Source organism: Vipera ursinii (genome assembly GCF_947247035.1).
Source record: "Vipera ursinii genome assembly, chromosome: 1".
Classification (NCBI taxonomy): Eukaryota; Metazoa; Chordata; class Lepidosauria; order Squamata; family Viperidae; genus Vipera; species Vipera ursinii.
In genome coordinates this window covers 99038217-99089809 of record NC_139512.1, presented here as the reverse complement: position 1 = coordinate 99089809, position 51593 = coordinate 99038217, and the positions used below count along the sequence as shown (strand labels likewise).

The window sequence follows — 51593 nt, the reverse complement described above, 5'->3', positions numbered from 1 at the left end:
TTATTAACTCATTGAACTATGAATGGAAAGATGCTATTACCAAGATTAATCAAGTGCCCATTGCGCAATGCACAGTGGATCATGTATGCAGAATTTTAACCGAAGAGGCACTTATGCAAGCCGCGCCACATTTGAGAGGACCACCTGCATCAAGAGCTCTAGCGAGGCGCCCTTTCCGTGGAAGTGCCTACGTTCCAAGGATGCCAAGATGTTACATCTGCAATCGTGTGGGACATGCCACCCGGGATTGTTCCCAACGATTTCCAGTGCTCGCCACGTACCATCCCAGAGGAACAGATTCCAGAAAGTCCGAAACAGATGAATGCGTGTTTACTCAAAGATCTGATAATAGGTATGAGATAGTTCTTGTTTATGTTGATGATATTGTTTATATTGGTCCAAATAAGCATATGAGTGAGATTTTTGCTAAAGCTTTACAAAAGTTTTTCACATTGATGTCTTTAGGATATATTAACATTTATTTGGGTGTCCAAGTTGTCAAAACTCAGGAGGGGTTCAGTCTCACACAAGAAGATAAAATTGAGCAACTATTGCATCACTGCAACATGGAGGATGCTAAAACAGTGAGTATACCCATGCAAACCGATTTTCACAACTTGGCACATGAACCAAGTCCTGAGTTCGAAGATCAAACACTTTATCACTCAGTCATTGGGTCGCTCCTGTATATTAGTAGTTGGACTAGACCCGACATTGCACTTAGTGTTAATCTCCTATCAGGACACATAGGCAAGGCAAAACAGTTTCATTGGACATGTGTTAAAAATTATTGAGATACTTAAAGCACACTAAAAGCGTAAAGTTATTATTAGAACCGACACATACTGACTATGCAGAGTTATGTTGTTATGCAGATTCCGATTGGGCGAGCGATAAGAAATCATGTAAAAGTACTTCAGGTTATATGCTGTTTTTAAATGGATGTCCTGTTTACTGGCATGTGCGCAAACAGAATTTTGTTTCTTGTTCATCTACTGAAGCTGAATATGCTTGTGTGTCAGATGCATGTAATTCTCTAACGTGGTTTGATGCTTTAGTCACAGATATCTGGACACAGCCGATTTGACCAATCACTGTGATGGAAGACAACGAATCTGTGGTTTATATATCTGAGAATCGCTTTACAGGGTCTAGGTCTAGACACATTGCCATCCGTTATCAAAATATAAGACAAAGCACCAGGTGGAGCACCAGAGGCTCAGGGAGGGAGGGCGCTTAAGTGGGCAGTCAGGCCATTGGCAAGAGTAATACGTCTGAGCAGCTCATCCACCCTGGGGCTGCAGGGGCTGGCCTGGCATGGGACGAACACATACCCCACCCTCCTGCCACCATGCAGGGTAAGGTTACCACCTGCCCCCACCCAGATGCCCTAGCCTCCCCCAAACGTTTTTTACTAACCTGCCTTTCAGCTGCATTCCATTTCTCCACTTCTCAGGCTTCACTGTATGTTGGTGGAACTATCGGTAAAAAAAAATAATTTCCATCAGACTTTCTAACAGTCTGTTGGAACTTTTTGCTTTTTTACCGATAGTCCCACAAAGAAGCAGCGAAGGCTGAGAAGCAGAGAAATGCAATGCAGCTGAAAGGCAGGTTAGTAAAAAAAAAAACGCTTGGGGAGGCGGTAGTGGGCATGGCAATCTTACGCTGCGCAGGTATTGATGCAGGTTACTCATGGATGGGACTGAAGGCCTAGGACTGGGGTGACAGCGGACGTGCCCATAGAGGGCTGTGTGTCGCCTGTGGCACGCGTGCCATAGGTTCACCACCACGGAAATAGCTTCTCCTGCTTGAGCAGCGGGCTGGACTAGAAGACCTCCAAGGTCCCTTCCAGCTCTATTGTATTCTAACTAGACATGTATACATGACAGATGGCTAATGATATATTCAGGAAATATGTCATGTTTTAATTACTAATCAAACAAAAAATCCAACTTCCAATCAGATCTGATTGCTTAACTTTTCAGAAGCACCCAATTATTGCCACATTATAGTTCAACCTATGTTAAAATGTAGGAAAAACAAGGTATTTCCAGTTTGGAACTATTAGGGCAGTTAAAAGGTCACAAAAATGCACGTGCAAGCCATTCATTAAGCAAGATTGCAAAAAAGTGGGATGGTTTGAGGAAACAAAAAGGATCACAGTATGTTGAATTCAACTTGTTTTCTATTAAGCTTTTCATCAAACACACAATGTAAAAACAGTTCGACTCTATAATGAAAAAGGCACTCCATCCAGCAATCATATCCACCACTAATACAAGTAATGTAATTTGAACGGTTGCAAGTTTTTCGCCCATCTCTTAAGGGTGTGATCACGGAGATCAGATCATGTCAGAATCACATCGTTTCTCCACATCTGCTTCATCTGTGTAGTGTCCGGTGATTCTTGCACACTTGTGTTATTTTTTGTGATCTTTCTCATCTTGATGATCGTGTAAAAATTGGGAAATCCAGGACTTTTTTTTGTCATAGAACGCCCAGAACGGAGTTCCAGCACCTTTTCTGCATGGAACCTTGTAGGGTAGGTAAGGTGGGTTATATGACGTGTGAGTTCCGGCACTTTTTTTTTTTTGCAAAAAAAGCACTGGGGAAATCAGCGGCCAAAAGAACGAAAAAACATGCTACCTGCTCACTGAATTAGATATAATCATTCTAGATTGCAAATCAGAACGAGTGCATTCGGAGATTTATTCAACCAGCCAATTTAATCTAAACATTTCACTTCTTCCTATGAGGCAAAAACCTTAACATTCCAATTTTAACTACTTAAAGCAGCTTTTGTCGAAAGTCGCTCTAATCTAATTTAGAACTATCACAACCCACCTATTATCTTTAGAAATGCTCGGAGGTGAATAACGACATGGAAAATACTTTGTTAAAAGTTGGCTGACAGTAAATTGATTCCCTTTCGTCGTGGTGATGACCGAGAAAGCCTTCCCACCCAAGAAAATAAAAGCTTGAACGGGTCGACCAAGCCCCAAGGTGACTAGAAAGATGGTTATTCCAAAAACAGCACAAGCACCCCGCGAAGAGAGAACTAACTCCCTTTGCACCTTCCATTCTAGCCAGCCCTTCTAATCATAAAGCCTGGTTCAATTCGGATAGTTTGCTTCCAAAAGTAACGCTAAGACTCCCCCTCACGGGGAAAGACGAGAGGAGGGGACTAAAATGGCGTCAGTCCCTTTTCCCCTCACTGACGCATTACAGCCTCGCCCGACGTGATATAAAATGGTTGCTGCGACGGCCCCGAACTCAGCATAGACAAGTATCCTGTAGCGTGGAGGTGTTCCCTCGGGCCGATTACCAATAGATGGTGCCATCTAAAGCTAAAATGCCCAATGACGACTACGGGCGGAGTTTGGAATCTCCAAGTGGCCAATGAGTACTAAGTAACTGCTGGTGGCAGGGCCTCCCCGCGCGGCTTTGGGCGGTGCTGGGATAGGCGGGCGGGCGCTGAGACGGCCGTTTCCTGTCCTGGTGCATGGTGGTCGGACGGAGGAATTGTTGGAAAATTTCTCAGCGAGGTTCGTATATAAATGTGTTTTTACCCAGTGTGCCTTATTCTAACCGCCGCCATCTCCGACTGGGATGCTTCACTCTCGGGTTTGGTCTGGCCTAATCCCTTTGCGGCGATGTTCCACAGAGGGAAATGTGCGAGAATATGGGGAGTCGCCCTAGTATCGCGGCTCATATTAATAATAAAGCCGAGGCGTTGCCTCCGCCCGCCCGTTCCCTCTTCCCCCCCCCTTCCTTCATATTCCCGCCTTCTCGGTTTGCCTGGCTCCGGGGCTTTTCCCCTGTGATGTATTTGTCGCGGGGGGCGGGGGGGGGAAAGTTGCCGCGCAAAGTATCCGCTCGGGGTCTTCGGACTTTAGGCGAAGCGGAATCGGGCGACATGTTACTGAACGACTTCCAGGGAAGTGTGCTGAGGAAGCTTTCTTTTTAGGGGCTGCGTCACTAGGGAAGGTTCATATTGTATAGCTTTCGCAAGCCATGACAGAAAAAGGGGGTCTGAGGCATTTTTGTGCTCAAGACATCGATCCGGAGCCGAAGGAGTCTCAAAACGCCACCGTCGCCCCGTGCTCCTTGGAGAATTCACCCACGCCGCACTTTAAAAAAAAAAGAAAGCAACATTTTTTGACAAAGCATCGTATATGCGAGGGAGCGAGCGGTGATCTGAAGCTGCAGGTTCGGAAAGGGAGATTCCAAATCAGTGTGTACGACAATCTTCGTGTCTTCGGTCCATAGTCCTCTGAACACTTTGCCAGTTACTTAAGGAGGTGCACGATTGATTATAATACGCAAATATGACTGATCGAAGCTGTACATACATGATTCTCAACAGGCCCATTTCAGATGAGGTTTTTTAGGTATATGAATACGAGGTTTTCTTCTTGTCCTACTTGTGTGTTTTTTTAAAAAAAATAATTCACTTCTAATTGTACAAAACTCCTAAAACGAAGATAAGATTCCTGTTTCTATATGCTCAACAACCAACAAATGCTAGATCTAGTTGGTGTATGTTGGACTGCAAGTCTAATATAGCTGCACTGGCTCACTGATTTCATTATTTTCAGAGATTTTAGGATTGTGGATTGCTTGGATTGTCTCTTTAAATAAATGTTAATGCCACAAATATTTTAGTTTCACAGAAAAATACATAAAAGTAGAAAGTAATTTCGCCTTTATTCATAAAAATTCACGATCATTTTGACATGCTTTTGAAAACTCAGTATCTTACTGAGTTTATACATTTACTATAGTATTTTTACCATCTTGCAATAAATCACATTTCCAGTTCAACCATGAAGCATACATAGACTTGGTATTATCTCAGTAAATATAAAGTATACATATGTTGTACCATATCAAGAAAATAACATTTTTCCAGTAATTTTAGAACATGATTTGTAAATCTTATTTTAAGAACTTAATAAGATGGTTCTAAATTCACTTAAATCATATATGTATTCCTAACAGGATATAATTAAAATGTGCAATATAGATAAATGTCAACTTTTTAAAAGGGATTTAACTTCCTATTTAAGGGAAGTTCAAAAATATAAGATCAAGAGCGCTTAGCTTCAAATATTAGTGGGACTTATAGTAAATATGCTTTAATCCAAATAGATTTATGTAGAAAATAATCCACAAGGAACAAGATTGATAAAACATTTGTTCATCCAGTAATCATAATTATAATTTTTTAATTTTCTGAAGCAGATTTTTGGAGACTTGAAGAATTCTCTGGAATGAAATGGTCATGGTGTATGGACTCATGGGAAAGAGATGAGTCTGCTTCTTACAGATGTATGCATCTAAATCTAATTCCAATCAACTGAATTAGAAAATCTTATAGACATAAAACATGTTTCTAAGTCTGAAACCCAGGTCATTATTATTATTTTTTAAAACTTAAGTTTTTATGGTGTGTTTTATTTATTGGTCCTACAAATTTAAGGCAACTTTTTTCAATAAACACAGTTCTGATAATTAAGAAAGCTGTGTACTTAATTATGTGTTAGTATTTCATTTGTAGCAGTGATTCTTAAGGGTAGTCCTAGGACCCCGGAAGTCCCCCAAGACCACCTCAGGGGACCACAAGATCAAAATTATTTATCAGCCTATGTTGAAAAATAATACATTTTTTAAAAAAATTCCATTTATATCCCGCCCTTCTCCGAAGACTCAGGGCAGCTTACAAGCTTAGCAGTAGCCTTCATTCTATGTATATGCCTGCTTATTAGGGCTTTCACACACACCCCAAGCAGCATTATTACAAAGTCAGCTTAATTGCCCCCAACAATCTGGGTCCTCATTTTACCTACCTCGGAAGGATGGAAGGCTGAGTCAACCTTGAGCCTGGTGGGATGCGAACCTGCACTAATTGCAGGCAGCTGGTGTTACTTAAGGAGGCATTAGCCCACTGCTCCACCAAGGCTCTGTTATATTAAAATCACATCAAACAATTCTTAGAAATGGTACCAACAAATATATCATAATTTTTAATACATGAAATAATAATTACACTCCATACAAACAAATTATTTTGGAGTCTTCCATAATTTTTAGAAGGGGTCCTCGGGGAAAAAAAGTTTAAGAAACATTGATTAATAACTATATTAATCAGTTGTCTTCCGGGTGAGGTTCAAGGTCTTAGTGATGGTTTTTAAGTCCTTACATGGCATGGGTCTGGAATACCTCGGGGACCACCTGCTGCCGGCGTCAACTCCCCTCCGCCCCGTGCGTTCCCACAGAGGGCCTCCTCAGGGTGCCTCCAGTCAGAGAATGTCGGCTGGTGGCCCCCAGGGGGAGGGCCTTCTCTGTGGGTGCTCCGGCTTTGTGGAACCAGCTGCCGGTTGAGCTCCGGATGGCACCGGATCTCTGCTCCTTCAGTCGCGGGTTAAAGACCCATTTATTTGAACAAGCTGGCCTGGCCTGATGGGGAATCACTTAGGGTTTTAATATTTATATATATTTTTATTGTTTTTATTGTGGGCAATAATTTAATTCTTTTTTAATTTTTGTATTTTTGTAGTTTTAAGATATGCCCTGTTCACCGCCCTGAGTCCTTCGGGAGAAGGGCGGTATAAAAATTTAATAAATAAATAAATAATAAATAAATAACTCAAAGTTGCTTGGGTGCTATTGTGTGACATAATTGGCATCAAATATTTCCATCTAATGTTCCTTCTTGTTAAATGATAGTTTAATTATTATAGACTGAAGCAAGTTAGAATAACATAAAAGAGCCAGGTGGCAGGGAGCAGTGCTTTGGGTTCATTTTCAAGAAGTTAATTTTGAACCTGGGGTACAAAAACAGCATCTGTTTGTAACTTCAGGTATCTGTGTCTTGGATCACAGAATTCTCCTTTAAATGTAATGCAATTATTTTGTCCTGGTATATAGTGCTAAACTGCTCTAATACGAGTTCTTTAGGAGCTTTATTTTTGCAGAAGTTCATTAAGAGGTATTTTTTCCATATGTATACTAGAGCTTTTAATAAATAATTGGGCTATATTGGATTAAATCCAGAATGACCATTCTCCGAATGGAAAATCTCATGTTTGTAGAAGGAACTGGAATCCAGCAGAGGCTCAGGCCAAGGTGGTAATGGGGAGGAGTTATTTTGCTTTTTCATGTGGACAAGTAAGCAACAGGTAGACATTATTGGAACCGTCTCATTTAGCTGTTCTAATTAAAACTGATCCTCAGTCCCTGGATAATTGATTCAGATCTATGTTTAAGCATATATAATTGCTTTAATTTCATCTTACATTGCCAAGACTATAATAAAGCTAATGTGAAATTTATGATGTGAGCCTAGAAATCAAGTTTCATTCTGATCAGTCTTAAATATCAAGGGAGGGAAAGCTATTATGCTGTAATTAACTTGAGGAAACATTGCTATTGTAAAATGTTAACCTAATTAATTCAATATTCTTTTCATCAGAGGAAGTAGATTTAAGTTTCCTGCAACACTAGTTTGGACTGCAGATTGTTCTCCCAGGTCTTTATTTTGCTATTATGAGGTACAGCCTTTATATTTAAGCCTTAATTTTTTTTACTTTAGAAATGTTTCATGCATTCTCCCAGGTGTACCTCCTGTAGGTGAAGATCATTACATTATATTACTCTTAGAGAGGAAGAATTTAACGGAGAACTGAATTTAGAATAGTAGTCATAGAAAATATTCCTTATTACAATATTAAACACATTGAAGAAGCATTTGCTCTTAGATGGGGATGATCCTAATCATCAGTATATTGGGTCTTGGGTCCTGAAAATTTCTCCAAATTTTCCCACCAATAACTTTACAAGGAAAGACGAGGAAAACAACTGAGCTTTGTACAGGTAGTCCTCGTATTACAATTTGTTTATTGGGTGAAGTTACAGTGGCACTGAAAAAGTGACTTATGGCTGATTTTTATACTTATAACCATTGCACCATCCCCATGGTCATGTGATCAAAATTGGGTGCTCGGCAACTTGCATGTATTTATAACAGTTGTAGTGTCCCGGGGTTCATGTGACCACCTTTTGCTATCTTCTGACAAGCAAAACCAATGGGGAAGCCAGCTTCATTTATGACCATGTTACTAACTTAACAACTGCAGTGATTCGCTTAACAGCTGTGGCAAGAAAGATCTTAAAATGGGCAAAACTCACTTAATAACTGTCTTGCTTAGCAATGGAAATTTTGAACTCAGTTGTCCTAAATTGAGGACTATCTCTATGCCTACTTAACTGAAAGTAATATTCATTGAGAAAAGTGAACATTTTCCTAAAAAGTAGGCATTGACTGGAGGCTTAAAAACCTAAGCAGGTAGCATATTTAGAAATACCTTTTAATTTAGTGGGATTTATTTCTGAGATCTGGACTGTTAATAACTGCTTCATTGAGATTATAGCTGGTTGTCTTATGTTAGCCACTTTTTCAGTTGGCTTTAATTTTTTCCAAGCATCAGGTCTTTTTCAGTTACTCTTTGCACTATGCAACCAAAATATTTAAGCTTACCTTCATTATTTTTCTAATGAATAGTCTGTGTAATATTTCTACAGTTAAAGGTATTCTCAATTTTCTTCAGTACCACAATTCAAAGGTAACAGGTTTTTTTTTCATTTTTCTGATGCTGCAGCTTTCATATCTATTTATAATATTGTTTGGGTCATGATTTTTCCAACTGCAATCCAAAAAACTGATGAGAAAATTAGGGTGCTGGAGATAATTGAGAATATCTTGGATGAGAAGACATATCTTTGTTGTCAGTGTGACAACACTGCACTTTTTTTGTACTTAAGAAAATATGTATTTTCTTGTACCTAAGGAAAATAAAGTTTATCTTTTTTACTTAGTTAAAGTACTTCCATTTGCAAAAGATAGTACTGTGCGTGAAACATGTTATGGAAATGTATAAAATTGAGGGTGGGAAGAATCAAAATTCATCCAAATGTAATGAATGGATTATGGGATGGGATTTCCTGCTTCTGAAATCTGTTCATAGGCTCCTATGGGGCACATGGGTGCACAGAAAGAGGTGGAATTTATTATAATGCTCTGTCCATAGACAAACACATTTGGATATAATCAGATGGATTTATTTAAATATTAACCAGTTTCTGTAAATGAAATTAGCTTTATTCTGAATTTATTTGATAGTTCAAAAGAAATTTTTTCATGCAGTGTCATAAATTGTGATAGTTGTAGGCATAGATGGTTTTAAAGAGAAATGATCAAATTCATGGAATCCATCAATATTAGCCTGTCACAACTCCCGCTGATGATCCCAGCAAAACAAACACACCTGAGACCTGTTTAGGGGACAACTTTCGAGGGGTTCTCAGTACCTCTAGATTTTTATGGTCAGTCCACACTTCAAAAGGCACTTTGCTTCCCTCAAAGAAATGATCCCATATTAATAAGGCCCACCTCACTGCAAGAGCCTCCTTTTCTCATATTGCCCATCGCCTTTCAGTATCAGTTAATTTCCTGGAGGTATAGGCGCAGGGTTGCAGGTTCCCCATTTGATTTCTCTGCAGAAGGACCGCTCCTACTCGCATCGGTTTGGATTATGAACTTTTTGCCAGGATCGGGCTGTTCCCGGACAGGCTCAGCTGCAAATAGTCTTTTTTAAGTTTTCAAATGCTGCTTGGCATTCCGTAGACCATGACATGTTGACAGGGTTGAGGCTCTCCCCCCCCCTTTTCTGGTTTTCAACAATTCAGTAATTGGCAGGGCTATCTTGGCAAAAGAAGGAATGAATTGCCAATAGAAGTTTGTGAACCCTAGGAAGCTCTGAAGCTGTTTACAGGTTCGGAGAGGCTGCCACTCAAGCACCTCTTTGATCTTGGCTGGTTTCATTTCAACCTCCTCGCTGAAAGTCCGGTACCCAAGGTAGTTGAGGCATGTTTGATGGAAATTACAATTAGAGAGCTTAGCATAAAGCTTGGCTTTCAGCAACTTTTTGAGCACCTCAAAATTTGACGTGCTCTGCCATGGTTTCAGTTTAAATAAAGATGTCATCAAGATAGACTAGAACCCCTTTCTTTATACAGGTGATCATGCAGCACTTGATTGATTAATTGCATGAACACGGCAGGGGCCCCTTTGAAGGCCAAAAGGCATAACTTTCAGATGGAAGCTTCCCAGAGGGCATTTTTTTTTCTCTTTAAACAGAACAGGTAGCCACATGTGATTTTGCGGGTTGGATGAAGCCTCTAGCTAGATTCTTATTGATGTATTCCCTCAACTCTTTTAACACTGGGCGTCATTGAATACATTTTTGGCTTGGGAAATTTGGCTTCCGTTAGGATCTCAATCGCACAGTCAGTCGCCTGGTTGGGGGGGGGAAGGTTGTCACATTCCTTTTCGCTAAAAACTTCTGCTAAGTTTCAGTATTCACTGGGTTTTAGCTGGGTCCCTGGAATAGGTTCTATGGCCACTCTTAATAATTCAAGGGACTGTTCTTGGTCTTCAATTGCGCCAGCTCCCCGCACTTCACTGGGTGAGATAGGAGGGATGGGTCCCATTGCTAACCTTAATGACCTCACTCCATCTTCCCACCAGATCAAGGCGCGCCATTTATTGAGGCAAGCTAATCCGAGAATGACAGCCTCAGTCATTTTTGGAACCACTGCAAAGCAGATGGTTTCCCAGTGTGCCCCCATTTCTAAACGCATTGGTTCGGTTGGGTGGATAGCGGGAGCTCTCCCAAGGAGAGACCTGTCTGCCTGTTTGAATTTCATGGCTAGGGTAGTTTAGCATGAATTCCTAGTTTTAGCACTATAGGGAGGTTGATTATGCACCGGGTCCAACCCGAGTCAGTTAAGGCATTTAGGTCCATCTGGGCTCTTGTTTTGGGTGCTGTGATTTTTAAGGAGATGGTAAAAGGCAGGACGGGTTGACTCACCATTGGGTCATTTTCCCCTTCATCGTCGCTGTCATACAGTGCTGGCATTGAGAGTCGCACTGACGGTGTTTCCTCTTTCCCTGGGGGCATAAAGGTGACCCTTGTGGCTTGCTCTTGGTCAGCCCAATTGGATCTTTCCCAGTGGAGTTCTTTTTCCAAACTTGACATAGCCATTATAGCTAAATGGAGCTCCCATTTCAGAAGCAATACATCATTGGATAACATTTTTCTTAGAGAAAAAAAGGAATAAGTAGCTATTCATTCTCAACTTTCTGAAAATACCTGGTTAGACTCAAAAAGAAATCGTGTTTTTTCTAAAATCCTCTTTTCTCACCTTTATTACTCATTTATAAACAACTCAAGGTGGTGAATATATTTAATATTCCTTCCTCCTATTTTCCCCCCACAACAAGAACCCTGTGAAATGGGTTTGGGCTAAGAAAGAACCACTAGCTCAAAGGAACCCAACCTGCTTTCATGCCTTAAAAGGTAAAGGTTCCCCCACACATGCGTGCTAGTCGTTTCAAAGCCGAAGAGCCAGCGCTTGTCCGAGGACGTCTCTGTGGTCATGTGGCCGGCATGACTAGATGCCAAAGGCGCACGGAACGCTGTTACCTTCCCACCGGAGCGGTCCCTATTTTTCTACTTGCATTTTTACGTGCTTTCGAACTGCTAGGTTGGCAGAAGCTGGGACGAGTAACAGGCGCTCACTCTGTTACGCGGCACTCGGGATTTGACCCGCCAAACTGCTGACCTTCTGATCGACAAGCTCAGCGTCCTAACCTACTGAGCCACCGCGTCCCTTTTTCATGCCTTAGGTGGGACTAAAACTCCATATCTCCTAGCTTCCAGCCTAGTGCCTTAAGGCGAAACTGGCTCTTTTTGCCTCATTTTTGCCTCTTTTTCATGCAACAAAGCTTTTATCTTGAAAAATTTAGGTACACCTAAAACAACTTTCTTTTTGAAAATGTATTTGGTAATTTTAATGAAAAATGAATTAATAAAACTTAAGTTGCATTTAAGAAAAATCTATGATCTTTTTTCAAATTAATTGGCATTAAGAGTTAAAATGCTCTAAATGCTGTTTTTGGTAATCTTATGCACATATAAAATATACCAAAGCATACTTCTGAGTTTTGATTATATTTAAAATTGTAATTTTGGGGAAAGGAAAAGTTTTTTTTTTTGCACTCTCCTCTGTGTTACTGTAAACAGGCTACTGCAGAATGGGAGCATGATCTCCTCTGATGCTCCTTGATTCTATTACTGGATTTATAATTATGTATAAGCCAGGATTTGTTGATGAATTTATTGTTTTTCAGTTTTTATTTTCCAGGTTTTTGAATAATAATTAACAATAACAAATAACAAAAGTGAATTAAATAAAGTTTAAAAAGTAGGAATCACAGTGACAGTACAGGGCTCTTGCACAGATAACATGGAATATGAAATTATCCTAGGACGGCTGAGACAGCATGAGGTAAAGAAAAGCACATAGAGAGAAACAGATAAAAAGCTAAAAATATATGCTGATTTTGAGGAGCATATAGGAAGAATTAGTAGTCAATGGTAGTATGTCTGCTCATGTTAACCCACTGTTTTTTTTGTGGTCCTTGGGTCCTTGCAGGATTGTGTTCTTGCAAATCAACAGCAAAAAGCCATAAAGTAACAGCTTAGTTTTCTGCTTTTTAAAAAAGTACAACTAAAGTAAATTTGTTAATCCTAAGATTAACAAGTAAACCCTGCTAAAGCCCACAAAAGATGCAAAACGTATACCATTATCCTGTACCTGAATTTTATTTTATTCAGTCCCCGACCCCAAAAATATGCAGTGTGAGAATATATATCAATCAAGTGAAACTGGACTCCTAGGAATGCCTATTCCAATTTAATCCATAAATTAGTATTATCAGTATTTTGTCAAAAAAGTAAAATATCCTTTTGAGTGTTCAATATTCTTGAGACAAGTTCAGCTCCAGATATCTACATACAAAGAAAATTGTGGCATTTTGGTAACAACATGGAATTGGTTTGCTACTGTCATCTTCCAATATGTTTTTGATTTGCAGTATACCCTATTGCCGTGGAATTTTCTGATGATAGCTAGTCTTAAATCTGATCTGATTAGCCTTTTTGAAAGCTCAGTGCTGCCACTTGCTTTCTACTATGTAGTAGCTATTGCAGAGCAAACCGACCATCCTGGGCCCAAGGGCTGGTTTTTCTACATTTGCAGAGCAAATGTAGAAAAACCAGCTGAAGACCCTATTTTATTATTCAGTAGCATCAATTGCATTAGCTAATTGACGTGACTTTGTATGAATTCTGTGGTCTTTTCTTTAAAGTAAACCAATCTTGTGTATTTCTGTTTCAGTCCCCAATTTCTTATTTAGAAAGGGATATCGTAATTCTTTAGAACTTTTTCCACTTCTCTGCATAAACTAGTCCTATCAGAATGTTTATTAATATTTGAGCCTTTAACGTCACAATATTTTCCATTGGAGAACAAAACTATTCAAAATAAGGTTTAAAAATAATTCAGAAAACATTTTTGAGAGAAGCAAGGATTCTTGATATGCCTCATTAGAGAATTATAAGCATTTGCAAAATTATTTCTTCCTTAAAAAATAATCACAAATACTTAATGGTCTGAGAAATATTAAAATGTTGGTGAAAGGAATATTGTTTGAATCTAATTCAAATATTATTTGTATTCGCTTTCTGTTATGTTTAGGTAGACAATGTTACTAGCCCAGATAAATCGGGATTCTCAGGGAATGACAGAGTTCTCTGGAGGAGGGATGGAAGCTCAGCATGTAACTCTCTGTTTAACAGAAGCTGTAGCTGTACAAGGTAAGTTATTTGGATAATCCCCTTCCCAACAAGCCCAAATCTGTTTGAACTTAAAAATAAAACACACATTGGTATTGTGGGTTTTTAAATGCTGCACAAAATTTAGTCAGAATATTGCCCAAAGCTTAAAATGTCTTATTAATTCCTGCAGTGGAAGGGTAGTAAGTGTTGCAAATGCTAATACCAGTTTTTTATTGTTATAGATGGAGACAACTTGGACAACATGGAAGGAGTGAGTTTACAGGCAGTTACTCTTTCTGATGGATCCACTGCCTATATACAACACAATTCAAAAGGTATATCTAGAAGAGTGTTATTGCAAATTATTTAATAAAAATAATCTCAGAAATTTATTCTTTCAAGCTGTGGTCAGTTTACAAAGTTAAATTGTATTTGTTATAAATAGTAATAGAAGCTTGGCCCAAAGAATTAGGGCTGTATTCGTTAATTCAGAACCAGCAGAACCTCTTTGTGTGTTCAGAATTAGAGAATAAATAGCTAGTTGGCTCACAAGCAAGTGACTCTAGTGAGCATACAAGACTAAAACAAAACTAAAAGAATAACCATCTAAAATCATTATCATTAACAAATTTTAAAAACATTAAAAACTATAAAAAGCAGGAATAATAAACAGGAAGTGAGTAGTCATGGAGCAAACTCAGTAAATCACATGATCTTGGGTCTCCAGGCCTGCTGGCATAACCATGTCTTGAGGGATCTTTGCAAAAATTATCTGAACATTTTTAGTCATTTTATTTTAAAATAACGTTTAAAATGTGACATGGGGTCAATTCTAAAAAAAATAGATGTAATTACATTGCCTTGAAATCCAGATCAGTCTACATATATGTGAACAGCATCCCAGTGTTTATTCTCCTGAATTTGAATTGCTTGTTTTGTTGAGAAAAGGGAAAAGTAATTTTTTTTAAAAAGTATGCTCTGATTTTCACATGCATATACTACATACAGATAACTCATACCCCTAGCTGTTTTACTTGAGTAAAAGAATGATGAAGTCAAAATAGAATTAACATTAATATAAGTGGATCTTACTTTCTTGGCTGCATTATGAGCGCCAATCCAAAATCAGCAGAATATATGAATGCTATTACTCCCAGGATGTCTTCTAGTCCATATGATCTCTTTTTTAATAATCTGTCTGGGAAATTGAGAGGACAGTCATATTAATTCAGCTTCTCAGGTGATCTGATTCAACTTGAGATAAGCAACTTGAGGACATTTTCTGTGTACAGTAATTCCAGTGCAGCAAGAAATCCAGATGCTGGATGCTGAGTTTGAAAAATGACCTATGGAAAATATTTCTGCATGTTGAAAATGCATTCCAGGTATAAATTTGCAGTGCAGCCTGTTTCTTTGCAGCATGCTCCTCTTGATGGAGATTCAGTGTTCAATATATTTCTATTTCAGATGGCAAATTAATGGATGGCCAGGTGATACAGCTGGAAGATGGCTCAGCTGCCTATGTTCAACACGTTCCCATGTCTAAAAGTAGTAAGTATATTTCATTAAATACAAATTTCAGCCTATTGACTGCATGATAAAATGAATTATAATGCCTTATCATTTTAACACTGCATAAAATATCATTGTTTGAATTTTGAAGTTCATTATTGATATATTTTCTAGTGCAAATTAAAATATTAAAATAAGGACATGAACATTTGTAATTATAGGATATTGCATCATTGAAATTGTGTTTTTCCTTTTTTGATGTAGGAGACAGTCTTCATTTAGAAGATGGGCAGGCGGTTCAGCTTGAAGATGGAACAACAGCCTTTATACATCACACTTCAAAAGGTAAATTAGATGTCAATATATATTGTTAATTTTCCAGTTAGGTTATCTCAATTTCTCTTCAATTTATGAAATATATTTTTCAAGATTTGCCCTATTTCAATACATTCCTGTACAGAAACGTCCCAAAGTTAGCATATACTTTCATTTGGGGAAAGTATTTTTCACTTACTTTGTGGCTTGCAGTCTTAATTCCCATCTTTCTGGAGAGAACATATGGGATTATAGAGTGACATCAATCAAAATCACCTGAACTATTTCTTTCAATTCAAAACACGTTTATTGCTAATCACATAAACAGTGTATATGTTCTAAACTATTGCAAATAACCAGTGTATTTCAGATTGTATTTATATTATAAAACAAGAAATTCACTTTGTTATCTAAAATCTTTATCTGGAATTCAGTAACAATCCATATTTTACTGCATAAGTTTAAACAAAAACAAAACATCCTATAATTGTGTGGGCAACTCAGTTTATTCTGTAGTAGGTCCAGGCAATGATCTAGATTCAAAGTGGGAGGTAATTCAGAACACATTTATTTACCAATCAATAACTCTTTGAGGATGGATTTTATTTAATGAAATGAGGCAAACGTATCCATAGACATTCCAAATAACTTTTTTCTCTGTAAATCCATATGGCTTCATACTTATGCTTGGAAATTTATTTCCCGAGAATGAAACATAAAAAGTTCTTTTGCTAATGTACAAAGTTACTAGTGCATACATATGTAAAGTGGTAATTAGATTTAGCCCTCTAAATGCTGGATATTAATTGCTAAAGTTTCTATGAACAAATTCATACACATATTCTTGTTTTAAAAGTCAATTGTGGTACTGTATATATTCCTTCATTTTAACAATGATCTTAAAATGCTTTAAGAAATATCCCAGACTTCTAGGATTTTATTCATAGGTGATTTAACCATTAGAATAGTTGTTGCCAACCTTTTCTATACCCCGCACCCCTAGACACTTCTGATATATTCTCGTACCCTTTACAATAGTTCGAAATAACTATAATTTTGAAGACCCAAATTTTTGCACCCCCTGGAATTTCATCTCGCACCCTCAGGAGGTGCGACTGCCCCTGGTTGGAAACCCCTCCATTAGAAACTTAAGACAGGTGAGTTTGTGAGAGCATGCAAATCTTAGGTTACATGCCTGCCTAGTTGGCTAAAGATGATATCTATATAAGCTGCTGAATATATCTGGGGAGGTGGTAATTCTAATGATAATTTAAACATTTAAACATTCATTCCATAATGAATGAAATAGAGAATTCACAATAGAATGGTGTTCTTAATTATGCCTTTCCTTTTGTGACATAGATGATTTATTGTCTTAATATTCATCTTAAATAATTTATCAGACAGTTATGACCAGAGTGCCCTGCAAGCAGTACAACTAGAAGATGGGACCACTGCTTACATTCACCATACTGTACAAGTGCCACAATCGGATACCATATTAGCTATTCAGGCAGATGGCACAGTGGCAGGTCTTCATACAGGAGATGCCACTATTGACCCAGATACTATAACTGCTCTGGAACAATATGCAGCCAAGGTACTTTGTTCTACATATAGTTTATATTGGTGAACATGATAAAATCAAAGTGAATTATATTGCAATTAAAGTACATTGTAATAGTAGCCAGTAGTCAGGCTCGTATATAGTATACTTGTTTATGGTTTAGCATGTTGTGTGAACTCATAATTGTAGCTTATTCAATAAAACATATTTAAGGAAATCCTGTGCAATATGTGAATTGTGTTATTTAAATCAAACTGGCTGCCCTTAAATATATAAAGGTAAAGGTTCCCCCGCACATGCGTGCTAGTCGTTTCCAATTCTAGGGGCCGGTACTCATCTCGGTTTCAAAGCCAAAGAGCCAGCACTTGTCCGAGGACGTCTCTGTGGTCATGTGGTCGGCATGACTAGATGTCAAAGGCGCACGGAACGCTGTTACCTTCCCACCGTAGTGGTCCCTATTTTATACTTGCATTTTTACGTGCTTTCGAACTGCTAGGTTGGCAGAAGCTGGGACGAGTAACAGGTGCTCACTCGGGATTTGACCCGCCAAACTGCCGACCTTCTGATCAACAAGCTCAGCGTCCTAACCCACTGAGCCACTGCGTCCCTTTTCTTAAATATATAGTAGAATTGATATTCGAAGAGGGTTTGAATGGAGGTTGGAAACAGTTTATAGAGATTGGACTGGAGTACAGCAAACCATTAGAAGTACAGTCAAAGAATTCAGACGTAATAGATATACCAGATATTAAATGATTAATAGAAATATAGCATCTGTGGTTTCATATTTTATATTTGTAGCAAACAAGATCTTGAGAAAATAATTCTGATCATAAATCATTCGCGTGTAAAGAAAATTAATAACGTATTTTAATGTCTATAAATCAGTTCTATAATATAGCTCCTTGGAGAAAAGAATATTAATTACATTTTAAAAGATGATTTTAGTAACAAATAACAAAGAAGGATTTAGGAATTTCAACAGTGGTGTGCTAGAACTTTTTTCTTCTGGCAGAATTATTCTTGTTAGGTATTCCTACTCCTGCAAGAAGAAAAATATCCATTGGCTCTTAAAATGTTATTCTGGAGAATTATGGAATCCTTACACCAGGGGTCGGCAACCTGAAAAAGCAAAAGAGCCACTGGGAACCGGTTCCATCACACATAAAAAAAGTGGGAGCCGCGCATAAAACAAAATGTTTTGCGCATGCACAAAACATTGTTTTATGCATGTGCATGGATACACGCGCGCAGTTCCACTTTTTTTATGTGGACGCACCTGCACGCCAGCTGCGATGGGTCTCCGTGGTGACGGGCACTGGGTTGCGACGCCACCTTCAGCCCGGGCGTCGCCGGAGCCACCCCCAGGACCTCCAAACTGCCGCCCGAACACCTGTTTGGAGACCTGCTGGTGCCGGTTTAGAACCGGCACCAGAAGGTCTCCAAACCGCACCTCCGCCCGAACACCAGCAGGTCTCCAAACGGGTGTTCAGGCGGAGGTGTGCGCGCAGCTCCGCCCGAACAGCGGTTTGGAGACCTGCTGGTGCCGGTTTAGAAAGCTGCTGCGGGCCTCGGCAGCTTTCTAAACCGGCATCAGCAGGTCTCCAAACCGCACCTCCGCCCAAACACCAGCAGGTCTCGACATGGGTTTTCGGGCGGAGGTGCGCGCGCAGCTCTCCAAAGGTTTGGAGAGCTGCGCGTGCACCTCCACCCAAACAGCGGTTTGGAGACCTGCTGGTGCTGGTTTAGAAAGCTGCCGCGGCCCGCAACAGCTTTCTAAACCGGCACCAGCAGGTCTCCAAACCGCACCTTCGCCCGAACACCAGCAGGTCTCCAAACGGGTGTTCGGGTGGAGGTGCGAGAGAGGTGCGCGCGCAGCTCTCCAAACCTTTGGAGAGGTGCGCGCGCACCGGGTGACTGGGAGCCGCAGGAGACGGCTCAAAGAGCCGCATGCGGCTCTGGTTGCCGACCCGTGCCTTAGACAAATATGAACGGAAAATAGACAAAAAAAAATCTTCTGTTTTTCCCAACAAACCTTTCACTTGAGGAAAGACTCTTCTATAAGCAGAAGGAATGTGTCTGCATTCAACTAATATTAAGAAATTCACCATGCATATTTAAGGGATCTTGGCCTTTGTTTGCATAGATATAGTATAATTACTTTTAATGCTTTAGATTGCAATTTTGTGCACCACAGTGGACAATGCAGCAGTACCTTCTCGGCAGCCCCTAAACCATTTGTAATTTGGATGTTCTCGTTATTTAAAACAACCATCAGAAATCTTCTACTTAATTTATTGTGTAAGACTATTTGATTAGGTTGATGAAGAGTTTATAGAGAATAAAATTTTGTGAAAGTGAACAAGCACAAAGATTTTAAAGATTTAATTTTTTAATTTGCAGGTGTCTATTGATGGAAGTGACAGCATTAGTAACACTGGGATGATAGGTGACAATGAACAAGATAAAAAAATGCAGGTCTGTAAAAATCTGATTTGCCCTCTGATTTTTCTAAAACTAGAATAAAAATAAGTACTTAGTTTTGTTCAATATAAAGAAATTTAACATGAATATTCTATTCTTGCCCATATAAAGGAATGTGTTATACTAAGTATAGAACGTGCAAAATGCCTTTCCATGTAGTGTTAAATCATATTGTCATTCACTACAGAAAAGTGTTGAGATGGATATAAATAAATTTCATCCAAGGATAATCCCTTCTCTATGCAAGATGAAAAAGACTACAAGTGAGCATTACACAGTTTCTACACATATTATATGAAAGAACTGTAACTTTCATGGGTGTGGAGTTCTCTCATTTCAAAAATTTACATTGCAAATAATCATTTTTTTCAATTCTGATTTGAATTTTGTCTGACACATTGCTCCAAATTTAATGTGTACTAACATCCTAACACAAGACACATCCTAAGATAAGAATGTAGGTATATACATTAAATTTATGAAAAGCTGTGTAGGTAAAGACAAATCACACCATCTGTATACTTGTTGGTATGCCATATTAAATGACATTTGTTGCTGTGATCATATTACAGATTCATTTTGTGGGCCCTGCATTAGTTATCATTTGGTTTCTGGACACAGTTCCAAATACTAATTTAAATTATAAAAGCCTGTAAAGCTTGGTGCCAAGGTACCTTCAGGGCTATCTACCTGAACAAGAGCTGGCCTCTGAGAACCTCCTGGAAGTAACAGCTGATTTTTGTGAGATGATAGGAGCTGAGAACAGAAAGCAATTTTTGTTAGTTTTATTATTTTTTTATGGCACCACCTGATCTGTTGGCCTCCATAGTAATGGTCTTCAAGATATTAGTGTAAACCTAATTTTTCTGAAAGGACTTGATTGCAGGGGCTAATTATTCACTTTTAATTATTTTTAATTAAAATATTATCAATAATTATTATTTATTGGTATACTTAAAATTATTATAGGTGGGCCATTCTGCCTCTGGTATGAACAAGCCAAAATTTCTGACACAAAATATTCTGGACATGGAGAGACAACAAGATCAGTCTTGCTTGTCCAGAAACATTTATAATGGACCTGTTTAATACTGTCCTCTCAGGTGTCCTAGAAGTCAGATACAAGAAAGTGCTATGTGATATGGGTACTGTTATGAAGAATCTATTGCCCTTTTCTTACTGTATTGCTGATTTTTTAGGGACATTTATTTCTCCTCATTTGATAAAATATCCAAATTGTATCAAACTATTTTACATACATATAAGAGTTTCCTTTTATATATAATTTTATTAACAAAAAATTAGTTTAAAAAGCACTATGCTGTTTTAATAAACTGCCTAAAATGTTTCTTCATAAGATCTCTATAAAAAAATCAGACTAGTCCTAAATAGCATTTATTGGCAATTCACTTTGAGGACTGGGTAGATTTTTAGACTTGAAGAGTGTATTGGTATGTGTGAAAAAAGACTTTTTTTAAAAAAATAATGCACTTTTAATGGATGCTGTATGAGGGCTCTGTATTTTCCAAAGCACCTTCTCCCCTTCAAACCTAGCACTACACATCCCTATTTATTTGTACTTCATACTGTCTGATTGCAATGTACCTTTATGTATTTTTTAAAAAAACCTTTAAATTAATGATTAAGAATCTTAAGGAAAATACTGATATTTAGGTGCCAAGAGATGTAGGAAGCATTTTGAATTGTACCATTTTAAATTACTCTTGTTTTTTTAATGCAGGTCCTTTTCTAGACTTTAGATATGACTGACATGTTAATATTGCCATTTCTTCCCATTTAGATTGTCTTGCAGAGCCATGGCACAAGAGTAACAACTAAGTCCCAGTCAACTGGAGATAAGGCTTTTCGCTGTGACTATGAAGGCTGTGGAAAATTGTATACTACTGCTCATCACCTTAAGGTTATTGTTGAAAAACTATCCAAACCTTCCAGTTGTTCTTTGCAATTAAATATTGATCTGAAAATAATAGAAATGCAGTCAACATCTGGAAGATGATAGTTTAAATTTTACCTTTTTTGCAGGGATGCTACATATATTTTAATATTTCTGAATCTGTACTTCTAAGTGCTTAGTTATAAGCACTTAATAAATAAAAGTACTAATAATACTAATTTTCTAACTACCATGGAGAATGGGCTGCAGTTCATATAGAAAATTTTAAATGTGTATTATATTTTAATATAATGTTTTAATACATATATTATAACAGATATTAGGCCTAACACGGACATTTTAGTATAAGAATTGTTTGAAAATGATAAAAAACAATGTCACCTTCCTATTTTGGGAGGTTTTTGACTGAGTCAGGCAATCTAATCATAGAATTCCTCTAATTCTTTAACAGAAATTCTTTTGTCAATTTAGATAAATGATGAAACTGCTTCTGTACTTTTAACTTTCCTTTCAAAAGTTTTAACTAGGCCTTAAAAGGTATTGCTATAAAGAATGACATTGTTTTTTGCAAATTATTAAACATGCTATGCATCCATTTTGTGATGGCAATAATTTTTTGATCCTTATAAGGCATCACTCAAATGGTAATATGGTCATTCTAATTCATTTCGGCCAGCATGAGCAAATTGACTTTTGCTTTTACTTACTATACATTCTGTACATACAGTCATATTACAAAATATATGATTTTTGTCTTTCAACAGGTACATGAAAGATCACACACAGGAGATCGGCCTTATCAGTGTGACCATCCAGGTTGTGGTAAAGCATTTGCAACAGGTAGGGTGTTAATTCTTTTTAAGTGGAAATTTTAATTAAAGATTTATAAATAATGCAATCTTACTATTTTAGTGATGCCAAAGAAACATGCAAATCATTGAATTTCATAGAAAATTAAAGATAGATGGAATAAAATTTTTAAAACATTCATATAATCTTTCTCAAGGTTATGGATTAAAAAGTCATGTCCGAACACATACTGGAGAGAAGCCTTATAGATGTTCGGAAGAAAACTGTACAAAGTCATTCAAGACTTCAGGAGACTTGCAGAAACATATAAGAACCCATACAGGTATTTTGCATATTAATGCTACTTTAATTTTTTATAATGGCTTATTTGGATATCATAAAGTATTTCTTAAGGTTATCTCTAAACAATCCATTCTAAATCCTAAAGCTCCAAGTGTATTGTTTTACTGCATATGCTGAGGATAAGTCCCATTTAATTCAGAGATTCTTATATCTGAATATACAAATATAGGGCTTAACTAAATTACTTCAAACTTTTTGAAACTTAAAAATCTTAAATGAGTCTTGTAACACCTTTATTCACTTTATATAAAATGTTCAACAAAAATACTTTTTCTTCCCATGTAACTTAGAAACTTTGTTGCTATCAATAAACATTCCTAAATTCCAACGAAATTTAGCAACATAGACATGTAAAGGCACCATGGATCTAGAATAAAATAATGACAACATAACTGTTTAGTAATAGGCAGCAGCAGCAACAACAATCATAATCTTTCTGAGTTAAAATAACATTCTTTTTTTTTAAACCAGCCACCTAAATTTCTGCATGGAGTTGGTTTCTTTGGTAGGATGTTTGCAGTTGGAGAGTACCACAGTAAAAGTCCATTTCCATTGACAAATCAATTAAATCTAGAAACAAAAATTTAAAAAAGAAGCTCTTTTAATACTGATTCTGTATGGCTAAGGTTAACAATGTGGGTTAGCTAACTGTTGTATTTTTGCCAATGACCCATGTTTGCATAATCTTCATGAACAGGCCCACATAGAAGACCTTGCAATAGCTTGTCTGGTGACTGCCAGGAGGATATACAGCTGATATAGGGATGAAACTGTTGAAATGCAGTTTATGCCATACAGACCTGGCCTAAGAGTATCCAAAACTGCAGATTTGTTTCTTAAGGGAGAGCACAATTTTATCAATAATAGAACAAATAATTGGTTAGTTTGCCAGTCTACCAGCAGTACCTTCTATTGACTGTTTTGCTTTCTAGTTTCACTTAGCACATCACTAATTTCAGTCTGATCTTTGAAATACGAATAATAAATGGACTTTGAAATCAGCATATTGATGATGTTTCATTCTGAAGCATTAATCAGATATGAATGAATAAATGAATCTTTATTATCAAAGTACAACATGTATACAGGGAGATTGGCTGAGCCTCCCTTCGTTCCCCCCCCACAACTCACAGTGACAACAAAACTACCATCTTGTTAGACCATGTGAGCTACTTGCATAACACACTGGCCTCACAAGTCAATCATACATAAAGTTTATAAAATTATTTCCCGTTCAAGAGCCTAACAGCCCATGGATAGAAGCTGTTCTTCAGCCTGTTGGGTGCAGCTGGCTATACTCCTGTATCTCCTACCCAATGGTAGGAGAGTAAAGAGGTACCGACCAGGGTGTGAGTCGTCCCTGAGAATTTTCCTCACACTTCCAAGGTAGTGAGCCCTGGTGATGTCATCCAGTGGTGTCAGGGGACAGATGTGCTGTGCTCACCACCCTCTGTAATATCTTCCTATCCGCGGCTGTCAGGCCAGCATACCAAACCACAATACAGTGCAAGAGGACGCTCTATAGTAGACCAGTAAAAGAAGGTCATTAGTCGTTCTATATTTCAAGGTATTAAACAATGAAGAGTGCAAAAATGCATTTTAACAAATATGTAAAAGGGACAGTTTTGTACAACTCAGCTTCTTCTGAGAATCCCTTTTCTCCCTTCACCTTCCTTCTTTTTCTCTGTACATCCCAGTATACCCAATAGCATTTCTCTGTTTCTGATTTTGACAGGTTTGACAATATTGACAGATTACTCAGTTTTCCTGATTTTTATATATAACCCAGTTCATTTTTTTCTCTGTGCTATTAAGGAGCTCTTCACATTTGTTTATTCCTTCTTCTCATTTGTTAGTCTCTTAGTACATAGTCCATTCTTTCACTTTGTCTCTGCTCCTCTGTGAAGCTTTTGTTAGCTATACTCATGGTTTCCACATGTCCATGAGTTTCATACAGTAAACGAATTTCAGGCAAAGGGTGGTCTGTGTGCAGTTGCTGATTTACTATCAGAGACTGAAAAAATTGCCATCCAGTTCACCTCTCTTGTTCCAGATGAAGTGAAGTAATACAAATCTGTGCTGTGGAAACATTATTTTTACTTCTGTTGGATGTGGTTCAATATTATATGTGGAGACAGCCTATGTACAATTAGTATGTACAATTTCTTAGGAGGAAAGCAATTAAAACTGACAGTTTACACCACAGTGGGTTTTTTTTTAAATATTATATATTCTCTAGGAGGGGTAATCCTTGGTTATGTTTCTTATGTATTGGTAATATTTGGCTTTCAGATATTAATACTAAAAGTATTTCAAACAGGAACTGCCTTGTGGCGTCCTAAGAAAAACAAAACAAAATTTATCACATACATTCTGAGTGATTATTGTTTTTCTTGTATGTTCCTAATGTAAGCATGAAGAATATATCCTTCAGAAATACTGAGGTCTAAATTGAAATTGAAAATCCCATAGAGCAATAAGTCTGGATTGTGTGTGTGTTTGTCTTAGTTTATCTATTTTTAGATTTATTTATTTTTTTAAAAAATTCTCTTTTATTATGTTTATGAATAACTCAGGCGGTGAATAAACATTCCTCTCTCCTCCCATTTTCCCCAACACACAGCCCTGTGAGGTGATTTGGACTGAGAGAGAGTGACTGGCCTAAAGTCACCCAGCTAACTCTCTTAGCTAAGGTGGGACTAGAATTCACAGTCTCCAGGTTCCTAGCCTAGTACCTTAGCCACTACATCAGACTGGCTCCATAGGTAGAGCTCAGCATCCTATTTCTCTCCTCTGCTTTTCAGCTTTAAATGTCCTCACAAGACAGACTTCACATAGATTTAGCTTTACATTACAGTACACAGACTGACATCTACAGTGGAGGAATTTATGAAACTAAATGAATTTATTTCCCTGTCAAAAGTCCAGTTTCTAAAATAACCATATCTTTGTCGCTTGCCCTCAAAAAAAGAAGAAGAATCAAAACAGGTTGTGTAACATTCTTACAGACATTCCATTCCTTCAGTTTAAACTAAAGACCGCCTTTAAAGAAAAGCTGTTGTTGGGTGTGTCTTAGCACAGTGCAGCTCTTTTCTCCTTTGTAACGATATGATATACAGCATCATGATAGGATTATGGAAACTATGGCAACGTAATATTATAGTAAAAACACTTCAAAACCCTACATCTTTCTGGCAGAAAACTGACAGGCTTTTTCAAAGTAAAAAATTGCAGTTTTTTTCTAGGGGGAAGCCAATAGTTGTCTTTCATGGGAGTAATTTGAAGGCTTTTTCCTATCTGGTGTTTTATAATAGTAGTGGGGGAGATTAATAAATATCTCAGTAATATTCACTAGTACATTGAATTATATAAATTGTGCTTTCACCCATCCCTCTTAGGCTTCTCTCTGTGGCATGACAGTATACAGAGACTCGACAGTTCTTAGCAAAAGCACTTGAGAAAGTGTCGCACAGCAGCATGAGGGTATGCTAGCAATATAACATTTGTTGTAGGTATTTAAGTACTGATCAGTACAGTTGTATATAAGTTAAACGGAGAAAAGATACTTATTTTTTTACTACATAGGTGAGTTTAATACGCATACATTTTTGAGTGCTCTATTTACAGATGGATAATTTATACCCATTTGTTTAAACACAACCAGTGCCATAATCCAGAGAACAAACATGACACTAACCAAATATGTCCTTTCTTTCTCAAGCAGCAGTTTTTCATGCTGTTTGACAAACCACTTTTAACATCTTAATGACACATAAACTTGGTGCAAAAAACTATAGTACTAATATGTGTCCAAAGTTCAGTATTTGACTAGGAATGCACAAATTCAGAAGTTTAATGCTCTGGATTATGGTCTATTTCTAAGGAATTTTCCTTTTAATTTAAAGAGTAACTGAAATGGCAAAGTTGCCAGCAGCAGTTAAACCAGACTCTATATAATACATAATAACAAAAAGTACATAGTAACATTCAAAATCTTTGCCTCCAGGTTTCTTCCCATCCAGTCTCATTTGTATTTTAAAATGCTTAGCCTTTCATTTAGTGATGTTTTTATAGTTTTTGTGAATTATTCATATGCAATATGAGTAGCTCATAATAGCTCTTACCCTCTATGTGTATATTGGCATTTGAACCTTCAGAGAAATGAGAAGAATAAAACATGTAAATTTTCAACCTTTATTATGGTCACAGACTAGCACAAGTAAATGTTGCCTTTTTTGTATATAGAAGTTTCTCCAGCTGCATCTTTGACTTAAGCTAGTAATGGTACTGAATCTACAAACTTTTCCCCAATTTGAGGCATGATTCATCGAGATGAATTGTTAAAGAAAAAAAGATGAAAATATTAAATATTAATGCCTGAGGATCAGAACAGTTTGTTCACGCAAAATAAATATAAAACAAATAAAGCAAAAGGTGAATTCAGTGATGTTTCTTCACTATATTTTAGACCTCACAGTTTTGTACAAGACAGCATTAGGAATTTATTTAATGTATCAGAAAACTATAATCGTTTTTATTCAAAATAGTGAAAAAAGGAGGAAGGTGGAGAGATTTGTTTATTAACATAATTAGTGCCAAATGTTTATAAATATATTGAAATGCTTTTTAGAAAGTATTCTAATTGGTTTATCTCAATTTTCTTTTAGGTGAAAGACCCTTCAAGTGTCCCTTTGAAGGATGTGGTAGATCATTTACAACATCTAACATCAGAAAAGTTCATATCAGGACACATACAGGAGAAAGACCATATTATTGTACAGAGCCAGGATGTGGAAGGGCATTTGCCAGTGCAACTAACTATAAGAATCATGTGAGAATACATACAGGTATGGTATTTGAAATATAGGTAATCCCTGAATTACGAGCGTTCACTTAGCGCTTGTTCGAAGTTACGTGATAAGGGGGTCCCCTAGTGTTTATGAGCAACTCCCAAAATCACGAATGTTGCAGCACCACAGCAGTTGTTCGCCCTTACGAACCACTGTAGAGGCTCTGCAACAGTCACACTATTCCCCCCCGCTCTGCACAACTGTTTCCCCCTCCCATTCTGCTGTGTCAGATTCATTTACCTTGCAAAAATCCTCTCTGCCGCTGTTTCTCCTCTGCTCCGTTTGGCTACAAATGGGGTGCCTTGAAACACTCCATTTCAAAACGCCCCATTTACAGCCAGGAGGAGCTTCCAACCTCCCCAAGGTCTCTGGCTAAAAAATGTTCCAGCTGTGGCAGAAAGTAGTTGCGGGGTGGTGGGGGGATCAGGAGACAGGCATCGCAAACACTTTTCGCCCCCAAAATCAGTTTCCGGGGTCCGTGATATTGCGAGAGTTCAGGCACCCATTCTCTGCAAAAGAGGATGGCTGCCTGAACTCACGTGATATCACAGCACGTAAGAGTTTCCATCGATTCTCCTCTCCCGCAAATACAGGATTAACTGTATTTTGCTTATAGTTCTTAATTCTTTTACTTTCTAGTTTCATTTGAGGGATAATTTTAGTTCTTTGGGGAAAATAGGAAACAATTCATTCTTTTCTTAACAAAGTAGAACTTGAAATATTCTCTAACGATAATCAGAGAAAACTGATTTTAAAATAATGTGAATGCAACTTTACAACAAAATTTCTCAAACTCCGTTTGCAAGTAAAGTTGTAAAACAGCTGAAAATACAGGTATTCATCTTTGCATTTGATATCTATTCATTCTGATAAAGTGGCTCTGGACTGGATTCTTAACAGAATAACAAGGCCCTGTTCTCTGGCTTGTGTTGATAATAGTACATTGGTTTTAAAGATGATAACATGTTTTTATGTTTTGGCATTGTAAAATAAAAATAGGAATAATGTATTTTGAATTGCAGAACTGGAATCCCAGGAATAATTTTCAAATGATCCACACAAAAAAAGACCTTTAAAAAACTTTATAAACTTGTATTTTTTTTCTTTTTGCAATATACTTAATATCTGTTATCTTAAGAATGCTACTTTCTTTTTTGAGAAACTGCTGCTGCTATATAGTGCATGGTAAAGTTTCTGAGAATATTTTTTTTCTTTTTCCAATATTAATTAGCACATTTCCCAATAAGGCATGCCCACTGATGGACTCAGGGTTTCTCTCTCTCTCTCTCTTTTTTCAAATGAAAGTGATAGGCATCCTTTTAAACAATTATACATTGGGTCTCATTATTTATTAAATAATGAGCTCATAATTCTCCATTTAAATTTTCCATTTGTTTTAGCATGTTTGGAGTTTAAGAATATATATTTCCAAAAATGTGAAATGTAATATGTAAATAGTGTGATCAGATGTTTTATATTATATGCAAGAATAACATTTTAATATATATACAATACCAATTATTATGCTTTATAAAATCTTGCGATTTCAGTGATATGCAATATCTGAAAATGATTGTTACTTATAGTGGTATGAGATTGCCAGACATTACAACCTAATTAGTGATCTTCATTGCTTGTTTCTTTTGCCTAGGGGAGAAGCCCTATGTATGTACAGTCCCTGGTTGTGATAAGCGTTTTACCGAATATTCTAGTTTATATAAACACCATGTGGTACATACGCATTCTAAACCTTACAACTGTAATCACTGTGGAAAAACATACAAACAGATTTCTACCCTTGCAATGCACAAGCGAACAGCACACAATGACACTGAGCCAATAGAGGAAGAACAAGAAGCTTTTTTTGAGCCACATCCAGGTATCAGTTAATTATTGTAACTCTTTTCCCCCCCTCATATTAACTGTAAGAATGTTTTTGTTCCTTACCTCTTGCAAGTAGTTCATTATATTTTAAGTTCTACTCTTAAACATTGGGTATTTTCAGTGATGCCCACTTCCTTGTATTTTAACATTAACTGTAAACAACTTGCCATTCATACTTAATTACTACAAACACAGTTTAAATTTCTCTGAAACTAATCAGTCTCAGAGAAGATATAAATGTAAAAAGAATACAGAGTTTGCTGTAGAAGTTTCTGAGATTGCACCATTAAAAAAGGCCATTCATCATTCTCGCGTGAGGTATCATCAATAATCTAATGATATCCAGTTATATATCATCATTCCTTCTCTTGGTTAGATTACTGTACAGGCAGTCCTTGACTTACAATGACAATTGGGAGTGGAATTTCTGTCACTAAGTGGTGCAGTTGTAAAGTGCGACTGCATTGCTTAGCAATGGCAATCCTCGCAGTACATAGAATTTTATAAAATATTTTTCTTCTTTGGAATATTTTTTAAATAAATTTAAAGTTCTCCTTTTCTTAAGAGATTCTCCAATATGACTTTTAAGACAAAAGGTCAACATTGTCCATATTTCCATTTCGATTTGAAGTGGAGATCCTAAACTTGTTCTCTTGAGGATTGTAGATTTACTGCAACTATTCTTTCAGTTGCATTGGGGAACCTGTAATTAAATCATCTTCATAGTGAGTACTGTTGAGGTTAGATTTATATTCCAAAATTATAGTTACGTCCTTTGTATTGTCAAATACTTGTGCAATAACCTCAGGGGTTTGATAACTTTCTGTAGTTGATTGATTATAAGAAGTAGGCTATAGAAAGTTGAAAGAAATACTTACCAAGTTGCCAATGGAAATGCAGATCATGTCTATTTCTTGCAAGGAACCCAACATGTATTTGTCCATGTAGTCAGGGCTTGAGCTCAATATAAAAGAATTCTTATCTTTTTAAAGTACAACTTAAATTTATATTCCTTTAAATAGGTCAAGGTGAAGATGTTCTCAAAGGATCTCAAATAACATATGTAACAGGTGTTGAAGGAGAAGATGTGGTTTCACAAGTTGCTACTGTAACTCAGACTGGGCTGGGTCAGCAGGTGGCACTTATTTCTCAAGATGGAACTCAACATGTAAGTATTTGCCATAATGAAGATAGCCTTCAAAATAGCTTACAAAATTTTGTTCCTGATTTTTTTTATAGGTGTCATTAAAATTGGTTTCCATTAGACTAATGATGTTAGGAACATTATGACACATTAACTTTAGAAAAGAATTGCCATGTTGTAGTAACCATGTAAGGCTTAAAAGAGTCTAATAAATTTACTTTAAAAGTTCCAGTTCTGTTTTTTTATGTCTGACTTCTGCTTAAGGTTATGAACCTTGCTGATCTTTATTTTAATTTTTTATTAGCTTATTTAGTTACTATAAGGGTATATTCCAGGATGAAATCTTATATTATCAAATTATGCTCAATCTAATGCGATTAATTAAATAATTATATACTCTTTCAGGTTAATATATCTCAGGCTGACATGCAGGCCATTGGAAATACTATCACCATGGTAACACAAGATGGCACTACCATCACAGTCCCTGCACATGATGCAGTTATTTCACCTGGAGGAACACATTCTGTTGCAATGGTCACCGCAGAAGGCACAGAAGGACAACAGGTAAATTGCTCCTAGATACATGGGTAAAAACAAACAATTGAGGCTTTCTAAATATGGATGTTGACAACAGATTTTCTAGCCATTAGGGCATTTAATTTAATTTGATTGAGTAATTAATACAACCACTCTACTCAGGGTAGTGTAAATAATAACAGTAATAATCAATAAATCCACATAATAAAAAGCAAAATTCAGAACAACATACAAATGTGCTGGAGAAAAAACTCAGCATAAGATTTTTTAAACTATATTATATTGCTTTTAAAATAATAATAAAAAAGGAACAAAACACAAAGATACACACATTGTCAAAAATATATAGCACATGTTTAAAAGTAAGTGAAAAATGCAACAGAAAAAAAATAAAATTACAGAGTATACATTAGGTAAATATATATAGAATTATAATTGTTTAGTATTGTAACAATAAAATGCTTAACAATATTACAGAATTTATAATATAGTTCTAGCCAATCTAGTTAAGCCTGAGATAATACATGCAATAGGAAGTGAATTAAAAAAAGAGCTCAGTGCAACAGAAGTCCAGTTTTTTTATTGTTCTCTGTATTTTGGCTCTATCGTTCAACTTTGTAAATTGCTTAAAGTCAGATTGAAGCTGTATAGAATTTTGAGTAATAAATCAATATACTTTGTAACTGCCATTCATCTCTGTGCCCAAAGGTCAGAAGGAAGATGCATGATGCCATGATTTAAATTTGTAGCATGAAATGTTATAGGTACAAATTGCAGCTTAGATACTCTGCCTTAAACATTATTAAATGAAATTTGGGTACAAGATATTTGGAGAGAAACTAAACCAGAAAAACTACAATATACATTCTACTCGAATAGCCATAAATCTTGGTCCAGAATTGCCATGATTTGGATGACGCCTGAGTTAAGAACCAATATATAGGAGATTGAGATAGAATTAGGCACATGGGCAAACCATAACCCTTTAAAAATGACATGGAAAGGAATACAAAAAAAACCTGAGATGGACCTTGAATCAATCCATATTAAAAAAGAAAGAATGTATAGAATTAGCAACAAAAGAAATGGAGCTATTCTTTAAAGAAAATAATAAAGAAGATACAACATTACAAAATGTATGGGATACAGCCAAAGCATATTTTAGAGGCATAGCTATAACATAGAAAGAAAAAAGACAACAATATATTCTGTTAAAAGAATTAAAAAAAACTAGAATTAGAACTATAAATAAATCCATAAAAAGAAAATACTGAAGACAAATGGAAATAATAAAACATAAATTTAATAGAATCAGAAAAACTGGCACAGCAAATTAAAAGAGCAAAACAAAACTTTTTTGAAAATGCAAATAAACCAGGAACATGGCTAGCCTACAGACTTAAAAAACAAAAGGAGAAAAAATTGATAAACAATTTAGTAGATAAAAAAGGCTGTCTGCAATTCAAAAATGAAGAAATAAAAAAAATTAAAGAATGTTATGAGACGCTAATATAGAAGAAATTTTATGGGATAAAGTGATTCAATATATGGAAAAAAATAATTTACCAAAAGTCTCAGAAAACTTCACCAAAACTATGTTAAATGAAAAAATAACAGCGATGGAATTGACAGAGGCTATAAAAAAATGAAAAAAACACTGGGACCAGATGGGCTCCTGGCAAAGTTATACAAATGTCTACAAGATACATTAAGTGTACCATTGAAAGATGTATGTAATGAACTTTTGTTGGAGGCTAAACTCCCAAATGCATGGACAGAAGCAAATATTACTTTAATACCAAAAGAGGACTCAGGTCTGACACACATAAAAAATTACAGACCGATATCATTACTAAATGTGGACTATAAAACCTTTACTTCAATAATAGTGGAGAGACTGAAAAGACTTCTAACTGAATTTATACATCCAGATTAAAATGAATTTCTACCAAAGAGACGAATAAAAAATAACTTAAGAGTTATAATGGACATGTTGGAATATTATGAAATGCATCTAGGGAAACAATTGGCACTAATATTTCTAGATGCTCAAAAGGCATTTGATAATGTTTCCTGGCAATTTATGACTCAACAACTAAAAACAATGGACTTTGGGCAAAATTTTATAAATCTGATTGAAACAATATTATCACAAACAAACAGCAAAAGTGATTGTAAATGGAGATTATACAGAGAACGTCGACATAAGAAAAGGCACAAGACAAGGATGGCCACTATCTCCATTGTTATTTATCTTAACTTTGGAAGTTTTAAATAGAAATATTAGACAAGATCCAGAAATTTAAGAACTAGAAATAAAAGGTGAAACTTATAAATTGCAAGCATTTGCAGATGACCTGCTATTCATCCTAGAGTAACCATTAGAGATGATTCCTAAATTATTGGAAAAGATAGAACACTTTGGAGAGATAGCAGGACTGAAGATAAACAGAGAAAAAACTAAAGTGATAGTTAAAATCTAACAGATAAAAAAAACAAATGTCAGAAAAAATAGAATTACTAATAGTCATGGAAAAATGGAAAAACTTGCAACAGTCAATACTAGAAAGAATTGCTACAGTGAAAAATGAATATATTATCAAAATACTGTTTTTATTCCAAACGATACCTATAAAACTGGAGATTTTTTTTTTTAAGACTTAAATTCTCTAATTTTGAAATTTATTTGGCAAGGAAAGAAAGCTATAATTAAATTGAAAATGTTCCAAGAAGCTAAGGAAAATGGAGGTTTTGGCCTGCCAGAGCGGATTTTATATTATCAAGCATCTGTACTAACATAGGTAAAAGAATGGAAAACTCTTAGAAACAAACGATTGTTGTATTTAGAGGGACATGACTTACAACTTGGTTGGCATGCTTTCTTATGGTATGGGAAAAATAAAATTCATAAATATTTTCAAAACCACTATATTAGAAATGCATTATTAGTAACATGGGAAAAAATAAAATGTAAAATATACTTCAAAATTCCAGGATGGCTTTCAACAATGGAAGCATTTGTACAACAAAATTTAGTTTTGAGAAAATATGGACATATAAAGATATTCTAAATCTGAAGGGAATTTAAAATCTAAATGAAATGGAAAATCAGGGTATTGATCTATCATGGTGGGCATATTTACAAATGCAAGTGAGATATGATAAAGATGTTAAGTTATAAAGAGCAGACCTTTTTTGATCAGACATTATTAACCTCTGATGAGAAATTAATTAAGAAAATGTATAACTTTTTATTGAATTTTAAAATGGAAAATGAACAAGTAAAAGAAACAATGATAACATGAGTAAAGAATTTTGAATATAACGTACCGGTAGATTTAGAGAAATGGCAAAACCTGTGGGAAAGAAATTATAAATTGACAATGTCAACCTCTTACCAAGAAAATCTATATAAAATGTTTCATAGATGGCACTTGCCACCAGCAAGATTAGCAAAAATGTTTAAAAATATGTCAGATAGATATTAGAAATGTAAACACAAATCAGGTTCTTATTTTCATGTGTAGTGGACATGTGTTAAAGCAAAGAGATATTGGACAAAAATACATACTTGGCTAGAAAAGATGTTGGGAAAACATGTAGATTTTAAACCTGAACTTTTTTTTATTAGGTATAATGCCAGAAAAGATTGATAAACAAAATGTATACTTGATTTTACATGTGATAACAGTGGCAAGAATCATACTCGTACAATATTGGAAAAATGAAGAAATACCATCAGAGGAAGAAATAATTAAAAAAAATACTAGATTGTGCGGAAATGAACAGACTTACTCTGAGGTTGAAAGAAGAAACAGAATACTATTGAACTTGGGACTTATTTTGTCAATGGCTGGTGAAAAGAATAAGGAATTAGGAAATAAACATGTATTAGTGAATGATAAACTCAGACTACGTTTGTTGAACAAGTACTATTGAATTGTATGAAAAAAACGTATTTTTTTTTTAAAAATAAACATTATTAAATGAATGGTTAGGTCTAAACCTAAACCTAACCTTTATGCCAGGTCTAAACATATATTAGTATACTGTGTAAATTATTTTACTGATTTTCCCCCCTTTCATTATGTTTACTATTTGTTTTAGAGTATGTATTGAAGGAGATACTATTTATATGTCTCCCTTTATGTCCTAGTATATTATTTTTAAAATATTAAGACTGATCATCGGTGACTTTAAACCTGGGGTGTCAAACTGCCGGCCCACGGGCCAGATGCATCATCCAGAAGCCATGCCCACTCCATTGCCAGCAATGGCAAAACAGTTCCGATATGAGTTTGACATGTCTGCTTTAAACACTTTTAATTTTAAAAAATTAATTATTTTTAGATTTCAATATTTAGAATGTTGTTTTCTCTCTTTTTATTAAGGTTGCCATTGTGGCTCAGGATTTAGCAGCTTTTCATAGTGCTTCACCCGAAATTGGACATCAGCAACATGGACATCATTTAGTCAGTGCAGAATCTAGACCTGTTACTTTGCTGGCAACATCCAATGGGACACAAATTGCAGTGCAGGTAATTAGCATATGAAATATACGGTACATTGGGAATGTTTTATTAATAATATACGAATAGAATGCAGGGTAGAATTTCACAAACTGGATAATCTGCAGGCCTAGAAAGACAACAGGGAAATTCTATCTCTGCATCCTTTTATGCTCTCCACAATCTGCTTTCGGAGATTTGTTGGTTTTTTTAGAACACCACAGGAAGTAATTTTGAGAGCCTTAGAGAAGAGGCAATCACTGACTTCTCTTCTCTTTTTTTTCCTTCTACAAATCCCGCCTTAGCAAAAAAAGCTGGGTGACCTTAGGCCAGTTATTCTCTCTCAGTCCAACCTCCCTCACAGGGTTGTAGTTGGGAAAAATAGGAGGAGGAAGGAGTATTAGATATGTTCACTGCCTTGAGTTATTTGTAAAAATAATAAAGGTGGGATACAAATAAATAAATAAATATAAATAGATAGCCCAAGAACCATTGTTGTATCCAATAATCTGCTTTAATTTTGCAGAACGACAGATCTGGCTCTTCTTAAATGTAGGTACAACTGGCTTTAAAGTAAAAATATTTTTTTAAATAGTTAATGTATCCATGAAGAATGCTAAAAATTGCTCAATTAAAAGAAAATTGCTTCTCATATGGCTTTTTTCCCAATACAAATAATTGTTACAGTCTCTATACACACTTTAAATTTTAGCCATTTATTATACAGTAATTATTTATCAAAAGGCTGATCAGTACTGTATTATCAGTGTCTGCTCCATTGTAATTTATGCTTAAAAGCAATTTCAACAGAATGAGCAGAATCCAGAAACAGGTACCCCAAAGAAATTCCTGTGTTTCAAAAAGAAATAATTTGAAATTATGTATGTGGGCTCAAAAAAAATCACAAACTATTACTGTTATACATACAAAAGTAATATTGATACACATCTAAACACTTGAGAAAAATAGACTAAAAATTCTTTGGGAATGTTTATTTTAAGCTATTTTTGTTTGTTTCAGCTTGGAGAACAACAGTCTTTGGAAGAAGCAATTCGAATAGCTTCCAGAATACAACAAGGTGAAACACCAGGAATTGATGATTAACTCACAGCTTGGCTAAAGGAACAATAGAATTCTATTTTATTTTTGTTCAACAAAAGTCTATGCCAGGTGAAAACCATAAAATGGTTTTCCTCACTAATACTGTGCATATACTTTATGCAACAATGATGAACATTTAAAGTGTATAATGTTTATGTATATGAACTTTGGGAATATTGAATTCCATCTCTTTAAGATTCATTATTCTCTACCCAGGACAAAGAATTAGGTTTTGTATTAAATTTACTTGCTTATATTCCAAACCAGACTAAAAACAAGCAACAGTCACAAAAGAAATGCTGGAATTAATTTTAAAGTCACACAAAATCAACGAAGGCGTTATTGAAGATTTCAACTCTTTTAAGTCATAACAGCAATCATTCAAAAATCCTTTGGAAACACGAATTTAATTGTTTCTTATATGCAGTTTTGAATTTTGAAACCTTTGTAAATATTCCATTTTAATTGTGGTTCATACACATGTTGAACATTTATCATTTTTAGTTTCCTCTCCCATCTCACTGATTGTAAATACAGACAATTGCCAGAATTGCAATTATATTGTCTTTGAATTGGATTATGTATAAAATGAAAACTTTGGTTGTTCAATATTAAAGGAACTAAAACTAGTGTTTCTACTTACTTGCCTACCATAATGTTATATGAGACAATTTCTCTATATCTTTAGTCAGTCATTTGGAGTATATACATATAAGCTCTAAGTAAAAGGAAGAAAAATGATGATATTGCTTATGCTGTGGCCCTTCCATCATCATATTCATACTTTGTGCTACAAGTGATTACGAACATCAGAAATCTTTATCCATGTGATTTAAAACTTTGATTTCCCAGGATCTAAATCAGGGTCTTTAAACTTGGCCCTTTTATGACTTGTGGACTTCAACTCCCAGGTTTCCTTAGCCAGCATGCCTGGCTGAGGAATTCTGGGAATTGAAGTCCACAAGTCATAAAAGAGCCAAGTTTGAAGACCCCTGATCTAAATTATACAGAGAGGCAGTATGCAACAGTCACCTTTCTTCTTTAAGGGTAACAAGAACAAAGAGAGTAAAACAAGTGTTCTTATTTCCATTTTAATTCATTGCATCTGTACTTGAGAACGACTGTAGAGAACTCAAAGCTGGATTCTTATGTGACAAATTGACACAATACATGCACAAGAGAGGAAGCAGCAGATTTGCTGAAAGTCTCCAGAAGTACAAAAAAATATATATAAGAAAAGTAAATCCCCAGTGATTGTGAATGCTCAGTGGGAGAGAGCAATATAGTATAGCAAACATATTAGAAAAAATATAGTGGCTAACTGGAATACTAAATCAGAGTATTCCACTCTATAATATTTTGCTGTTGTCCCCATATATTATTTAACTTGAAATCAACATCTTGAAATAGGATAAGAGGCAATGGTTAGCTAGTTTGAATGATAGTGATTAGTTAAGTATCAAGTAACCTAAATTTCTTTCATAATCGTACTCAACGTGCAGGAAAAAATATAAAAAGTTATTAAAAACATTTTTCATTTTTTTTCAGAAGAAGGATATCCAACAACAGGTCTTTCCACTTTCTCTTGTGATGTGTAGACTTAAAAATTAGTAGTTATGAGATTCATCAAGACTACACTATTATGGTATAAATTTGTAAAGCAGAATGTACTTCATCAGACACCTGCATTTGGATATTGGGGAGAAAAATAGGGAAAATTTTTACAAACTGAAAATACTGTACAGATAGTTTTTACTTAGCAACCACCCTGGACAGCAACTATTTGCAGTTACAGCAGTACCAAAAAAGTAACTCTGATCAATGCCTGCATTTAATAATTTTTGCAGTATCTCTCAGTTGTTTTTTTTAAGTATTAGTTTACTATCATTACAATTTATTTGTGCTTAATAACATGTTGTCAGGGTTAATTTTTGCCTAGTCATAAAGATTAAGTTCTTACTCTATTCTGCATTTCCAACCATTGGTAAAATAAGTTCCGTGTTTGAAAGTATACTGTGTCGTCTTTTCCTTTGATTCTCAATGTAAGTCTGTCCGTTTCCGCACAGTCCAAAACTGCAGTATCAGTTTTGTGCTTTACAATCTGTTAATACACATCCTGTGTAAAAACAAGCTCTGTTGCAATCACATAATTTTTCACTGTGACCATTTTGTTTAATGACCCCCAGTTCCAATAACAGTCACTAAATGAGGACCACCAGTACTATAACTTCCCAAATTAAATGTGAGCCTTAATCCAAAATGGAAATGGAGCAGTATAGAACCGTTGTCTTAGCAAGACAGATACCGTATTTTTCTGTCTATAAGATGCACCCGTGTATAAGAGGCTCTGGCATGCGAGTTCCAAGCTTACAGGAAATCGCCTCCCAGCGCTCTAAATAGACGCCTCCTGGCCAGACCCACCCTTCACCCAACCAGCATCTGGCACAATGAGCCCTGGGCGTGGAGGTTACCATTTTTTCGTGTATAAGATGCTGCACTAGTATAAGATGCACCTGATTTTTGAACAGGGTGTTTGCAGGAAAAAATAGCATCTTATACATGGAAAAAGATGGTATCCCTAACATATATCCAGGGCTTTTTTTGTCAGAATGCACTGGAATGGAATTCCGACACCTTTTTTCGACAGATTTTCCAGAGTTGCGTTCTTTTCCTATTGTTTCCCTTCCTATCCTTTGTATGGTGCAAGCAGGGTCTCCTCTGGCGCTGTCTGCTTCCTCTAGGAGGAGCCATGAGGCGCCGGAGCATCACAGCCAGAGCGTGGCTTGATTGGTTGGGTCAGACCATGTGGTGTGGAAGCCGATGGTGGCGATGGGAGACACATAAACATGGAGGCCATCTTTCATGAGAGGGCGAGCGAGACTTTTGCCTTCCCTTACAGAAGGTGCTGTGTGTGAGAAGTTAAAAAGAGGCAAAGTGAGAGGAAAGAAAGGCAGCTGTCGTGGAAGCTTGCCCGACAGCAAAACTTTGCTGTTTCGGTTCCTTGGGTAGTTCAAAGGCTGGGATGTCTACGAAAATTCTCTTTAGTCTTTTATACTTTATATTCAAACTGCAGAGGGGAAGAATAAGAATAAAACCAATGTCTTGTGATTTGGAGGTTTTGTTATTAATAATATATATTAATTATGTATTGCTCAGATGTAAAGGCAGACCTACAGTATAAGGTTTAATCAGATCTATTAAATTATTAAAGGGACGCGGTGGCTCAGTGGGTTAGGACGCTGAGCTTGTCGATCGGAAGGTCGGCAGTTTGGCGGGTCGAATCCCGAGTGCCGCGTAGCAGAGTGAGCGCCTGTTACTCGTCCCAGCTTCTGCCCACCTAGCAGTTCGAAAGCACGTAAAAATGCAAGTAGAAAAATAGGGACCGCTACGGTGGGAAGGTAACAGCGTTCCGTGCGCCTTTGGCGTCTAGTCATGCCGGCCACATGACCACGGAGACGTCCTCGGACAAGCGCTGGCTCTTCGGCTATGAAACGGAGATGAGCACCGGCCCCTAGAGTTGGAAACGACTAGCACGCATGTGCGGGGGAACCTTTACCTTTACCTTTATTAAATTGGGTTTAACTTAAAGGTAAATTAAAAGTAATCTGTTCACTGGCAAAGTTTCAACTTTAATTTGTTTCAAGTCAATATCCATATTAAACTCCAAATGTAAAATTTTCCACTTTGACAACTTCTTAAAAATAATTCAATCTTTTACAAACAAGCAATTTTTGTTTTATTGGGCCAATTTCATTCCACATAGAAAGCTGACATTTCCACTCATTAAACTAAATGGGTAGGATAGTGGTAAATGTCCCAAAAGATTAATAAAATGCCTTTTTGTAATTTAAAGCCACACAGTGCATGGTAACATTAATAGTATTAACTTACCCTGAACAAAATCCTAGTCTTAGATACACTAAAAATTGAAGGGGTTTTTTTTTCCAACTACAAAGATAAAGCTTGTAGGGTAGGCAAGGTGGGTTGTATGTGTGTGAGTTCCAGCACCTTTTTTTTTAACAAAAAAAGCACTGGAAATATTTGATTCAAAATCATCTGCAGAAGTACCATTATGTAATTTTGGAGCTCTGGTGCCCAGCCAATGGTGTCACTGTGGCAACCATGAAAACAAATGGGAAACAAAAAAAAAACCTAGTTGAATTTGATGCAATTGCAAGTGCAGATTCTGCCATTGTAAATTAAAGCAGTAGAAAATGTTGGCCACATTTTTTAAAATAACGTATCTGATAGTTTCTTAGGCCTTTTTATTAATGCTCTTATCAAAACATTAAAAGGTATTGGGATTGGATGAGATTTTAAGGTTTAAAACACAATGATGGTTTAACCTGGCAAAGAAATTTTCTGTGTATCTTAACAGTCTTTTACAGTTGATGTTTTTCAATCAGATGAAAGATGAGCCTTTATTCCCATAACTGGGTTTTGACTTTATATTTTTTTTGAGAAAAGATGCAGTGTTAGTTTAAGGAATTTCTCCTACATGACTCTTTTAGAAAGAGGATATAACTGTATGATTCTTAAAATATTTAATATAAGGCTTTTAAAACAACTTCATTGTTTTTCAATATTTTTATAAAAAAACTACTATTATTCATTTATCTGACCAAAAAGTACAAAACATACAGTTTAGATTGCTTATTTTTAAATGGAATGTTTGTTTTACTGATACAAAAGACTACAAAACAAGTGATTATAGAAGTATAAAAATATAAAGATTAGGAAAAAATAAAAAGTTAGACATTACAAGTCATATAACATATTTTTCTTTGACCGCATTTGATAGGTAATTAATTTAAGCTCTACCTTGTAACTGCTTGGAATAGACAAAGAATATACTCATTTATAACTGTTGTCGTTTAGCCGGTATATCACTCCATAATACATGGGAGTAGCCTTATACCCACATCACAATCATGTACAAATCACATGTAATATGATATACACAAATATACATTACAAATGTCATACAGAACAGTTTCAGCAGAATGTCTTATTAAATATGGTTAGCTGCCACTCTGCAAATATACTATAATAATCAACATTTGTCAGAGTGGAGAAATGTGTAAGGAAAATATGTAAGTGGAGCTAAAAATATTTGATCTCCGCAGTTCGTTATATATTGCTGGGATACAATGTGTTTGAATTGAAATGTTCAGAATAATGGATGAAAAAACAATACTAGTTGTTTGGAAAAGTTACTGAACAAGCTTACCAACATTAAGACATCAAATATTTCAAAGGAAGGATAGGACATAGATGTTACCTTAAACAATCTAGTATACATAGCCCATCAGGCAATTATTGACTCTATTCTGACCAGTGCCTGCTCATTAGGTTTGTGGCAGAAAATTATCTACTATCGGAGTGCTTCAATAAGGCTAGTGCCAAAGATTAAAGCACGTCCAGGCTTTTTCTTTGAAAGGATAATACTTTTGAATTAAGTAGTACCAGGGATTAAGATTACTGTGGAGTTAATCCTGATTATGCCACAAAGAGAAATAAACTGCAGCTCTGCCTGCAAAATATGGAATTTTCTGAAAACATGAGTGCAGTGAATTTGTTGCTCTCATTTTTTTTCTGACAGTGACTAATAAATCTTATCTATTGTGCTTTATTGGAATCTTTAACCAAAGTACTAAAATCTTCAAGGTCTATATACAGTTTGTATATATAGATACTCAGATCAATTCAGAACTGAGAACTGCATGTCAAAGATGAAACTTCTGGCCTTCACTTTGTTTAAAACCAGCACAGTCCTCCTGAACAAACTTTATCAATATTGACTTTGTAAGATTATTGCTGCTAAAATTGCATGCAGAAAACCCACCCACTGGGATAACCATTAAATTTTAACCATTTTTTTGCTTAATAGTGCAGCTCTTTAAATTGGAAAGCAAAGGCTATGACCTCTTTAGGAAAAATAAACCTGAGTAAAATTCTATATTATTAATGATTGAAATGAATCTTGTGCTTTGGATTATGAGTGGTGCACCCAGAAGATAACCTTTTCACTCTCAATTTGTTTTGGACAATTATTGTACCTCCAAAGTGTGTGTGTGTGTGTCTGTGTGTGTGTGTGTGTCTGTGTCTGTGTCTGTGTGAATGTGTTTGGTTGGTTATTTTTTATTTTGCCTGCATGAGGGAGTTAGATAAGGGAGAGAAAGTCCCCCTTCCCGGGTTTTAATTCCACCAACAGATTATTTTTCCCTTTGTATAGACAGAAGCATACATTTGGGCTTCATCTTTGATTGTCACCCCGGTGGGTTTTTTTACTCAGGAGAAACCCATTCTATTTTGTGGGAATTATTTTTTTTAGTAAATAGAGTAGGACGTGAGGGCGATCTGGCTGTGACATCTGTCGCCCCATTGATTGCCAGGGTTGATTCGGCTGATCTGGCAGGCTAGGTGGGTGTCCCCTTCCTCCCTCACCGCTCCATGTGCGTCCCTCCCGAAGCTGCACGCTCTGGGTGGATCACAACAATCAAAAAAATTATAATAAAATCAATAAAAAATAAAATTAAAACATGGCAAGTGGAATGAGGTGAGGGAATCTCATTCTCCTTCATCAAAAACTTGAGGGATGAGCCAGGTCTTCATGGCTCTTCTGAACAAACAACAAAGTAGGGCCCATTCTCACAGGGGAACTTTGTTCCAGAAAGCAGGCATTGTTACAGAGACGTTCCATATAATGAGTGACATAATGAAAAGGATAGCACATGTATAATAGCATAAGCTTTTGTGGACTAGAATCTGCTTCACTGGATGTATCGACAGACACTGAAGGTTATACTTCATGTATCTGATGAAGCAGGGACCAGTCCAAGATGGCTTATAGCATCATCCAAGGATTTATCTTGAAAATAGCACTCATCATTTTGTTGTTTTTGCTGTTGAACAGCCAACTATGATAAGCCTTTTGGAAAAGAGGGAAAGAATTAATTCTAAAACTGGCATTCCTGTAATGCTGTTTCATTCTAATCATGCAATACTTTGCCTCTATGAATATAGTACAGGGCAGTTATGGACAATTTTATTGATTCCCCTTGTTTTGTTCCCATTCCTTCCCAACAAGCTAGCAGGCGTAGGTCCACTAATCACTCTCCTTATTGTGGGATGGGGGAGATGGAGGTGATAACTGGATAAAATGGCCAGTTTAGCCCTTGATCAAGTCACTAGGGTTTGTTGCCTGTTTCTCCCAGTTCACTGGGTAGCTCATCCACCTCCACCAGCTGCCCCTATTGGTTGGCTGATATTCCTTGTCTCTGAGCATGATGGGTTCAGGAGAAAAGATCAGTCTGAAAGAATGAAACTCTTTTGCTGCTAATTCAGAATGACCATGGAGAAAAGTCTCCACAGGCAGCAGGGAAGTGACATATCTACACCAGTCTCAAGTGGCTACAGGTGGCCCTTGACATATGATGGTAATTGAGCCCACAATTACAATCATAATTCATAGTGGGTCATCATGTGACCATGCATGATTTTACAACCTTTTTTATGGTGTCTATTAAGTAAATGCCACAATAATTGGCAATCCATTGTTCACTATGGTCACTTTTTATTGGAAATCAGAAGCAATCACAGCCATGCATCTGCAGGATGCTGCAAATGGTTGAAAATGCAGACTAGTTGCTGAGTACCCAAATTGTGGTCATGTGACCACAGGGGTTGGTGGAGGCTGTTGGAATTTCCAGCAAGGGGGGGGGAAGGGGGAATTGGTCATAACTTCATAAGTCAAAGACTGCCTGTACTATGTTTTAAGTTAATTCCATCCCCTGTGGTCACCTGACTGCCACCAAATGGTCAGTGAAGTAGGTCAGAGTACACTCACAATTAAACTGTCATTGCTTGTTACCTGCTTAAAGAAGAAAATATTACTTTAGTCCTGGAACAACTAAGGATAACTTTAAACAGCCTGAAGTAATGGTTATTATTCAATCACCTATTGAAATTCATTAGGTGATTTTAGGCTTGTCACTCCCTCTCAGCCCAACCTACCTTAGCAGGCTGTGGTTATACAGAAAAATTACAGAAGGTATACTGTGCACGATGCCTAAAGCTTCTGATGGAAAGGCAGAATATAAAACTAAGAATCAATCAACAATAATCAAAGGCCCTAAATAATCAGGAATATTTCTCCAAGGGCTTTAAAAAACTACGAAGAGAGATTCCAGCTACTGCCTACTGCAGAGCAACTACAGAAAACGAAATAGAATAGGGCCATTTCATGCTATGTAATATTAATATAGTATAATCATTTTGGAAGGATCACAGCTCTTAAGTGTATTTTTTACCTTCCCTAGTTAGGAGACTAGAGTTGTTCAATATACAATGTTGCTGATTAGCTATGGTTAAGAATGCTTAGGAGCAGGAACAAACAATGTTATCAATCCAACAAAGGCTAAGATAATTAACGCACAAAGGTCACATTGCAATATATCTCTAATGTTTGCTTATCCACAGGCTGGTTTTGAAATAAGGTATTATTTTCATGCTGTATTCTTGTATTTAATTGTGCTTCTTTCTATGTAAGGAACTTTCATTATTGAGGTGGTATACAAATATCAGGGACGCGGTGGCTCAGTGCGTTAGGACGCTGAACTTGTCGATTGGAAGGTCGGCAGTTTGGCGGGTTGAATCCCGAGTGCTGCGTAGCAGAGTGAGCGCCTGTTACTCGTCCCAGCTTCTGCCAACCTAGCAGTTCGAAAGCACGTAAAAATGCAAGTAGAAAAATAGGGACCACTACGGTGGGAAGGTAACAGCGTTCCGTGCGCCTTTGGTGTCTAGTCATGCCGGCCACATGACCACGGAGACGTCCTCGGACAAGCGCTGGCTCTTCGGCTTTGAAACGGAGATGAGCACCGGCCCCTAGAGTCGGAAACGACTAGCATGCATGTGCGGGGGAACCTTTACCTTTACCTTTATACAAATATCACAGATAAACAATAAAGTACCGGTATATTTATTTATTAATTAAATTCATTTGCTGCTCATTTCCCTGATAAGGCAACTCTGGGCGGCTTTCAGATAATAAAATGATAAATAGAAAAAGTAAAAAAATTTAAACTATACAATTTTTTTTAAAAAAAAATAAACTAGGCAGAACAGAAGCAAGGAGACAGATGGTAGAAGGATGAGGTCTTCTTACTCTGTCAACCCTCTCCAGAGGTAAACACTCCTCTTGGGGCCCCAAATCAACTGGTAAAACCAAGTTTTAATACCCTTTCAGAAGACCAAAAGTGTTGGTATAATTCTCATATCCAATGGCGCAGTTTTGTTCCACGGGATCAGGGCCACAGCAAAAAAAAAAAAAACAACTCTTCTCCTTGACACCACACACCAGAATTCCTTGACTAACAGGTCCATAGCAAGCCTCTTCTGCTGGTGCGAATGCAGCGGGCTAATACCATGGAATGAGATGGCTCCTCAGATACCCTGGACCCATGCCATATCAGAGGTAGTAACCAACACCTTGAATTGGATCCAGAAGCAAACTGGTAACTAATACAACCCGTGCAACAGGAGTGTTACGTGTGCCACCCTATGGCATGCCACTGCATTCTGCACTAGCTCTAAAAAAAGGTCCTAAAAAAGTCATTATCCAGTGATGGATTTTGAAGGTTGACTATTTCCTCTTAATCTACCTGAGAAGGAAAACCCTGGATGTAATACAGATGAGAATTCTTGTCTATTTCTTCAGCCCAGTCTGGATAAAGTTTTGAAATCTAATTCAACAATCCATCCCCATAATCTCTCAGGTTGTAAATAACATTTGTTCCCCTTTTCATAAGTTTACTTAGAATTTTGCCTCAGTATGTTTCTCCCTTCCCCACTGACCTATTGAACACATCATCTTAGCAAAGCAATTTGTATTTTTGGTTCTAATATTGGAATCTATCTTTATCTCATTGATGCAACTTGTGTATTGTGCTTCTGTTACAGATAGTCAACCTGTAGTCTTCCACATGTCAGCAATTTCATATACTGATATTCCTAGAGAAGCATGACTAGTAGCAAGAGATGTTGGGAGTTATCATTCAATTTACATACATCTCCTTAACTTTTCTATCTGTTATTAAAGGATACTTCCAGATGATTCAGATTTTTTTAAAACTCAGTTTTCTTTCTGACATGATGTGAAAGCAGTATTTTCTATCTATCTTTTCCTGCCACCATAAATCTATTTATGCTTAGAGAAGATTTGGACTCTGGTTCTCTCCAGCAACAGTACTCTCTGTAGTAATACCAAATAGCTAGAGAAATAGACAGGGATTTCTTGGTGTACTGTTATTGATACAGAATCCAGTGCAGTAGGGCCACTCTAAAACAAATTGCATTGGGTCTGAAAGATGGTTAAAACTGTTCTGACAAAACTTACCTTCTCTCCAAGCTCCAAACCTAGATCATGTGTGATGGAGTAGTTGGTGGAAATTTCTTCCATCAGATGAGAAATCCACCAATTGCTTGTCCCGCAGTAAACTGTAAGAACAATAGCAGCAGAATCTAGCCAGGGATGGGATACGGAAGGGAAGTGTTCTGTAAGGAAGGAGTTAAGGTTTTAAACTAATGGAGACAGTGTCAGACCATCATCACGCAAGGCCCATCTCTTTAGTTTGTGGATGCCATTTTCAATACCACTTTCCAATCTTATTACTGGGGCAGATAAATTGGCATACTTTGTGCTGCTTCCTGGTTGTCCAAGAGCCTTCAACAATTATCTTGGAGAAGCCACAGTGAGATCAGTCCAAATATGTTGCAAGTGCCTCATTACTATGCATGAATGATTATGTAATAATATTTGTATTTTTATCAAGAGTCTCTGGTAAAAAGCAGTTCATACACTTAGGAAATAAAATATTGTGTATTGTAAGTGTTAAACAGCAATTGTACTTACAATGTTGCAGCACCTATTTAGACGGCAGCATGAGTCCAACACAAATCATACTTCCCACTCTTATACTCAAAACATTGCACAATTATGATTGTAATGGTTATATTAATAATATACAAAAAGTATATTTTCCCCTTTCCAGCGGACTAGTATTGACCTGTGTGTTCTTTTGTATTTTCTTTTGTTACAACATATTTAGATTATAATCAGCTAGAACTGTAGCAAAAATGTCACTTTCAGAGGACAATTTTATTGATCATATAATTTTTTTAAAATTCCATTTATATTCCGCCCTTCTCCGAAGACTCAGGGCGGCTTACAAGCTTAGCAATAGCCTTCATTCTATGTATATGCCTGCTTATTAGGGCTTTCACACACACCCCAAGCAGCATTTTTACAAAGTCAGCTTATTGCCCCCAACAATCTGGGTCCTCATTTTACCTACCTCGGAAGGATGGAAGGCTGAGTCAACCTTGAGCCTGGTGGGACTCGAACCTGCACTAATTGCAAGCAGCTGGTGTTACTTAAGGAGGCATTAGCCCACTGCTCCACCAAGGCTTGTTATGACAGAATTGGAAGGGGCCTTCTGAAAAAACATAAATTAATGGTTCTTCAGACAAGGCGCATTCATAAAACCAATGAATAATTCAATGACATACATATGCAGGCAAATGATTCATCTTTTAACCCAGAAGAATGGAAGAATGCTAGAAAACAGCTCTTCATACTTTTCCCTTTTATCTGTTCCAGTATCTTTAGCTGGTATTGTTTTTATTGCTCCACATGTAGCTTTTTTCCCCCTTTGGTGCCAGGTTTTGACTCCTGAAGACTGCTTGGACTAGTCCCTGCAGTTTTCTTGGCAGTGTTTTTCGAAGTCATTTCCTACTGCCTCCTAAGACCCAAGATCACTAAATTAGCTTTTTGCCTAAGACAGGACTAGAGCTCACTCTCGTGGTTTCTAGCTTGGTCCCTTAATAGTACATCAGAACTACTTTCCAGTTTGTTATTACATTCATAATTTTAAGCTTGTAATCTCAGCACCTGTATGTTTCCGCTTTTTTGACTAGCTCCCTTGGGAAATAGCTCCCAGGGAACTATAAAGCACAATTTAAGCAAGGCTGGGTTTGGATTTGATCAGCATACAAAAAGTGTTTGGGTAATTTGTAGTTTAGTGTATTGTACATACCAAGTAATTGGGTTAATTCAGCAAATCATGGTTTAATTAGCCTAGGGGGTTATGTAAACACAAATGCAATTCCCGAATTCCTGCAATTCATATTGAAGTTTTGCTAAGGTATGAAAACAATTGAAGTCACGTGTTAATCGCAGGAAACATGGTTCAGAATCTGGCTCAGTCTTTGACAAATGCTTCCATGCAGTTAGAAAAAACCTAATTTTTAATTTTCTTGATTTATACAGCAACCTAGCAGTTGGAAAGCACGTAAAAAATGCAAGTAGAAAAATAGGGACCACTACAGTGGGAAGGTAACAGCATTCCGTGCGCCTTTGGCATCTAGTCATGCCGGCCACATGACCACGGAGACGTCCTCAGACAAGCGCTGGCTCTTCGGCTTTGAAACAGAGATGAGCACCGGCCCCTAGAGTCGGAAACGACTAGCACGCATGTGCGGGGGAACCTTTACCTTTTAATTAAGCTGTGGCTTAGTATGGGATGAATAGTTACTTAAGCAGAATTATAAATTTATAAACATGCATGTGCCAAATTTTAGATATACATTAATCTTTATTGTGATTGGGTGAAGGTTGTAAACATTTCAAAGATGAATGCAGAGATCAGTGATTATCACAATAGCCATTTTCAAAATACATGTTGACAATTAGGTATTTTTCTTTGGTATTTGATTTCAAACAAACATATATTAGAATTTCTAATACGTTGTTCATAAACAGACTTTTAAAATCAGCCATAGTTTATCTTCAGAGACAAATGTAAAAATGTTTTAGATTCTGTATATTATTTTAAATCTTGGATTTGTGTCCACTGAGCCCGTTTTAATGTTAAATCAAAAAATGTTTTGGAGTTAATTTGAAGACAAACTAATGACTTAATTGTTGAACTGTAGATTCTACTGTGTCCAGCCCTCCTCATATGGCCAGGCTAAACATGGGGAATGGGGCTGGTTTGTTGCAAACTTTGGTCTGGGTTCTTCTTTCTTTCACGTAGTTATTTTAGGTGCAGCGACTGTAGAGAAGGTGCAGTGGCTCATCGGCAATGTAGCAGGAAGCAAACGATGCTGGAGACATGGCAGAAGACAGCCGTACATTCCAGTTCAGTCAAAACCCATGTGGGACCATCAACGAGACTGCATTTTGGTGTTTTTTTGTTTTTTTATTGAAAAGTTTTACAATACATTTTTAACAAAACAAAACCCCTCCCAACCCCCTCCCCTCTCCCCAACCCCTCCCTCCCTTCCCCCTCCCCCCTCCCCGACTTCCCAGAGCTAAATACAGGGTATAAAAATACAATCATAATCTACCTTATGCAAACAATAATAAACTATTAAATCTATCACACTTTAACTCTTATAAAATAACTACAAGCAATATGAATATCACATCAATACTTATTCAAATGCTAAGTGAAACTTTTTAGTCCCATATTTATTCTGGATGTAATCAATCCATTTTTGCCACTCCACAATCTATCTCTGTTGCGAATGGTCTTTCAAGTACGCTGAGATCTTTGCCATTTCCGCCAGGTTGGAATTTTGTAAATGGTGCTTTCTCAGCGCCCTCTTATAACAACTTGCATTTTATGTTCCCGGCAAGCCTTAACCACCATTGCCCCTTGAGGCCGCTTTCGGCTCGATTTTTTTTTTAAAAAAAAATTATTATTATTTTGGCTAAGGAATCTGACCGGGGCGCTGCCTGTTCAGGCAGGCGAAATTGTCTTAAGAGGCTTTTCTCCTGGCAGTCTCGAGCTTCCGTTTCAGCAGGAACGAAACCCTTTAAACAGCTCGGGGTGAGCAACAATTCACCTGCGGTTAGCCGTTTGGAGGGTCCATTTATCACAGCGATCCGAATTCTGACTTAACCGCAGAAAAACCGTTCTGGCTGCTGTTAGCAGTTTCTGTGAAAGGTGGGGGGCGGGAAAGTGCAAGAAAACAATTAATTAATGCCAATGCTACGGTCAACAGACGGACTGCAACCTCGAGGAACCAGGAAAAATCGGCGTAGAAAGCCGGGTAAAGGTCTGCGACGCTACAGGGCGGCTCTTTGTTTTTTGTTTTCTTTTTCACAAAGAGAATTAGGAGAGGTTAACGTTGCAGTTCGATCCAGTCGGTCTACCTCCGGAGTTTCGCGCCTCATTGGTTTCGAAACGGATCGACTTCAGCGTAGATGCGAGGTGAAATCATTCCAGCCAGATTGGCTATTTTTGGTCACAACGTCAGGCTCACTGAGCTAAAACGAGCGCTGATTCAGCTTCTCGGGCTACGTAACCGTTTGCCTCGGGCAAAGCTCATCCGAAAGGAAAGAGGCCTTAAATCAGGGGTCTTCAAACTTGGCCCTTTTAGGACTTGTGGACTTCAACTCCCAGAATTCCTCAGCCAGCGGGCTGAGGAATTCTGGGAGTTGAAGTCCACAAGTCCTAAAAGGGCCAAGTTTGAAGACCCCTGCCTTAAATTAAAACAACTGGGAGGTTGATGACACGTAATGTTTTTAACTTTTGTACCTTTGTTTTTTAATCACCCTGTAAACCGCCCTGAGCCCTTCGGGAAAGGGTGGTATATAAATGTAATAAAATAAATAAATAAATAATGACTACAACGCGCAGTTTCGGGCCGCTTCTAAGAGGCTGGGATTTCCGTCTGAGTCAGCCCCCGACAGCTCGAGGACCCACTCGAAATCCTCCTTTTTAATCTCCCCGGCGCGCTTCCCCCAAGATCAAATACTAAACTTCCAGCCACGTTTACGCCTTTCCAAGAACTTTCCCCCTTTCTCTCAGGCG

The 51593-nt window shown here is 36.9% G+C and overlaps 1 protein-coding gene and 1 long non-coding RNA gene across 5 annotated transcripts; both read left to right on the top strand.

Moving 5' to 3' along the window:
• The first annotated feature begins 3480 nt into the window (after nt 1–3480).
• Nucleotides 3481–37343, top strand: ZNF143 (zinc finger protein 143). Of its 4 annotated transcripts, none has more exons than XM_083348895.1 (17): nt 3481–3545; nt 13663–13781; nt 13985–14077; nt 15210–15293; nt 15519–15599; nt 16973–17169; nt 19540–19614; nt 21422–21541; nt 22300–22375; nt 22542–22667; nt 27355–27534; nt 29189–29416; nt 30444–30589; nt 30971–31132; nt 35497–35643; nt 36140–36165; nt 36634–37343. In XM_083348895.1, exons 2-16 carry the CDS (start codon nt 13670–13672, stop codon nt 36161–36163), a joined length of 1851 nt encoding a protein of 616 aa, XP_083205021.1. In that variant the 5' UTR covers nt 3481–3545; nt 13663–13669; the 3' UTR covers nt 36164–36165; nt 36634–37343. The 4 variants fall into 4 exon arrangements, with proteins under 4 accessions (XP_083205021.1, XP_083205020.1, XP_083205018.1 ...); XM_083348893.1 differs by lacking the exon at nt 36140–36165 and adding an exon at nt 3968–4391 and having other exon boundaries at nt 3490–3545; XM_083348894.1 differs by lacking the exon at nt 36140–36165 and having other exon boundaries at nt 15210–15290.
• Nucleotides 37344–45837: 8494 nt separating this feature from the next.
• LOC310638249 lies at nt 45838–46779 on the top strand. Its single transcript, XR_014492077.1, has 3 exons — nt 45838–45900; nt 46093–46189; nt 46675–46779. It is a non-coding gene; the product is annotated as an uncharacterized lncRNA (long non-coding RNA).
• The last annotated feature ends 4814 nt before the right edge of the window (nt 46780–51593 follow it).

What these genes read in the sequence shown, in the direction of transcription:
- ZNF143 (XM_083348892.1), top strand. Translation starts at nt 13,670, where the DNA reads ATGTTACTAGCCCAGATAAATCGGGATTCTCAGGGAATGACAGAGTTC. An exon ending in CGTTCCCATGTCTAAAAGTA is followed by an intron (nt 15,294 to 15,518) that starts GTAAGTATATTT and finishes TTTTTGATGTAG; the next exon opens with GAGACAGTCTTCATTTAGAA. An exon ending in TATACATCACACTTCAAAAG is followed by an intron (nt 15,600 to 16,972) that starts GTAAATTAGATG and finishes ATAATTTATCAG; the next exon opens with ACAGTTATGACCAGAGTGCC.